Consider the following 60,948-nt stretch of genomic DNA (forward strand, 5'->3'; position numbering starts at 1 on the left):
CCTGTGCAAGACACTCCAAAATATCCTGAGAGAACCCAACCACAGGGCAAGTGAGGGTAATAGTGTAATTTACGCCTATCTCTTGCTACAGGTGCATGGCTGAATTCCTTAGACGCTCATCCAGATATTAGTAAAAATCTAGCGTTTGTCCTGTTCACCCATTTTTGGTCCCAAACCCTTCCCCAACCAGCTGAAATGACCGACAGTGCTTGCTTGTACCTTGTCAGATAACTACAGACCTCGCATGGGAAGAGAAAGGATTCAAGGAAGGCATGGATGTTTGAATTTCAGTTGTGAAAATAGATTTAAAAACTCTTGGAAAAGCTTGAAATCTTCCCTAAGTATATTACAACGTATGTCTAATGAGTGAGTGTCTGCTCTCTTCCTGGGAGTAACTTTTGTCTCACCTGCCTATTGCGAGGCTTCTTCCACCTTCCTCCAAAGTGTCTGGAACTTGCCAATCGCTACTGTTGGGATATGTAAAAATTAATAGGTGGTCAGGGATGACTATACAGGAAACCCCCGAGATGCGACCGCCTGAGTTGTGACCCCCTGCACTTACAACCATTTTTGTAAGTGCAGAAGAGGCCGAAAACCCCCAACTTACGTCCTCAGCCCGCATTTACAATGGTGCATGGTGTCTATCGTAAATATGGGTTTGAGTTACGATGCCTCCAACTTGTGATGCTTCCCCAGAAACCGATTGTGTGGCAAATCGGGGGCCATCTGTACATCAGGGGTCCAGCCAAAATAATTATTTCCCTTCAAACATGTTTTTTTCCCCTTTGTTTGTGCAGTCTGGAAAGATAAAGTCTGGCCAAAACAGGTATTATCCTTTCTAATGTTATGCTCTTCCCCTTTCTCCTTGCAGCCTAGGAAGATAGATAAGCTTTCAGTTGCTCTTCCTTATTGTGTCTTATACTTACCCTCACTGGCTCTGTATAAAATATTTTCAGGGTTAATTTTCTTGGAATCTCTGTAACCTGCTGATTTGGAAAGATTGTAGTGTGGAAAAGTATTGATTTAATTAGAAATTCTGTAAATAGTGATTAGGCATGGGTATAATTATGTCTGTCACCTGCCTGTTAATATTCATTGTATGGGAGTTAACATCACTAAATAAGATTTTAGGGAAAGTAGTGATAGATGTGTTAATTTACATACTAAAATAGATAAAAGGGTTTAACTGGTGCCAAATTGTTGCCACTCAGAATGATGAGTTGGGGGTCCAAGGTAATTGTGCGTGGGCAATACAGAAGTATTGTTTACTCCATCCGTTCCTGGGTCATCTGTTTCTTCTCTAAGGGTATGTCTACACTACAGCACTAATTCGAACTAACTTAATTAGAATTAGTTAATTCAAACTAAGCTAATTCGAATTAGTGCATCTAGACTTAAAAACGAATTTGAATAAGCATTTTGCTAATTCGAACTAGCGCGTCCACACTGATTGGATGCTGGGTCACATTTAAGGGCAGCTGAAACCGGTTCTGGAAGGGCATCAGGTCAGTAGTTGCTTTGTGTGGCTACTGTCTGAAGCTATCTGAGGCTCGTGCTTAAAGGGACCCCCCTGGACAGCCGGTTCTCAGCTCTTCCACTTGCTTGCCTACCTTGCCGAGGGACAGCAAAGCATTTTTATCTCCGCCTGCCTGTGTCAGTGCTTCCCATTGGGGAAGCCGCCACAGTTGGCAACATGGAGCCAGAACTCACCCTGGGCATGCTGCTTCAGTTTTTGGACTTGCTGCTGCAAGTCTGCCAGCAATGGGTGGAGGCTGCCTGGCACCATCTGGTGCACATCAGCCCCCTGCCTCTCCCCCTGGCCTCCCCGGGGGTCGTGGAGGAGCGGCAGCAGCACTCGGACACCAGCGTGCCCCGCCACATCTGGCGTCTGGACACCAGCAGCGAGTGGTGGGACCGCATCATCCTGGAGCGCTGGGGAGACCAACAGTGGACCCAGAACTTCAGGATGAAGAAGGACACCTTCCTGGAGCTCTGTGAGTGGATCACCCCTGCTCTGCGGCGACGGGACACTCGCATGAGGTCCGCCATCCCCCTCCAGAAGCGTGTGGCCATTGCCCTGTGGAAGCTCTGCATGCCGGACAGCTACCGATCCGTCGGGAACCAGTTCGGCGTGGGGAGATCCACCGTCGGAGCAGTGCTCATGCAGGTACAGCACGCACCAGCCACAAGGGAAAATGTGGGGGGAGGAGGGGAAACTGCCCCACACGGGAGGGTGCGGTCTGTCCCAGCCGTACTACACGCCTCCTGTGGGGGTTGCTTCCGGGAGTGGGGCACGGGGCAGTGCCAGGAAATGAACACTCCAAGCCACCCCGGGGCCCCAGTGATTCACGGTTTGCTGTGTTTCTCTGCAGGTGGTCAAGGCCATCAACAAGGTGTTGCTCCACAGGGTGGTCCACCTCACCGACCCAGACGTGGTCATCCGGGGGTTCGGCGCCCTCGGCTTCCCCAACTGCGGGGGGGCCATTGACGGGACGCACATCCCCATCCATGCCCCGGAACATCAGGCCTCCCAGTACATCAACCGCAAGGGGTACTTCTCCGTTCTTCTGCAGGCCGTGTCTGACCGCCAAGGCCAGTACACGGAGATTAATGTGGGCTGGTCCGGCAAGGCACACGACACCAGGGTGTTTTGCAACTCTTCCGTGTGCCAGAGGTTGCAGGCCAGGACCTTCTTCCCTGACCGCCATATCAGGGTCGGGGATGTGGATATGCCCGTCTGCCTGGTGGGGAATGCGGCCTACCCCTTACAGCCCTGGCTGATGAAGCCCTACATGGGGCACCTCAACCCCTCCCGGCAGGCCTTCAATAACAGGCTCACCAGGGCCTGCAATGTGGTTGAAGGGGCCTTCAGATGCCTGAAAGCCCGATTTCGATGCCTCCTCACACACCTCAACCTCGCCGAGCACAATATCCCTCCCGTGGTGGCAGCATGTTGTGTGCTGCACAATTTATGTGAGAGGAAGGGGGAAGCTTTCCTGCCAGCCTGGATGGCTGAGGCTGAGCACATGGCTGGCCAGTACACGTAGCCCCGCACGCCGCCATACAGGAGGCCCAGCGGGGGGCGGTCTGGATCTAGGAAATCCTGTGGGAGAGCTTCCATGTGGAAGAGGACTGAAATCTCCCTGCATGCCCCACTGGGGCCTTATTCCACCCTTCCCTCCTTCCCCTTTCCCCTCCCTAACCCCCCTTCCTAATGTAAAAAACACACCTGTTTTGCCAACAAAAATTTCTCTTTATTGTACATAACTGGGGTGGTGGATGGAGGAGTGAGGGCGGGAGAGGGGAGGGGGAAACCTGGGAAGAGGGAGCTGGAAGGGGGAGAAAGGGAAGGAAGGGAAGGGAAAGCTCAGGCTTGGGGGTCCTGCTGGCTCTCCTGTCTCACAGCACTGTGGGTGCGGGGGCATCGGGGAGGAGTGGGTGTGGAGGATGGGACAGGAGGGAGGGTGCTGTGGAGGAAGCGGGAGGGGGAGCAGGAGTGGGAGGAGGAGCGAGAGCTGGGGCGGCCACAGTGGCTGGAGCAGGAGTAGGTAGGAACCTGTCCACCAGGGTCTGGAGGTGGCCTCTGAGAGCACGGCTCAGCTCCTCCAGCACCTCCAAGCTCCGCTGCCACAGCCGCAGCCGCAGGTCCTCCCGGACCCAGTGCTACTGGATGCAGATCTGGTGCTCCAGTAGCCGCAGGTTCCGCCGCTGGTACTCCTCCAGGTTCCTGGTGCACCTGCTGGCCCGGGTGAGGGTGGCTGTTGCAGGTGGGGTGGTGCGCCCTGCAGTCCCAGGTGCTGCGTCTGTGGTGAAACAAGAGCAGTGGTCAGTTCTCTCTGGAGACACAGTGGGTGAAACCTAGCCCTCCTCTGCAAGGCAAGGTCAGAGTGCGGGGAACAGGCCAGGGTCCCTGCATGACACCCAGCTGCTGCTCCACGGTGGGCAAGGCCCAGGCGCACAGTCCCTGGGCTCCCCCCACACACACACACACGCTCCCTATACACATAAGGGGAGCATGATGGCACTCACATGTGGAGCCCTCCCTGACCTCAGATGACACAGGCAATGTGCTCTGTGGGGTGCCTCGGGGGTCCTGGGTCCTGGGCAGGCTCCCTGCAGGCTCCTGGTTCTCGACATCCTCCTCCTCCGTGTCCAGAATGGGTCCCTCTGCCCTGGGGTCGATCACCACCCGGGGGGCATGCACTGTGTGATCCCGGATGATGCGGTCCAGGGCTTCATAATGGGGGCAGGCCTCCGGGTCGGCCCCTGGCTGGGAGGCCCTGGAGTAGGACTGCCGCAGGTCCTTAATTTTGCAGTGGACCTGCTCCGGGGTCCGCATGTGGCCTCTCGTGGCCAGGCTGTTAGCCATGCGGCTGTAGACGGCCACATTCCTGTGGCTAGTGCGGAGATCGGGGATGTTGGAGGCCTCCCCTCAAATCTCAATGGGGTCCACGATCTCCGCACTAGACCAGGTGGGCGCCCGCCTCTTGCGGCCCCAGGCAGGCTTCTGGGAGCCACCAGCCTGGTCCTGGGAAGAGGCGGAGGGCTGGATGGCAGCGGGTGGCTAGCTCATCCCATGCCAGGTGCAGGGTCTGCTGGTTGGGTGCTGGCAGGCTTGCAACTGGCACAGGCACTGTAGCCAGACTGTGCCCCTTTAAGGGCTCCGGGGCCGGGAGGGGGGCAGAAGAGTTTCCCTGGTTGTGCCCAGAGTGGCCACCAGGGCAAGCTGGGAAGGGCTAGCCTCCAACTGGTTCGAATTAAGTGGCTACACAGCCCTTAATTTGAACTACTTAATTCGAACTAGGCATTAGTCCTTGTAAAACGAGGTTTACCTAGTTCGAATTAAGCGCTCCGCTAGTTCAATTTGTTTGCATGTATAGATGCTATGAAAGTTAATTTGAACTAACGGCTGTTAGTTCGAATTCACTTTGTAATGTAGACATACCCTAACAGATACTGGATTAGACTGACTGCAGGTCTGATCCAGTCTGGCAGTGCCTCTCTCCCTATTGGTGGTGTAAATCCAAGACTATATTTTTGCTGATTTTGAGCTTCTGGGAATCTTTAGTCTTGCACTGACAGCACAAAGATGTCTCTTTAAATATTCATTTTATTCTTGTTCTTTTCAGGAAAAAAAATTCGAAACTCTTTGAACCTGACTAGTACAGGATGTCAGCTGCCAATGACACCAGATTGAACTATGCCGTGTTCCTTCTTAGCGGGATACCTGGGCAGGAAGACGTCTATCTCTGGATCTCTGTTCCCTTCTGCTTCATGTATGTTATTTCAACGTTAGGTAATTCAGTCATTCTGTTCATTATAAAAACAGACCCAAGTCTCCATGAGCCCATGTACATTTTCCTTTCCATGTTGGCCCTCACAGACCTTGGCTATTTGATAGCCACCATGCCGACAATACTGGGCGTGTACTTGTTTAACTCCAGGGAGATCAACCTCAATGCCTGTTTAGCCCAGTTGTACTTCATTGCTGTGCTTCAAGGCACAGAATCTGCTGTGCTCTTATTGATGGCCATTGACCGCTTCATCGCCATCTGTAACCCTCTGAGATACGCTTCCATCTTAACCTTGCCGAGAGTAGCCAAGATGGGGCTGGTGAGTGTCCTAAGAGGAGTGACTCTAGTACTCCCACTGCCTTTTCTTCTGAAACGGTTCCAATACTGTCGAAACAATGTCCTCTCCAGTTCCTATTGCCTGCACCAGGACGTCATGAATTTGGCTTGTTCAGATGTCAGAATCAACAGCATCTATGGCTTGTTCATTAAAATCTTAACAATGGGGTTGGACGCTCTGCTCATCTTCCTGTCCTATGTGATGATCATCAAAACAGTGCTGAGCATCGCGTCCCGCATGGAAACCCTCACGGCCCTGAACACCTGCGTCTCCCACCTGTGTGCTGTCCTGCTCTTCTACACACCTGCCATCAGCATCTCTGTGATAAACAGATTTGGGAACAGTTCTTCTCCCTTGCTTCAGGTTCTCCTGGGCTACGTCTCGCTGCTGATCCCACCCCTGATGAACCCGATCGTGTACAGTGTGAAAAGCAAACACCTGTGCGCGAGGATCATCAAAGTGTTCATCAAGTGAAGGTGCCGCTCATCATCTGTCTCCAGTGCTCATGACACGGGAGGCAAAAGTCACAGGTCACCACCGCCTATTCCATCTTAGATCCTTACATCTGAAAGAATATGGAGAGCCATGGGATAGGTGAGATTTGCATAGAAAGAGCGATATCAATGAGTGATCCAACTTTGGAATTCCTGTTGATACAGTCAATAAAGAGAAGGAATGTGGATTTTTTTCCCTATTACGCCGGGCTTGTCACTGATCCATCTCTCACTAGAACATAAGAACATAAGAACGGCCGTACTGGGTCAGACCAAAGGTCCTTCTAGCCCAGTATCCTGTCTGCCGACAGTGGCCAGCACCAGGTGCCCCAGAGAGGGTGGACCGAAGACAATGATCAAGCGATTTGTCTCCTGCCATCCTTCTCCAGCCTCTGACAAAAAGAGGCCAAGGACACCATTTTATCCCCTGGCTAATAGCCTTTTATGGACCTAACCTCCATGAAATTATCTAGCTTCTCTTTAAACTCTATTATAGTCCTAGCCTTCACAGCCTCCTCTGGCAAGGAGTTCCACAGGTTGACTACACGCTGTGTGAAGAAGAACTTTCTTTTATTAGTTTTAAACCTGCTACCCATTAATTTCATTTGGTGTCCTCTAGTTCTTCTATTTAGGGAACTAATAAATAACTTTTCTTTATCGGCCCTCTCTACACCACTCATGCTTTTACGTTTAATTAAAGAGCCCATTATTACCCGGTATTTGATCTCTATGATGGTTCTTCTGCTCTATCATCAAGTCAGCTCATAATCTCCCTGCTTCTACTCACTACATCCCTGCTTATACAACCAAGGGTAACTTGGAAAAAACAGAAAGAAAGAGACCTGGGTGTATTTGTCACTTCCAGGATGACTGTGAGCCACAATGTGACACAGCTGTGAATAAGGCAAACGAGATCCTAGAATGCGTCAGGCGAGACAGAGGAATGTTAAAATGATTATGACCTCCCCTGGCAACCTCTCTCAAATTCCGTTCATGCTATTCCTGAAGGAATTTAGTCTGAAACAGGTGCAGAGAAGGGCTGCTAAGATGGGCTGGACAATAGAGGTAGTGTCTTATGAGGAGACTAAAGGAGTTTGGTTGGCTTAGTCTAACAAAAACACAGGTTGAGTGGGGATAGCATTGCTCTATAGGCTGTAAACACCAGGGAGGGAGACAAGGTCTCCAAAGTTAAATGTCAGTGCTAGCACAGAACAAAGAGTGGAAACAGGCCCGGATTAGGCTGAGGCTGGCAAGGTGAAGGAGCTATCTGACTCTGAGAAGGGAGGTTCTGGAACAGTTGCCCAGCAAGAGTCTGCCAAGCAACCCAGCTGGTTTGAAGGAGTTTGACAGGTTTATGCTGTGGTAAGTGGTCTGGTCGACCCAGAAGGTCCTATGTCCCTACGGGTCACTCTAGCCCATTTTGCATCACACTGGGAGCTCATGTAGGGTTATTTGCCAACTGTGACCCTGCTGTGTGTCCTGGTCAATGGCTCTGTCTTCCAGTAGATTCAGGAGAAAGCATGACTCGGTGTTATTGTCTGGAAAAGCAGTCGTTCTTGGGATGGGTGACAGAAAAGGGATCATGTGAGGATGATTCCCTCCTGTGTTTCCTCCCTCTGGGGCATCTGGTATTGGCCACGGTCAGCAGACAGCTAGATGGTCTAACCCAGTATGGTTGTTCTTATGTGTCTATGTAAGCCTATGGTAACTGGTTTGCCATTGTATTCTCAATAAACGCCGCGTATTGCCTTTTCCCACCTGAAAAGATCCCGTGTGCTTCACAGCCTGTTATCTTAAAACCACTTTCTCTGACACTTTGTGGTGTATTTTGCTAATACAGCTACTTGTTGTTGGGCAGCTGGGAATGAGTGTATAGCTCTAGCTGTGAGCACCTGAAGGGCAGCGATTCAGGTGTCCTGTCGGATCTGTGTGATGATAAGCACCTGGCCTAGATAGGGGGTTGCTCCCAGCTCGAAGAGCAGGACATATTGAGATTCCTCTCAAGACATGAAAGGACCTGCTTTAGGGTATGTCTACACTACAAAGTTAGTTTGAACTAACTTTCATAGGCGCTACACTAGCGCTCCGTTAGTTCGAATTTAATTCGAACTAACGGAGCGCTTAGTTCGAACTAGGTAATCCTCATTCCACGAGGATTAAGCCTAGTTCGAACTAGCTAGTTCGAATTAAGGGGTGTGTAGCCCCTTAATTCGAACTAGTGGGAGGCTAGCCCTCCCCAGCTTTCCCTGGTGGCCACTCTGGCCAACACCAGGGAAACTCTATGCCCCCCTCCCGGCCCCGGACCCCTTAAAGGGGCACGGGCTGACTACGGTGCCCATGCCAGTTGCAAGCCTGCCAGCACCCATCCAGCAGACCCTGCACCTGGCACGGCTCGAGCCAGCCACCCGATGCCCCCCAGCCCTCCCCCTCTTCCCGGGACCAGGCTGGTGGCTCCCGAGAGCTTGCCCGGGACCGCAAGAGGCGGGCACCCGCCTGGGCTAGTGCGGACATCGTGGGCCTCGTCCACGACCTCCACACTAGGCACAGGAAAGTGGCCGGCTAGGGCAGGAGAGCTGCCAGCCTGGCCACCCAGGAGCAGGTGTGCATGAAAATCAAGGTGGTCCACTGAGACCCCCGACCCTGAGCCCTGAACTTACAATGGCCGTCCTGGGTCAGACCAAAGGTCCATTTAGCCCAGTAGCCTGTCTGCCGACAGCGGCCAACCCTAGGGACCCTGGAGGGGATGGACCGAAGACAGTGACCAAGCCATTTCTATCGTGCCATCCCTCTCCAGCCTTCCACAAATCTTGGGCAGGGACACCACTCCTACCCCCTGGCTAATAGCACTCCATGGACCCAACCTCCATGACTTGATCTCACTTCCCTTTAAACTCTGTTCTAGTTGTAGCCTTCACAGCCTCCTGCAGCAAGGAGTTCCACAGGTTGACTCTTTACTTTGTGAAGAAGAACTTTCTGTTACTAGTTTGAAGCCTGTTACCCATTCCTTTCCTTTGGTGTCCTCTAGTCCTTCTTTATGGGAACTAATGAAGAACTTTTCTGTATGCACCCTCTCCACCCAACTCCTGCTTTTAGAGACCTCTATCCTGTCCCCCTTCCGTCTCCTCTTTTCTAAGCTGAAAAGTCCCAGTCTCTTTAGCCTCTCTTCATATGGGACCTGTTCCCAACCCCTGATCATTGTAGTTGCCCTCCCCTCTCCCAGCCTCTCTCTTCCCTTCTCCCACCTCCTTTTCCCAGTCTCCCCCAGTTTTGTTCAATAAAGACAGATTCCATTTCTGAACACAATTGTCCTTTATTTTGTACATCAAGAAGAGGGGCTAGGGAAGGGTAAGTGGAAGGAGGTGAGGGAGGAATGGGGTATGCGCCCCCGATGGGGAGGACTGGGCTGGCTCTGCGGGCTTCTGGGGGTGGAAGCTCTCCTGCAGCCCCCCAATTGTCCCCTCTCCCCAGATGGCAGCCTGCGGCAAGTGCAGCCGGGCTGATGGCCGAGTGTTGTGATGTGCCCAGTGTGGGTACTCCGGGCAATCCAAGCCAGGACTGCTTTGCAAGCGGGGCACCCCTGAGAACTGTCTGTCCGGGGTGGGGGTCGGGACCCTTTAAGCACAGCCCTCGGCTAGCCTGAGACAGCATCTCCATGCTCTATGTCTTCCTCTGATGCCCTGCCGGCACTGCTTCCGGCCATCCTAAACCCCGGTTCAGGGTCCACTTAATGTGGACGCGCTAGTTCGAATTAGCAAAACGCTAATTCAAACTAGTTTTTAGATCTAGATGCATTAGTTCGAATTAGCTTAGTTCGAATTAACTAATTCGAACTAAGTTAGTTCGAATTAGCACTGTAGTGTAGACATACCCTTAGAGAGTAAATGCACCATATACACAGGTGTAATTCACAATTCTACCTGGCCACTACCTAGCATGTTCACATGCCTATCAGCATTCAGAGGAGCAACTTGTTAAAGCTGCATCCGAGACAATGATCTGCTCAAGACAATCAGTCATAGAGTCATAGAATTTAAGGCCAGAAGGAGCCATTAGAAGATTTTGTCTGGAGTTTCTCAAACTGGGGGCTGCCCCCCTAGCAGGGGTGTGGAATGTATTTGGGGGAGTGTAAGAAGGCGTTGGGTGGAAAAAACTGCCCACCTTTTACCCTCAGCAGTGAATAACTAGCCAACCTGATTCCTCCAGACAGATTTGGTCCTCAGATGCTTCTCTGCTTTTTGGTCGACTTCTGTGAAGCTTGCCTGGGCCCAGTCACCGGAGTGCTAAGTCGAATTCGTGTTACAGACCAAGGTGACCTTTGCCCTTGGGCTGCTTTCTCCCAGCCACACTTTGCACACATACATCCAGTGACTGTACTGAAGCTCTTGTCATTCCTGTGACTCTCCAGTGCTCCCCTCAGAAATCCACGGCCCACCCCTCACTGTCATCCCCGAGCCCCCCCCCCCACACACCACGGGGTGGGAGTCACGGGGCTTCCCAGAAGCCAGCTGCCATAGGAGGCTGTGGTAAAAGGCCTTTTATAGGAAATGTCAGAGGTTTTGCTCTGTGGGACCCCAACATAGCCCTAAGCATAGAGTATCCAAGCACCTTGAGTGTATTTATCCTCCTGCCACCACTGTGAGGCAGGACAGGGCTCTTACACACCTGTGCAGAGACTCACAGACAGCCAGTGGCTTGCCCATAGTCATACAGGGCAGTAGAATCAAACCCAGCTGTCTTGAGTAACAGGGCAGTACCCAGACCATGGGACCAGCCGTCCAGCTCTCTGAGCTGTGACCAGCCTGGCTGGATTCTTTGCTATGCCAGTAGAGTTCCCCTCTGTGCTTAGGGAGAAGGATGGAAAGGAGCCACTTACGGGGTTTGATTCCCTGATCCCTCCTGCCCTAGAGCAGCCTGGGAGCTGGGCTAAGCTCCGCCCATTTGTACTGGCTTTCAATAGCACAGATCACTGTGGTCCAGTCCCTGCCAACAGGGAGCAACCCGAAGACTCACATTGGGGCCTGACATAGCCCTGCAGGCACCCTGTCTAAGGTCCTCTCTAGCCTGGGATACATTAAACAAGAGCCATCTTTGGGGCCCCACATGAATGCAGTCTCCTCCAAAGCACCAACCCTCCAGCCCCATCCTCCTCCTTCACACAAGAGCCCCCCACTGACTTCCCTGCTGGAATCAGCATTGGTTGAGGGTTGACAAATCCTAGGTTCCACCTTGTCCCTGGAAGCCCCACCTCCGATCCATCCCTTCCCACTAGTCCAGCCCCTTGGCTCCTCCACTTCCCCCGAGGCTGTGCTTCTCCACCAGGCCAGAAATGGACGGTGGCGAGCTCTACCCAGGGAGTCCAGGCTGCTGTGGCGAGTTTCAAATGCTCCACCGTACCAATGGGTTGCACCCTGGGGGCAGGGAGACAGGTTTGGTTCTTCTAGTCAAACACGAAGCCCATTGGCCAGAACAGATGGAGGCTCTGGGGCTCCTCACAGTGGCTCTGGCTTCCTGGGCACCTCTTTCCACAGTCCTACTCCCACATCTGCCCTGGGGAGTGGTTGGGGCCTTGGGTAATGAGGAGAAGCAGGAGGTGGAACTTTGTGGGAAGAGATGAAGCAGAGGAGGGGAGTTCAGATAAAGGGGAGGAGCAGAGGGCGGGAGCCCAAGAGAGAAGAATGGGGACGGGTAACAGAAGGGAAGGGTCTCTGTCCTTTTACCTTTTGAAAAGTTGGTCACCCAGCTGAGTGAGCTGGGCTGGGATAGGAGTGGCCCGTGGTTCTGTCAGAGAAATGAGGTCCAGTTCTAACCCTCTCAAAGCAGCTGGGGCAGCACAGAGGGGAGGAAGATGAGGGAATCTGGACCTGAGCTCCCTGTAGGACTCCTGTGCTTCAGGCCCTCCCTCACACACAGCTCTGCCCTGCTTCAGTGGGGAGTGCCTGGTGTGCTGTTTGCCAAGCCATCATCAGGAGAGGGGCTGTCTAAAGGGCTTCCTTTGGGGCTCCGGTGTTAATCACATCCCTGTCATGAGTCAGTCACTCACCAGCATAGGGCAAGGGCAGGCAGCTGTGCCCTTGAGTAGTCGCAGCCCACAGCTGGTGCAGCCCCATGGATCACGCAGCACCGAGAGGGCTCAGGAAGGACCAGGATAGTGACAACAGAACAGCCCTGCTGCTTTTTCTTTCCCCGTACTTGTTTAAGCAGAGACAGGCCAGGTGTCATGGGAAACAACAGCCACACCCCTTCTCTTTATTGTTTGTATTGACACGAATTCTGGGGTGGGAGCAGCCACAGATACATCTTTTTGTGAGCCAATATTCCTCTAGATCCATTGGTTGTCCTCAGTCAGATTTATTTTTAAATGCTGCTGTCTCCTTCCCTCATTGCTTTGCCCTCCCTCTCCCATCACTGCAGGCTTTTGACCCCATTGGAACCTCCCTCTCCAGAGTGGAGATCAGCAGCTCATGTCCTCTTTGATGTAAGGATCCAAGATGGAGCAGGAGTACGTGGTTGTCTTTCTGTCTTCCATCTCACCACCATTGGAACCGGGGGGGTGAACGGATCCTTCACTTGGCAAACACCCGGATGATCCTCTCACGCAGGTGTTTGCTTTTCACGCTGTACACGATTGGGTTCAGCAGGGGTGGGACCAGCAGGTAGACGTAGCCCAGGAGAATCTGAAGCAAAGGAGAAGAGCCCTCCCCGAATCTGTGTATCAAAGACAGGCCCATTATGGGCGTGTAGAAGAGCAGGACGGCGCAGAGGTGGGAGACGCAGGTGTTCAGGGCCCGGAGGCTCTCCGTGCGAGAGGTGACGCTCAGCACCGTTTTGAGGATCATCACATAAGAGAGAAAGATAAGCAGCGAGTCCAACCCCACAGTTAAGAGTGCAACCGATAAGCCATAGACACTATTAACTCTAAAATCCGAACAAGCCATCGTCATGACCTCCTGGTGCAGGCAGTAGGAATGGGAGAGGACGTTGTCTCGACAGTATCGGAACATTTTCAAGAGAATGGGGAGTGGGAGTATGACAGCCGCCCCTCTAAGCACACACACCAGCCCCATCTTGACTATTTTTGGCAGGGTTAAGATGGAAGCGTATCTCAGTGGATCACGGATTGCGATGAGGCGGTCAAAGGCCATCAGCAAAAGCACAGAGGATTCAATGCATTCCAGTGTGTGGATGAAGAACACCTGGGCAAAACAGGCATCAAAGCTAATCTCCCTAAAGTTCAACAAGAATATGCCCAACGTCGTGGGCATGGTGGATATCGATAAGGAAAGGTCGGTGAGGGCCAACACGAAAAGGAAAATGTACATGGGCTCGTGGAGGCTTGGATCTGCTTTTATAATGAACAGAATGAATGAATTTCCTACTATTGCAATAGCATACATTATGCAAAAGGGGATAGAGATCCAGAGATGGACGTCTTCCTTCCCAGGTATCCCGGTGAGAAGGAACACTGCAGACTGGAATCTGGTATCGTTAATAGCTGACATAGTATGCTGGGTAGGCCTGGTGGGTTTAGTTCCCTCCTGAAAGGAAAAAGAGCAACTAGATGGCATTTAGAGATACACTCTCTGCTCTGAGTGCAAGTCGAGCGAATCCCAGGAGTTCAAGAAAGATCAAGATGAATACGATCTTGGATTTGCATCACCCATAGGAAGATAGGTATTGTCAGACTGGTTCAATAACTGGATTTTCTGTTACCATATAAACATCCAGCCCTTTTTGAAGCCTGCTAAACTCCTGGGCTACGTCTAGATTGGCATGATTTTCTGCAAATGCTTTTAACAGAAAAGTTTTCCGTTAAAAGCATTTGCGGAAAAGAGCGTCTAGATTGGCACAGACGCTTTTCCGCAAAGCACTTTTTGCGGAAAAGCGTCCGTGCCAATCTAGACGCACTTTTACGCAAAAAAGCCCCGATCGCGAAAATGGCGATCGGGGCTTTTTTGCGCAAAACAAATCTGAGCTGTCTACACTGGCCCTTTTGCGCAAAAGCTTTTGCGCAAGGGACTTTTGCCCCAACGGGAGCAGCATAGTATTTCCGCAAGAAGCACTGATTTTGTACATTACAAAGTTAGTGCTCCTGCGGAAATTCAAGTGGCCAGTGTAGACAGCTGGCAAGTTTTTCCGCAAAAGCATCTGCTTTATTTTGTTTTCTTAACAATTTTCTTTCTTCCCTTTTCTACCTCTGTAACCACTTAAATACACCTTGTGGCAGTTAATAAACTTATTCCTTATTTATAATATAACCCAATTTCTGTCATTTCTAACTGGAGGAAGCTGTGCATCACTTCCTCCACATGGAGAGAGGTGGGGAATTTTATATAATCTTGGATTTGTACTCCAAGGGAAGTGGACATCTGAGAGCTGTGGCAAGTCCCTGCAGCCGAGCCCTTACAGAGCTGGTCCCAGTGTGTGTATGGTTCTGCAGTTGGGTGTGGCCCTTAAGTCTGACTCAGCAAGAGAGGGCTAACGGTGCCCAGGCTAATAGACACAGTGGCTCAGTGGTATCTTCAGCATGTCATATGACAGCCCATCATACTTGGCCCCATTGACATCTTGTGGCTGGGAGTTCCTCAGTCTAATTTAGCAATGTAAAACTGTGACATTCTCACAAACACCTTTTCCCACTCTCCACCTCTGTGTAGCCCATTATGTCAGGACATATGTGTAAGCATATGAGAAATGTGTCATGAAAACTGTCATTAGATTTACCTGTTGTGCTTGGGAGCTATTTATAAATGTATTTCACTGCCTCGTTTTATATATATACGTATATATATAGGGCTCGACGATCGCAGCAAAAACCACTCGTCAGCCCCGCACCACACATGCGCGAGACCCACACTGCGCATGCGTGGACTGCCAGTGAACGAGGCGATCGGCTGAAATCTACTCACCATGGGCGAGGAGATAAGCGTATTTGTCGAGCCCTATATATATACTTTTCTTCTGGCCACTTCATATTATACTGTCTCTTTTCAGTTGATGGGATAAATTCTTAGGGAAAGGTTCATAATTCGATTACATTGATTTCTATGGCATCACTCCCAATTGACACGTGTAAATTCCATCAGAACTGGAGTCTATTAACTTTAAACTACGAAATACTCCGGGTAATACACACACCTTCAAGATTTCCGGCCAGAGAAATGGAATGCTTGGCCTTGCTAGTGCTGTCTGAATCCAGAGAGGTGGCTCACTCTACAGGATTCTCTTCATGCTTACGAGACCTGAATCCTCTGAAGTTCTGCTCTGCCGGGACATTTTGGGAAGTCTTGCACAGGTGTTGCAGAAGCAGCGCATTCATGACCCTGAAAGCAAGTGTTAGAAACAGCTTCCAGTCAGTTAAGAGGAGACAGTCTCAGACAACTGTTCCTTGCATGAAAAGTTAATAGCACAACCCCATTGCAAACAGTATTTGGAGTACTTCTGAAATCTTGCTATATATTTTAGAAATGTGTGCCTGTCTGTCCGCCTGGCCGTGCACCCGTGAACCCATTTGTTCAAGAACTCCTCCTAAGAAATCAGAGCTAGTTCCACTGCATTTGGTATACAACTTCCTCTTATCATAACTTAAAGCAAGGGAAGCATTTGGTTGTGCCAGGACAATGGGATGTGCCTGGAATTCGATTGTTTCTCATAAAATAGAAAGGGAGGGATCTGGTAGGGATTCTGGTCATTATACTCTAGAATGACCACGGGGGGGGGGGAGCAGAGATGGGGACCAGGACAGTGATAAGCCCATTGGGCCAGCAGGGGGCAGGGATGGAGAAAGGGACAGCTATCTACTATATATATTTCAGAGAGCTTGTCTGTCTGTGTGTCAGCTTGTCTGTCTATTCCCAGGATCAGCTCTAGATGAGCTGCCAGCAACTGGCGCTGTAGGCGAAATGCGCGATTGGCACCCCCACCTCCAAACCCTTCAATGGCCGTTGAATTTGGTGCCCTAAGCAACCGCCTAGTTCGCGCCTATGGACAGGCCGCCACTGTCTATCCCCCCAGCTGGGGGACATGCACCCCTCCCCTGGCTGTGTTCCCTACAGCTGCAGTGGCCACGGAGAAGGGCTTCTCACCTGGCCCCAAGCTGCTGCAGTGAGACAAAGCTGGGAGTGTTTTCATTCCTTGAGACAACCTGCATCCTGGACCCTTCATCTCCAGCCCCACCCCAGAACAATGATTTAAATGAAGAAAAACAAAACATATTTGAGTTGCGGACCCGAGCAACACTGGGATAAATCTATTATTGTATAAAACAAATATTTTATAATACAGTTACCCCTGCTCCTTCTTGTAGAGATTCCAATAACACAGTTGCTGCCCTTCCATAGACACTCATGGCTTGCAAGTTTGGTTTGTAATACAATGAAAAGATTTGACATAGCATTTACACAGCTGTACTTTAGTACACACGTGTCAACCCAGTCTTCTCAGTCTGATCTTCTTTCAGAGATGATTTCTCTGGTTAGGGATGGACCTAAAATGTAGCATCTGTCCTCAGAATTTCCTCATGCATTGAAAACCCATTTGTCATCAAACTAAAGTCTAGTGTCTCCTTTGATCCTGATTATTTTCCCTCAGGTTCTGTTCTGTCTGCCTGTCGCCTGTATTCAGAGTGGTAACAGGCATTGGGAGCAGTTTAAACATATTTATCCCCTGAGCTCTTACTTGCTACTCCACAGTCACCCCAGCACCTGTTCTTCAGGCATGACGAGGGTTTGCAGGAAGTTGGTTTCAAAGTCAAATGCCTGAGAATTCATGGAAATGGAACTTCATTTCCACAAGACAGCAATACATTGCACTCCCTCTCTCTCTCTCTCTTTCTCTCCTCCACTCCTGTCCCCTCCCCCAACTCTCTCTCTCTTTGACTGCAGCTCTCCCTTACACATAACATTCATAACACCCGGGAACCGCATTGGGATAGAAATGGAGATGAGCTGTCATACTGAATGTGTCTGTTAAACCCGGTTCCAGGGATGTTTGCTAGGTTAATTATTGGGGTGTTGATGTGATGTGGCTTTACTGGGTTAAACCAGTCTGGTTCTTCTTAGTTGAAGAGCAGGCTGCTGGAAAACAAGCAGGAAGGGGAACAACAGCTCAAGAAAAGCTGTTGCTCTGTGAGTACCTCAGGGAGGCAAGAGACCAGACCGGAGCTACAAGCTGGGAAGAGCCTGTTTGCAGTCTCCAGCCACGTTACCCAGCTTGTTCTGTCAGTGTTGGGAGTCTGCCCAGAGGGGGGACAGCTGTTGCTGAGAAGCTCTTCAGACCGACAGGCACAGACACAGCTGGGGAAGTCTGAAGGCCGTCGGCCTGCCTGGGGCCCTGTCAGAGTGAGAAGAGTGGGGCTCAAATATAAGTACAGACTCTTGCTAAAAAAACTCTCTTAGTCTCCCATGTTACGCATTATTCATGATTTTCCTGTGAAACAGCATATTGGTTCAAGAGGGCTGGCTGGTCACTCGTCACCACTAGTCACAGCCTCCCAGAAGGTAGAATCACAGGTGTTGATCCCACCCGGACAAACTGGAAAAGCAGAGGCGACCTGCAGCGTGCTGTAGCCCAGAGCCAGGTCTGACGGTTGGAGGATCCAGGGATACAAGGCCTGACATCAGGCACTTGTAGATGAGGGAGGGGCAGAGATACAGCTAGGGTACCTCTGAGGGGGATCTACAAGGCAGAAATGCTGGTGTCCTGAGTTAGGAAACAGAAATCTGCCTTAGTGGATCTGTTACCACAGAGCAGTACAAATCTGAGTCCCTGTCTTCACAATCAAACAAGAGAATAAAACCTTTGAAAATACATTTGTGGACTATATTTCCATGGGACCCACTAGAAATCCTGACTTGGGGCATTGGGGCTGTGTCTACACTGGGCCACTTATTCCGGAAAAGCAGCCACTTTTCCGGAATAACTTGCCAGCTGTCTACACTGGCCACTTGCTTTTCCAGAAAAGCAATGACGATCTACTGTAAAATTGTCAGTGTTTTTCCTGAAAAACTATGCTGCTTCCGTTCGGGCAAAAGTCTTTTTCCGGAAAAACTGTTCCGGAAAAGGGCCAGTGTAGACAGCACTGTAGTCTTTTCCGCAAAAAAGCCCCGATCGCGAAAATGACGATCGGGGCTTTTTTGCAGAAAAGCGCATCTACATTGGCCACGGATGCTTTTCCGGAAAAAGTGCTTTTCCAGAAAAGCATCCTGCCAATGTAGACGCGCTTTTTCCGGAAATACTTATAACGGAAAACTGTGCCAGTGTAGACGTAACCTGGGGGGTTAACACTCCAAGCTCATTTTGAATCTCTGTGTAGCTTAACTAACCCACAGCAGAGCTTGGACAGATGGAGGGGAGGGTTCCCAAGCTATCCAATGCTTCCTACCCTCCAGCCCCGTCACTGAGTCACCCCGACAGCCCAGCTGAGTCCTCTGCCGCTGCACAGAACAGCTGCCAATGCAAACAGCCTGCAGCCTTCGCCCTGCACTTGGCATGTTACAGACAGTGAAACCTGCCAACGTACCCAGTTCCTGCGAGAAGGGAGCTGCTGACACCAGAGGTCCTCACCCTAAAAGGCTAAGAATTATCAGAGAGGTTGCACGGGCAGCAGGCAGTGTGTGTTCAGCTAGGGAGGCAGCTGCCTTTATGCAGAATGTTTGTACCTTCCCTTGGGGCCACTTGGCCATCAGGGAACCTCAGCTGCTTGGCTTCGTGTGCACCAGCTTTAACCCCATCACAGCCAATGAAAAACATCAGGAAGCCAAATCCCAGAGGATGGCGGGGGGGGATGCTGAACAACTGACCTGCAGCACCAGCCCTGCTGCAGGCTCTGTTCCTGGAAGCTGGGCTGGTCAGCACTGCTCCTATGGGTCTGATTAAGCACATGGCTCCCTCAGGGGTGATTGAGTGGTAACAAGGATGCTCTCACAACTGTAATCTTGATGAAATGAAAGAAAATAGAATAAGACTAGAGCACCCGATTTCTCCCCTGCAGCCTCCTTTCCTGAATCACAAACTCAGGGTTCAGGCCAGGAAAGGGAGATTCCACACGGCTGCGTGCATGGACATTTTTCTCACATTGTTCTAGGAGAGGAAATTCCCTTCCCCTCTCCCTGAAGAGTGAAAGGGGGACCCAGAATCCAGGGATCCCCACAGTTAGGCACAGAGCTCAATAATCCACTGGTAGCTCGATCCAGCCACCCACAATCTCTGGGCCTTCAAAGCGGCTATCTGACCCTCTCCAGCTCCCTGCTAGCATGGGTTCATCAGAGATGTGCTACTAGGGCCTGTCCCATCAGCCACTGCCACAGGATCTGCTGCAGGGGCGTTGTACGGGGCGGAGGAAACAGCACAGAGAAGGGAAGGCTGGTAATAGTCATTGATGGACACCATATCCAAGACAGAGACTGGGCAGGAAGTTTCGACATTTCTCTAGCCAGAGCGCAGCCCTGGATTCCCAGTGCCAACTTCAGTTATGTTACAAGGGAGAAGCAGCTGAAAAGCCTCCAGTTTGTCTTTGGGGTCCAACAGCTGAGCTCTCAGGGGGAAATGATCCATTTTCTATGAAAACTCAACCTTCCAATGGATGGAAGGGAAACATTTTAGTTTGGGTGAGAAAAGGGATGCAAATTAGATGTATCACAATTGCTAATGAAGCGGTGATTTAAATCGCCTCCACTTCATTAGCATAAAAATGGCTGCCGTTTTTTCCGGCTCGGAGCTTTGCTGGAAAAAAGCGCCAGTCTAGACGCGGATCTTTCGGAAAATAAAGCCTTTTCCGAAAGATCCCTTATCCCGTATTTTAAGAGGGATAAGGGATCTTTCGGAAAAGGCTTTATTTTCTGAAAGATCTGCGTCTAGACTGGCACTTTTTTCCGGCAAAGCTCCGAGCCAGAAAAAAGCGGCAGCCATTTTTATGCTAATGAAGCAGGGGAGATTTAAATCCCCGCTTCATTTGCAATTGAGATACGTCTAATTTGCATCCCTTTTATGAAAAAAAAGGGATGCAATCTAGACGTAGCCAAAGAGAGGGGAAAACTAAATGGAGAGGGGGGGAAAATCTCTCTGTTTTCCAGCCCAGTTCTAGTTCAAAGCAGGAGCCTCTGTCCTTCATGTTCCACGACCAGACCCTTTGTGTGCACCGCCATGTTCCCCATAGGCCTTCCTCATTCAGCGGGCCCTGGACATCTACTAGGGTGACTATTCCAGCTCGGTGAGGGAGAAATCCCCGGAACAGAACATAAGAATGACCGTATTAGGTCAGACCAAAGGTCCATCTAGCCCAGTAGCCTGTCTGCTGACAGTGGCCAGCACCAGGTGTCCCAGAGGGGGTGGACCAAAGACAATGATCAAGCGATTTGTCTCGTGCCATCCATCTGCAGCCTCTGACAAACAGAGGCCAGAGACACCATTTCTATCCCCTGGCTAATAGTCTTTTATGGACCTAACCTCCAAAAATTTATCCAGCTTCTCTTTAAACTCTATAGGGTACGTCTACACTACGGCGCTAATTCGAACTAACTTAGTTCGAATTAGTTAATTCGAACTAAGCTAATTCGAACTAACGCGTCTAGAACTAAAAACTAGTTCGAATTAGCATTTTGCTAATTCGAACTAGCAAGTCCACATTGAGTGGACCCTGAACTGGGCTTAAGGATGGCCGGAAGCAGTGCCGGCAGGGCATAAGAGGAGGACTTAGAGCGTGGAGATGCTGTCTCAGTCTAGCCGAGGGCTGCGCTTAAAGGGTCCCGACCCCCACCCCGGACAGACAGTTCTCGGGGTGCCCCGCTTGCAAACCAGTCCTGGCTTGGAGTGCCCGGAGTACCCACACTGGGCACATCACACCACTCTACCATCAGCCCGGCTGCACTTGCCGCAGGCTGCGATCTGGGGAGAGGGGGCAATCGGGGGGCTGCAGGAGAGCTTCCACCCCCAGAAGCCCACAGAGCCAGCCCAGTCCTCCCCATCGGGGGCTCGTACCCCATTCCTCCCTCACCTCCTTCCACTTACCCTTTCCTAGCCCCTCTTCTTGATGTACAAAATAAAGGACAATTGTGTTCAAAAATGGAATCTGTCTTTATTGAACAAAACTGGGGGAGACTGGGAAAAGGAGGTGGGAGAGGGGAAGAGAAAGGCTGGGAGAGGGGAGGGCAACTAACATGATCAGGGGTTGGGAACAGGTCCCAGATGAAGAGAGGCTACAGAGACTGGGACTGTTCAGCTTAGAAAAGAGGAGATGGAGCGGGGACAGGATAGAGGTCTCTAAAAGCAGGGGTTGGGTGGAGAGGGTGCATTCAGAAAAGTTCTTCCTGAGTTCCCATAAAGAAGGACTAGAGGACACCAAAGAAAAGGAATGGGTAGCAGGCTTGAAACTAGTAAGAGAAAGTTGTTCTTCACAAAGCAAATAGTTAACCTGTGGAACTCCTTGCTGCAGGAGGCTGTGAAGGCTACAACTAGAACAGAGTTTAAAGGGAAGTGAGATCAAGTCATGGAGGTTGGGTCCATGGAGTAGTCTTAACCCGGGGGTAGGAGTGGTGTCCCTGCCCAAAGTTTGTGGAAGGCTGGAGAGGGATGGCACGAGACAAATGGCTTGGTCACTGTCTTCGGTCCATCCCCTTCAGGGTCCCTAGGGTTGGCCGCTGTCGGCAGAGAGTCTACTGGGCTAGATGGACCTTTGGTCTGACCCAGTACGGCCATTGTAAGCTCAGGGCTCAGGGTCGGGGGTCTCAGTGGACCCCCTTGATTTTCATGCACACCTGCTCCTGGGTGGCCAGGCTGGCAGCTCTCCTGCCCTAGACGGCCACTTTCCTGTGCCTAGTGCGGAGATTGTGGACGAGGTCCACGATGTCCGCACTAGCCCAGGAAGGTGCCCGCCTCTTGCGGTCCAGGGCAAGCTCCCGGGAGCCGCCAGCCTGGTCCCGGGAAGAGGGGATGGGCTGGGGGGCATCGGGTGGGTGGCTCTGTGCCGTGCCAGGTGCAGGGTCTGCTGGCTGGGTGCTGGCAGGCTTGCACCTGGCACGGGCACCGTAGCCAACCCGTGCCCCTTTAAGGGGTCCGGGGCCGGGAGGGGGGCATAGAGTTTCCCTGGTGTTGGCCAGAGTGGCCACCAGGGAAACCTGGGGAGGGCTAGCCTCCCACTAGTTCAAATTAAGGGGCTACACACCCCTTAATTCGAACTAGTAAGTTCGAACTAGGCTTAATCCTTGTAAAATGAGGTTTTCCTAGTTCGAACTAAGCGCTCCGCTAGTTTGATTCAAATTCGAACTAGCGGAGCGCTAGTGTAGCGGCTATGAATGTTAGTTCGAACTAACGTCCGTTAGTTCGAACTAACATTGTAGTGTAGACATACCCTATTATAGTCCTAGCCTTCACAGCCTCCTCTGGCAAGGAGTTCCACAGGTTGACAACGCGCTGTGTGAAGAAGAACTTTCTTTTATTAGTTTTAAACCTGCTACCCATTAATTTCATTTGGTGTCCTCTAGTTCTTCTATTATGGGAACTAATAAATAACTTTTCTTTATCCGCCCTCTCTACACCACTCATGATTTATAGACCTCTATCATATCCCCCCTCAGTCTCCTCTTTTCTAAACTGAAAAGTCCCAGTCTCTTTAGCCTCTCCTCATATGGGACCCGTTCCAAACCCCTGATCATGTTAGTTGCCCTTTTCTGAACCCTTTCCAAGGCCAAAATATCTTTTTTGAGGTGAGGAGACCACACCTGTACACAGTATTCAAGATGTGGGCGTACCATAGTTTTATACAGGGGCAGTAAGATATTCTGGGTCTTATTTTCTATCCCTTTCCTAATAATTCCTAGCATCCTATTTGCCTTTTTGACCGCCGCTGGACTCTGTGTGGAAGTTTTCAGAGAACTGTCCACGATAACTCCAAGATCTCTTTCCTGATTTGTCGTAGCCAAATTAGCCCCCATCATACTGTACGTATAGTTGGGGTTATTTTTCCCCGATGTGCATTACTTTACTCTTATCCACATTCAATTTCATTTGCCATTTTGTTGCCCAGTGTCTCAGTTTGGTGAGATCTTCTTGGAGTCCCTCACAGTCTGCTTCTGTCTTGACTATCCTAAACAGTTTGGTATCATCTGCAAACTTTACCACCTCACTGCTTACCCCTTTCTCCAGATCATTTATGAATAAGTTGAAAAGGATTGGTCCCAGGACTGACCCTTGGGGGACACCACTAGTTACCCCTCTCCAATCTGAAAATTTACCATTTATTCCTACCCTTTGTTTCCTGTCTTTTAACCTGTTCTCAACCCAAGAAAGGACCTTCCCTCTTATCCATGTAATTTACACAAGAGCCTTTGGTGAGGGACCTTATCAAAGGCTTTCTGAAAATCCAAGTATACTATATCTACTGGATCCCCCTTGTCCGCATGTTTGTTAACCTCTTCAAAGAACTCTAACAGATTAGTAAAACAGGATTTCCCTTTACAGAAACCATGTTGACTTTTGTCCAACAAATTATGTTCTTCTACATGCTTCACAATTTTATTCTTTACTATTGTTTCGACTAATTTGCCTGGTACTGAAGTTAGACTTACCTGAATTACCTCCTGAATTGCCAGGATCGCCTCTAGAGCCCTTTTTAGAGCACTCCGGCATATCCAATAATCCAGCACCACCTAGGTCCCAATGGTGCCGGATTATCAGAAGTCTACTGTATATATGCAAATTTATGCAAATAGTTTTTCACACTGACAGGCATGAATACAAAGATTAAGGCAAGACTACACAACACACAGGCCCCATTTAAGTCAGTTCTGCTGATATTAATAAAATGCAATATTTACCTGATTTCCACCCATATGACAGCACTTTTAATGAGCAATGGCAGTCCAGGAATTTAACTACTAAAACACACAGCAACAGAAGACCATTATACTGACTACTTTTTTGTTTTGGCGCCCACCCATGAGCCATGTGTTGAGCCCTCTGTAAATCCAAACCACACCGTGTGCCGCAAACAAACAGACCACGGGCCACGTGTTGAGTAGCCCTGATTTCTATGAACACAGTTATGCGCGAGTCAGACGCAAGTCATTTGAACCAACACAGGTGTTCTGCAGGGGGTCAGACTTGATGATCTGCTATTGCCTTCTGGCTTTGTTTCTATGAATCTAGGAATCAATGTCCGTAACGGATCAGTATTTTGGCCACAAGTTGAACAAGTTGCTGCTCTGAATGTGGATTGCAAGACGGGGCCATCAAACCGCATTGGGAGGCAGCAGGTGTAACTAAACATAAGTATTTCTTCACCGAATCCACAGTCACCTTCTGGACCTCCTTGCCAAGATTAAGGCCAAGATTAAAACAGTGTTACAAAAAGAACTCGATACATTCACAGAGGATTCACATCAACGGCTACTAGCCAGACTGGGTGGAGACGGTGTCCCTGGCATCTGTTTTCCAGAAGCTGGGAATAGTCAACATGAATCACTTGATAACTGATTTCTCCACTCTCCCCATGGTTGGAATAATTTTTGTTAGGTGCACCAAGGCATGTACCGATGTGCACCCCTCATATAAACTATGCTGCCAGCTGTGGGGGGCTGTGAGTGCTCTGGTTATCACCTGGGCAGCACCTGAATCTCACCTGAGTAGGGTGGCCACCCAAGTGCTCAGCTAACAGGGAACACTGCTCCTGGGCACCTGGCATCGGACACTGTTGGAAGGCAGGATACTAGGTTATTAGATGGAACAAAACAAAAAGAGGGCGACCTGGACCTGAGGTTCTTCCCAGGACTCCTGTGTGTCAGACCCTCCCTCGCACACACAGCCCTGCTCTGTCTCTCTGGAGAGTGGGCTGAAGGGGTGTGTGGCGCGTGGCAACACTGGCATGGGAGTGTGTGGGGGTGGGGATTTGCCTGAATGGCTTTTCCTGAAGCTCCTGGATTAATCACAGCTCAGTCACAAGCACCTAGATGAGGCTGTGGGGCAAGGGTGGGTGTCTGTGCCCCTTGAATCGCCCCTGCCCCAGCTGGTGCAGTCCCATGGATCATGCAGCCCCACAGTGCTCAGGAAGGGCCAGGGCTCCGACTGCAGAACAGCCCTGTGGTTTATCTCATGGCCCATGGATGTTAAAACAGAGACAGGAGAGCGACAGGCCAGGTGTCATGGGAAACAACAGTCATACCCCTTCCCTTTACTTTCTGTATTGACAAAAATGTTGAGGTTGCAGCAGCCACAGATAAAGCTCTATAAGAACCCACATCGTACCCGACTACTGACACTCCACGAACACAGTCACTTGGAAATGCTGCTACCTGCCCCGGTCTACTTCCCCCAGTGCTCTCCCCAGCCCCTCCCCCTGGCTCAAGGGAACAGACGCCCTTGGAGCCTCTCTCTACAAAGTGGACGTCAGTAGCTCATGTTGTTTCAGAGGGCCTAGGGGGTGATGCCCCATGGTTTTTATCTCCCATGTCACCAGCGCTGGAATCAGGGGATAAACTGTTCCTTCACTTGATGAACACCCTGATGATCCTCACCCGCAGGTGTTTGCTTTTCACACTGTACACAATGGGGTTCATCAGGGGTGGGACCAGCAGGGAGACGTAGCCCAGGAGAATCTGAAGCAAGGGAGAGGAGCCCTTCCCGAATCTGTGTATGACAGACAAGCTGATCTCTGGGGTGTAGAAGAGCAGGACGGCGCAGAGGTGGGAGACGCAGGTATTCAGGGCCCGGAGGCACTCCACGCGGGATGCGATGTGCAGCACCGTTTTGAGGATCATCATGTAGGAGAGGAAGATGAGAAACGAGTCCAGCCCCATAGTTAAGAGTTTAGTAAACAAGCCGTAGATGCTGTTGACACTGATGTCCGAACAAGCCAACTTCATGACGTCCTGGTGCAGGCAGTAGGAATGGGAGAGGACGTTGCCTCGACAGTATTGGAACCGTTGCAGGAGAAAGGGGAGTGGGAATATTACGACCACCCCTCTTAGAAAAAACACCAGACCCATCTTGGCTATTCTGGGCAGAGTTAAGATGGAAGCGTATCTCAGCGGATTACGGATTGCGATGAACCTGTCAAAGGCCATCAACAGGAGCACGGCGGATTCAGTGCATTGAAGCAAATGGATGAAGAACTGCTGGGCAAAACAGGCATTGATACTGATCTCCGTTGAGTTAAACAAGAGTACACCGAGGATTGTCGGTATGGTGGATATCAATATGCCAAGGTCTGTGAGGGACAACATATAAAGGAAAATGTACATGGGCTCATGGAGGCTTGGATCTGTTTTTATAATGTACAGAATGACTGAATTTCCTGCTATAGAAATAACATACATTATACAGAAAGGCACAGAGATCCAGAGATAGACGTCTTCCTGCCCAGGTATCCCGCTGAGAAAGAATACGGTATGTGTGAATTTGGTGTTATTGGCAACTGACATAATGCACTGGACAGGTCTGAGGCGTTCGGAACTTTCTTTCCTGAAAAGAGAAAGAACAGAATAGAGAATGACACTAGGAGATATATTCAAGATTGCTTGTATCCTTAACTTAGTAGGGGTCTTTTTTGGCAGCAGAAATAAAAGGAAAATGTACATGCTTTATTTAAATGATTGTAATTTTAAAAAACACTACTATTTTTAAGAAGGAAAAGGATTGTTAACATTTTTTCCATTTTTTATTAAATGTTTTTAAATGGGAATTGTATCAAGTGTATTTTTTCTGCACTATGTTTTAATTAAAAATGGCTATAGTCAAATTTGGTTCAAACTTTTTTAAGCATTGATTGAGCTGTGCCAAAATAGAGCAGTACTCAACTCTCTCCATTGTATTTCTTTTCTGTAAAGGTATATTAAGAAGCAAACTTATTCCAGGTTCCTTCTGTTGTTCTGGCTCATCTTGGTTCAGTCCCAGGGTGAAAGTAATTTATTTTTTTTCAGGTACTGTCATATAGCAACATCCCCCACCCTCTGGAGTATCCTCAGGGCAGGAGGTTGTGGGGGAGGGGAGGTAGAGGTGACACAACAGTACCTGTAAGAAATGTAAGTGTGGGGTGGAGTGTGGGGGGCTCAGGGTAGAAGGTGGAAATGTGAGGGGTACAGGAGTCTGAGCAGTGGCTTGGTAATGTGGTGGGCTCAGGGAAGAGGGTTGTGTGAGGAGTCAGGGTTGGGGGTAAGGAGGGGCTGAGGGCAGGAAGCTGGAAATAGGGGGTGCAGGAGTCAGGGATGGGGGTGAGGAGGGGCTTAGGGCAGAGGGCTGCAGTTGTGGGGGGCTCTGGGTGAAAGGTCCCAAACATATGTGAGCTAACTGCTATGTGGTGAAAGGTCCCAGTTAAAAACTCAGCTCAACGTACAGGATGTGGCCTGTAATTCTTTTGTGTTACAGCCAAACTGCCCATATAAGCCTACTGTAACCTACTGTGATAAACATAGAATCAAAACCCCAAGGAAATAATACATTTATATCTCTATAGGCAAGCAAGCAGGTTAGCCCTATAGCCTACAGTGGCAGCCTACAACAGAGCCCTGGGAGCCAGGCTGGGAGTGAGTATGGTCTGCCAGACAAGCCTTGTACTTGATGACCTCTCAAGGTCCTTTCCAGTTCTACTATTCTGTGAGTCTGTGGCCTCCTCCCGCAGCTGGCAGGCTCCTTCTTACCGGGTGGCACACCGGCCACACGGACTTATTTTCACCTCTGGCTCAGTGTCTTTCAACATGTGCTGAGTTATATCCGTTTTGAGGACTGTACTTGGTGACAGATTTGGTGATTCTGTCTCTTTCCTGTTTGATTTTCTGAGACCCAATCCCATTCCAGGAACATCCCGTTTTCCTGGCACAACCAAACCCTTACGCTGCGTTAATTTATGGTAAGAGGAAGCTGTATACTGAATTTGGAGCTCCTAGCTCTTACCATTTAGAAGGAAAAAAACCAGCAAGCAAATGGTCTGGTAGTTCTTTATAGATTAACAAAACATGTAGGCTACGTCTACACTGGCATGATTTTCCGCAAATGCTTTTAACGGAAAAGTTTTTCCGTTAAAAGTATTTGCGGAAAAGAGCATCTAGATTGGTATGGACGCTTTTCTGCAAAAACACTTTTTGCAGAAAAGCGTCCGTGCCAATCTAGATGCGGTTTTGCACAAGAAAGCCCCGATCGCCATTTTCGTCATCGGGGCTTTTTTGCGCAAAACAGTTTTTAGCTGTCTACACTGGCCCTTTTGCACAAAAGCATTTCCGGAGAAGGGCTTTTTCCCAAACGGGAGCATGAAAGTATTTGCGCAAGAAGCACTGATTTTTACATCACAAAGCCAGTGCTCTTGTGCAAAATCAAGCAGCCAGTGTAGACAGTTGGCAAGTTTTTGCGCAAAAGCAAGTGCTTTTGCGGAAAAACTTGCCAGTCTAGACGCAGCCCTCGATGATAAAACCAGCAAACAGATAAATTCTCTAAAACGTATAGTAGAGTTACTAAACCATCTTTCTGCTCTCAGTATCCCAAATACTTCAGGAGTTAAGGACAGCACCAATAGGAATTTAAGTTTTTCTATACTGGATCAGACCTATAGCCCTTCTAGCCCAGTGGCCAGTTCCAGATGCTTTGAGGAAGGTGTAAGAAGTCCTGAAATAGGCAGCGATGAGAAAACCTTCTCCAAGGGAAAGATTTTCCCAGATAGCTGCGAGTTAAACATATTTTGTGGTGTAAATCAAGAAGGTTTAGAGCCCATCCTAGACTTTTAAAAAGAAATACTTATTGTTGTCATTGGGTGTTCTGGTTACCCATATAAACCACAAGGCTCTCTTTGAATCTTGCTAAGCTTTTGAACTCACTGATATATTGAAGCTGAGTATTCCACAGCCTAACTCAACACTGAAAGTGCATCTACACAGCACCATAAAATCAAAATAAGATACGCAATTTGTGTATATTATTTCAAAAATATTTCAGATTAGCTTATTTTGAAATTTGGTGCATCTGCACAGCTATTTCGAGCTATCCCTTATCCTTCATGCAGCAAGGTTTACCAGGACAGTGAAATAGCGTGCAAGTTATTTAAAAAAAATATTTCAAAATAATAGGCATCTTGATTAGACACAGGGTAGCTATTTTGGGATACTTCTGGTATCCCAAAATAGCCATGCAGTGTAGACGTACCGTGCAGTGAATTTACAATTGTGAGTTTCACCATGACACCTTCTCTGGCCTTCCACTTCTGAAAATGGCTGATTTCATTATGACGTGTGTGTAAACACATGTCTAGTACATGACAAAATGGTCATTGGATTGATCTGTCTGGCATTTGAGCAATATGCAGACATGTTTAATCACATCATTACATTATATCTATATATCTATATCTAGACGTAGACATATATGTGTATATTTCTCCACATCTGAGAATCCAAATTATGCCACTGAATCTTGCCAGGACATGACATGAATTTTTAGAGCCATTTTTAATTCAATGTGTAACGAAGGGGTCTGTCCCACCCTTTGTTTCTCTCAGTTAATCCTCCGAAGCTCGCCATTGGCTAGGTGATTTTTAATTCCTCACCAATGAGGATAGCGGGGTCCAGGCCCACCCTCTCTCCTGGACCCCAGCCCAGGGCCCTAAGGACAGGATTGTCCGGTCCTGCCCTGCTGGCGGGACGGTTGCCCGAAACTCACCAGCACGCCGGCTCCTTGCCCTGCCCTGGGCTACTTCCTATCCTCGTTCTGTATCCAGTCTCGCCAGCTCTGACCCTCCATGTCCCTCTTGCCATCCCTCCTCTCTGTCACCTCCGCCCATCCCGTCTCCTACCTGGGGGGGTTCTCTCTCTCTCCTCCCCCTCCACGCCCTTCGCCTCTCCCCCTTTTACTCGGGACCCACCTTGACTTAAAATGCCTGCGCCGGTGCCCCAACGTCATCACGTTGGCTGCCACGTGCGTCGGCGCCACCCCCTTCCCGTCCATCTTCCAGATACCTGCCGACAACGGACCTCCCGCGCCGGCCCTACCGCTACTCCTTAGCTGGGCAGCAGCGGCGGAGTACTCGCTGCACGTCCCCCTTGCACTGCGGGCGGCCCCTAGGAGCGTGAGGGCGACCGCAGGATCAGTGCGGGGTGGGTCCGCATCCGCGGTATGGAGGCGGCCCACTCCGTCACACAATGACATTTACTTTGATGGTTTCCCTCCATATTTCATGTGTAAATTGGATCAGATCGGGGCTTTATTACCTTTCCCTTGCCAAATGTTCCCGGAGATACACTCTGGCCCCCAAGAATCCCTGCAAGAGAAGCTGAAGGGCTTTGCCTGGCACCCTGAGAGTTCAATCATCCTGCAGGATTCTCTTCATCCTCACGGTACCTGCATCCTCTCCCCAAGACAAGATCCCTGGCCACAGAGCAAGGCAGCTCTGAATTCCTGTCTTCACAATCAAGACAAGGAGCAAATAAACCCAAAGCCATTTGGGAATAAGTCTCTAATATGCCATGGGGCGTCCTGTCACTCAGCCCCTGGCAAGATCAGCACCTCTAGAAACAGGATGGATCGAGACACCCTGACTCAGGGCACAGGGGTGTTAACACCCCCAGCTCACTTTCAAAGTCAATTGTTTGTGCCATTTGAATAATTCACCAAGGATCATGGGCAGATGTACAGAGGCGGGATCCCAAGCTACCTATTGATGTCTGCCTAAAGCCCATGTCTAATCATGCCGACAGCCCAGCTGAATTCTCTGTTGGTGCACAGAGCATCTGCCAATGCAAGAAGCTTCCAGCCTTTGCCTTGCACTTCCCATTTTACAGTAAAACTTGCCAACGTACCTAGTTCCTGCTAGAAAGGAGACGCTGACACCAGAGGTCTTCACCCTACAGCACAAGGAATCATCAGAGAGGCTGCACGGGCAGCAGGCAGTGTGTGTTCAGATAGGGAGGCTACTGCCTTTATGCAGCATGTTTGTACCTTCCCTCGGGGCCACTTGGCCATCAGGGAACCTCAGCTGCTTGGCTTCCTGTGCACCCGCATTAACCTCGTCACGGCCAATGTCAAATGGCAGGAGGCCAAATCACAGGGGATGGGAGGGGATGCTAAACCCCTGCTCTGCAATGCTTCACCCGACTGAGAAGGAGAAAGATGCTCCCCACATTCCACTCTCACACCAGAGCCCAGGCGTGTAGATTGTGTGCTCAATCTCCACAGGCTCCCCAATGCAGCGGGGGAGCCCTGAGGCTCGGGGGCCAGATCCAGGCAATCTGGGGGCTGCATTCAGCCCACGGGGGCCCACCTCTGCTCTATATTACACCAGAATGTGCCCATATCTTGAATATTCCGTACAGATGTGGTGTTGGCTCAAAAAAGATCTATTGGCATTAGAAAAGGTTCCGAAAAGGGCAACCAAAATGGGGAGGGGTTTGGAACGGGAGCCACATGAAGAGAGACTAAAAAGACTAGGACTTTTCAGCTTAGAAAAGAAGAGACTAAGGGGGGATATGGTACAGGGCTATAAAATCATGACAGAAATGGAGAAAGTGAACAACAGCAGCAGATATAGGGCAGGGCAAGTGGGATTGCTGCCCTGGACCCCGCATTTCAATAGGCCCCGCGCCAGTGCCAGGGACGGACTGGCCTGGTGGGATACCAGGAATTTCCATGGGGGCTGTCCGCCAAAGGGCCGGCTGGCAGCTGCTGGAGGAGGAGGGGGATTGTGATGGAGTGCGACAGCCCCACCTTTAAATTCCCCGGCACCAGTCAGTACGGGCCATGTGAGGCCGAAGGAGCGCATGCGAGGAGTAACAGTAGAGATCCTAATTCGAACTACCTACTCCGTGCCGCATGTAGCCGCGGGTACGGAGTTCGGACTAAGGGGGATTTAAAAATGGCGGCACCCGGGAACATGCAAATGAAGCCCGGGATGTTTAAATCCCGGGCTTCATTTGCAACCCCGGTTGCCTACCTAGCTCGAACTAATGAGCTAGTGTAGACATACCCTTAAAGACTAACAAAACATATAGGATATGTCTAGATTATATGCTTCTGCCAACAGAGGCATGTAAAATAGGCTACCCGACACAGTCAATGAAGCAGGGATTTAAATATCCCCAGCTTCATTAAAATAAAAATGGCCACCACACTGTGCCAGCTCAGCTGATGGTCAGCACAGTGCGTGAGTCAAGATGTGGATCGGTCGACAAGGGAAGTCTTTGTCTACTGCTCCTGTAAACCTCGTTTCACAAGGCCGGGAGGGGGTCAGGAGGAGCGGGGCTGGCCGGGAGAGATTGAGGGAAGGAACTGGCCAGCGGGAAGCAGGGCTGGCTGGGAGACGGTTGGGGGGAGCAGGGCTGGCCAGGAGGGAACCGGCTGCCAGGGAGCAAGGCCGGCCAGGAGGGGAGCAGGAGTGGGGGGAACTAGCCGGAGGGGAGTGGGGCTGGCCCGGGTACACACAGATATTGGGGTGCTGCCCGTTCCATGCACGGTCCCGGTGGGGCGCATGGGTGAGTCTGGTCCCAGGGATTCCATCCCACCCTAGCCCTGTCCCCCTCCTCTCTACTGTGTAGATGCGGACTGTGTAGTTGCGTACACAGTATGAGCGTGTCTACCAGCCAGGCAGTATGCAACTACGTATCAATACTCAAGATAGTAATACAAACTTAATTAGAAAATTCTGGACATTTATATGTCCGATATTTTCTCACTGAATATAAATGTACATAACTCAAAGGTGCTTTGAGCAAATTACTTCATGTATCCTACCAATCTTCATGTATCCTACCAATGATCCAGATATGTCATTATTCCCTTTTATTTGGCTCTGGTAAGGCCACATCTGGAGTATTGTGTCCAGTTCTGGGCCCCCCACTACAAAAAGGATGTGGATGCATTGGAGAGGGTCCAGTGGAGGGCAACCAAAATGATTAGGGGGCTGGAGCACATGACCTATGAGGAAAGGCTGAGGGAGTTGGGTCTGTTTAGTCTGCAGAAGTGAAGAGTGAGGGGGGATTTGATAGCAACCTTCAACTTCCTGAAGGGAGGTTCCAAAGAGGATGGAGAGAGGCTGTTCTCAGTAATGACAGATGGTAGAACAAGGAGCAATGGTCTCAAGTTGTGGGGGGAGAGGTCCAGGTTGGATATTAGGAAAAACTATTTCACTAGGAGAGTGGTGAGGCACTGGAATGGGTTACCTAGGGAAGTAGTGGAGTCTCCATCCCTAGAGGTGTTTAAGTCTCAGTTTGAAAAAGCCCTTGCTGGGTTGATTTAGTTGGGATTGGTCCTGCCTAGAGCAGGGGGCTGGACATGATGATATTCTGAAGGCTCTTCCAGTTCTATGATTCTTTCTAAGTTGTCCCTCCATTCTTGTGTTATTGGTTTATGTTCATCCTTTGAACTTAACCCAGTTTAAGGACTTTTTGTAGGACTCCATTTTGATGTATATGTCTTCTGGTTAAGCCAGGGTGGTCTCTTACCTTACTTCCTTTTTTTCCAGGCAGTGGGATAGTTTGCTTTTGTGCCCTTAATAATTTCTGTTTGCAAAAATTACAAAATGTCCTCAATTGTTTTTCCTCTTAGACTCGCTTACCCGTCTCTCTGAGTTTGCTAAACTCTGCTTTTCTGGAAAGCCACTGACTTTATTTTGTGGTTCTCCCTTCTACTGTTCCTTAGCAGCATGAGTTCTCGCTTTCTACGAGCGCTTTCACCCATGCTGCCTTTCACTCTCAGATGCTCAACCTGTTTCTCCCTTTGTTGAAACCAAATCTAGAACAACAAACCTCACCCCCCAGTAGCTTTCTCCAGCATCTAGAATAAAAATGGACTCCAGTACATTCCAAAAACATACTGCTCTATTGGTGTGCTGCTGTGTTGTTTTCCCAACAGAAGTCTGGGCTGTCAAACTGATTTTGTACAGACAGGCCTAATCAGGATCTCCACCCAGGGCCCTACATTTTGCTAATGACACTTTCAGAGCTGAATTCTCTCTAAGACACTCAGGCTGTGTCTAGACTGCAGGCTTCTTTCGAAAGAGGCTCTTTCGAAAGCATCTTTCGAAAGAGCCTCTTTCGAAAGATCGCATCTAGACTGCAGGCGGATCTTTCGATAGAGGAAATCCGCTTTTTCGAAAGAGAGCACCCAGCGAGTCTGGTGCTCTCTTTCGAAGACGGCCTCTGTACATTGAAGAATGCCTTCCTTCGAAAGAGGAACTTTCGAAGGAAGGCGTTCTTCCTCGTGAAACGAGGTTTACCGCCATCGAAAGAAAAGCCGCGTTCTTTCGAAATAATTTCGAAAGAACGCGGCTTGAGTCTGGATACAGGGGAAGTTCTTTCGAAAAAAGGGTACTTTTTTCGAAAGAACCCCTGAGTGTGGACACGGCCTCAGGTTATGTCTAGACTACAGGCTTCTTGCACAAGAAGCTTTTTTCAGACGAGATTTTCTGAAAAAACTTCTTGCACAAGAGAGCGTCCACACTGCAAACGTTAATCAAAAAAGCAACATGCTTTTTCAAAAGTGAGCATCCAGACTGAATAGACACTATCTCAGAAGGAAGCTGTGATTGCTATAGACAGAACGGCCACCAGGGCACCTGTGCTTTTTCTTCTTTCCTCTTCTTCCAAAAGAACTCCCTCTTCCCCAGCCACACATGCCTTTTTGCAAAAGAGCTCTTTCAGAAAAAGGCTTCTTCCTTGCAGAAAGAGAAATACCAATGCTGGAAAAAACCCTCTGCTCTTTCAATTTTCTTATGGAAGAACGCAATTGCTGTGTGGATGTTCCTCAAGTTTTGATGGAAAAATGGCCGATTTTCTGACAAAACTCTGCGGTGTAGACACCCTTAGCTGAGACTGCAATTATTATAACACCTGAGCACTTAGCAGTCCTTAACACATTTACCTGTACAATTTCCCCAGGCAGTAGGTCAGGGCTGAGGCAGGTTAGCCCAATATATAGATTCGGAATCAAAATTCCCAGCTATCACTTTGAAGGTTGACAAGCTCTTGTCCCAAGATCAAGCCCAGAGATTTTAAAATGATTAGAGTAGGCCTCCCCAAAGCCTCTACTTCTGTTTCCTACAGCCTCAAGATGTCTCTGTTATCTTACGTTATGCTGACAATGCATATTCAAATTGCATTTCTCCTCTTTCTTGTTTGTATTTCTTTCTCCGCCTCAGTTCAGTGGGTCCTTCAGCTATAGGCTAGTGTATTTACGATTTCACCCCATTATTATATATTACATTTCGTAGCCATGGCACTCTTGTGCTCATTTAGTCCATCCAAAACCATTCAGAAGTGGGTGTCAATCCCTGTTTTGTGATTGGCTGATGTTATTTTGGGCAGAATTCCCCCTACACTCTGCTTCCAGCTCCCCACAAGAAATAGGGGTAGTCAACAACACTGGTAGACCACAGGTGTAAAAAAATGTATGTATTTCTTCACCCAACCCATAGTCAAACTGTGGACCGCCTTGACAGAGAAAGCCGTTAAGGCCAACATTAAAACAGTATTGCAAAAAGAACTAGATACATTCACAAAGGATTGTTCCATCAATTGATTTTTAGCCAGGGTGGGTGAGGATGGTGTCTCTGGCATCTGTTTTCCAGAAACTGTGAATGGGTGACATGGATAACTTGATAACTGTCTTCTCTGATCATTCACTCCTCAACCATGGCCCTGCTAACCTTTTGCAATCCCATGGGTCACACAGCACCCAGAGAGGTCAGGAAGGGTCAGGACTGTGACTGCAGAACAGCTCTGTGGTTATCTCATGGCCCATGGATGATACACCCGAAAAAAGACAGTGACAGGCCGGGTGTCATGGGAAACAGCAGCCACCTCCCTTCGCTATACTTTCTTTATTGACAAAAATGTTGAGGTTGCAATAGCCACAGATACAGCTCTATAAGGACCCGCATCCCAGCAGTCTACTGACACTCCACAAACACAGTCACTTTGTAAATGCTGCTTCTTGCCCTGGTCTATTTCTCTCAATGCCCTCCCCAGTCCCTCTCTACAAAGTGGACGTCAGTAGCTCATGTTGTCTCAGAGGGCGTTGAGGGAAATGGCTTGTGCGTTTTATCTCCCATGTCACCAGCACTGGAATTGGGATGAGCTGTCCCTTCACTTGATGAACACCCTGATGATCCTCACCCGCAGGTGTTTGCTTTTCACGCTGTACACAATCGGGTTCATCAGGGGCGGGACCAGCAGGGAGACGTAGCCCAGGAGAATCTGAAGCAAGGGAGAGGAGCCCTTCCCGAATCTGTGCATGACAGACAGGCTGATCTCTGGGGTGTAAAAGAGCAGGACGGCGCAGAGGTGGGAGACGCAGGTGTTCAGGGCCCGGAGGCACTCCATGCGGGATGCGATGTGCAGCACCGTTTTGAGGATCATCATGTAGGAGAGGAAGATGAGAAACGAGTCCAGCCCCATAGTTAAGAGTTTAGTAAACAAGCCGTAGATGCTGTTGACACTGATGTCCGAACAAGCCAACTTCATGACGTCCTGGTGCAGGCAGTAGGAATGGGAGAGGATGTTGGCTCGACAGTATTGGAACCGTTGCAGGAGAAAGGGGAGTGGGAATATTACGACCACCCCTCTTAGAAAAAACACCAGACCCATCTTGGCTATTCTGGGCAGGGTTAAGATGGAAGCATATCTCAAGGGGTTACGGATCGCAATGAAGCGGTCAAAGGCCATTAACAGGAGCACTGCAGATTCAGTGCTCTGAAGAAAATGGATGAAGAACTGCTGGGCAAAACAGGCATTGATACTGATCTCTCTTGAGTTAAACAGGAATACACCGAGGATTGTCGGTATGGTGGATATCGATATGCCAAGGTCTGTGATGGCCAACATGGAAAGGAAAATGTACATGGGCTCATGAAGGCTTTCATCTGTTTTTATAATGAACAGAATAACTGAATTTCCTGCTACAGAAATAACATACATTATACAGAAGGGCACAGACAGCCAGACACGGACGTCTTCCTGACCAGGTATCCCGCTGAGAAAGAACATGGTGTGTGTGAATTTGGTGTCATTGACAACTGACATATTGCACTGGGCAGATCCGAGGAGTTCAGAACTTTTGTTGCTGAAATGAGAAAAAAAAACAAGATATTAGAGGGTACTAGCAGATGTGTTCAACATTTGTCAGGTACTTAATTTTTTTTAATAAAGGGGAAAAGTACATGCTTTATTTAAATGATTGCATTTTTCAAAAACACAGTGCTGTTTTTATGAAGTTAATTTTTTGTATGTATTACAAAAAGGGAGTCATTTTTTCCCATTTTTAATACATGTTTTTAAAATGGGAATTTTATCAAGTGTAATTTGTTTCTGTAATATGTTTAAACAAAGAGGCTACGTCTACACTGGCATGATTTTCCGAATATGCTTTTAACGGAAAAGTTTTCCATTAAAAGCATTTTCAGAAAAGCATGTCTAGATTGGCAGGATGCTTTTCCGCAAAAGCACTTTTTGCGGAAAAGCGTCTGCGGCCAATCTAGACGCGGTTTTCCGCAAAAAAGCCCCGATCGCCATTTTCGCGATCGGCGCTTTTTTGCAGAAAACACTACTGTGCTATCTACACAAGCCCTTTTGCACGATAGTTTCAGAAAAAGACTTTTGCCCGAATGGGAGCAGCACAGTATTTCCGCGAGAACACTGACGATTTTACATGAGATCGTCAGTGTTCTTGTGGAAATTCAAGCGGCCAGTGTAGACAGCTGGCAAGTTTTTCCACAAAATCAGATGATTTTGCGGAAAAACTTGCCAGTCTAGACACAGCCAGAAGGTCTATAGTTAATTTGGTTTCCAGTAGCATTTTCTTTTAGTTTTCAGACCTTTTGATTTGGCTATGCCAAAACAGAGCAGTACTCAGCTATCTCCATTTTATCTCTTTTCTGTAAAGTTTATTGAGAAGCAACCCTGTTCCAGGTTCATCCTGTTGTTCTGGTTCATCTTGGTTCAGTCCACCAGTGAAAGTAATTTAAATATCTTTCAGGTACTATCACATCATTGGATTGTAGAATCATAGGGCTGGAAGAGACCTCAGGAGTCATCGAGTCCAGCCCCCTGCCCAAGGCCGGACCAATCCCAACTAAATCAACCCAGCCAGGGCTTTGTAAAGCCAGAACTTAAAAACTTCTAGGGATGGAGATTCCACCACCTCCCTAGATAACCCCTGCCAATACTTCCCCACCTTCCTAGGGAAATAGTTTTTCTGAATATCCAACCTAGACCTCCCCGACTTGTTCTGCCATGTATCACCACTGAGAACAGCTTCTCTCCATCCTCTTTGGAACCTCCCTTCAGGTAGTTACAGACTGCTACCAAATTCCCCCTCGCTCTTCTCTTCTGCAGACTAAATAAGCATCAATCCCTCAGCCTCTCCTTATAGGTCATGTGCTCCAGCCCCCTCATCTTTTTGGTGCCCTCTACTGGACCCTCTTCAGTGTGTCCGCATCCTTTTTGTAATGGGCAACCCAGATGTGGTCTCACCAGTGCAGAATACAGGGGAATAATCACTTCTCTAGATCTGATGGCAATGCTTCTCCTAATGCACCCTAATATGACTGTGATGGGGTGAGGTCATAGTAGATCCCTTGGGGGTGATTCCTGGGGTGTTGACAAGGCCCCTGCTACTCCACTTCCTGCTCTCTGGGGCTCCTTACTGCTTGGTCCTGTTGGGTCAGCTTTGTGATGATCCTCAAAACGGTGCTGAGCATCGCATCCCATGTGGAGAGCCTCCGGGCTCTGAACACCTGCTTCTCTCACCTCTGCGCTGTCCTGCTCTTCTATGTACCAGAGATTGGCCTGTCTGTGATAAACAGATTTGCAAATAGCTCTTCTCCCTTGTTTCAGACTTTCCTTGGATACCTCTCTCTGCTGGCTCCATCCCTGTTGAACCCAATCGTGTATAGCATGAAAAGCAAACACCTTCGGGCAAGAATATTCAGGATGCTCATCAAGTGAAGGATCAGTCACATCACCAGTGATGGGAGAGAGGCTGGGGAGGGAGGACAGTCTGCACTGCTTGAGCTCTGCCATATACTAAGTGCTGCTTTGCTTTGTAGCTCCCATTGGAGGCTTCCTGGTTGCTGATTGGTCGGCTCCTCCAGAGCCACTCCAGCCTCCTGGAGGACTTTTCTATGGCTCTTTTCTGGGGCAAGTTGTGTCAGGACCATGCCATCACAATAATAATGAGTTGAAATCCTAAATACACTAACCTATGGAAGTTATAACTCCGGTCATCGGAAGAAGTAGGCTGTGCCCACGAAAGCTCATGATCCCATCTACATGTTTCGTTAGTCTATAAAGTGCTACCAGACCATTTGTTGTTTTTTCTATAGAAGACAGACACTTGAACATAGGTATGGGGAGGAAATACAAACAAGGAAGAGGGGAAACTCAATTTAATATGCATTGGGTATGGTAATATGAGCATAACATATTATAAAAGTGGTGTCATGGGTAGTAAGCCTAGGGATGGTCTCAAAGGTGATGGCTAACAATCCAGGTTTTTCCACATGGGATGGAATGACTATGCACATTCAGACGTACTCGCTATATTATCTCTACGTTATTGAGATACAGTGTGTGTGACTCTGCAAAATGTATTAATAGATTCTATATTTGTAAATATGAAAAAATTCCTGTAATGTGAGTGTTGCACGTAGGTACACCAGAGTTCCCAATACTATAATAATTGTAAAACTTCTGGGCTTGATCTTGGGAAAAGAGTTTGTCAACTCTCAAAGTTATAACTGAGAATTTTGACTCATAGTCTATTCATCGGGCTATACTACCTAGTGCTGTTAATAGCACTGTGCTACTGCTATGAGACTGACAAGTATTCAGATGCTATAATAACTGTAGTCACAGCTAAGTGCATCAGAGAGATTTCAGTTCTGAAAATCTCATTCGGACAATTCAGGGCCCTGAACTTTTCCTTATTCATCCTGGGGATGAGTCCTGTCAGTACAAAATCATTGTACAGACTCCTGCAAGGTACAGGACCTGGTCATGATGGGGAACTTCAACTATCCAGACATCTGCTGGGAAAATAACACAGCAGGGTACAGATATTCCAACAGATTCTTGGAATGTACTGGAGATAATTGTTTTATGTCAAAAGTTAGAGAAAGCTATTTGGGAGAGGCTGTTTTAGATTTGATTTTAACAAATAGGGAGGACCTGGGTAAGAATTTAAAAGTGGAAGGTTGCTTGGATGAAAGTAATCATGAAATGGTAGAGTTCTTGATCCCAAAGATGGGAAGGGGGGGGAGAACAGCAAAATAAAGAGAATTGACCCAAAAGAAGGCAGTTTTAAGCACTTGGCTGGTAATATGCCATGAGAAAGAAGTCTAAGAGGAAAAACGAGTGACGACACTTGGTAGTTTCTCAAAGGGACATTATTAAGGCCACAAGATGAAACTATTCTACTGAATAGGAAAAATTGGAGGTATGGCAAGAAATCACTCTGGCTTAACCAGAAGATGTCGAATGATATGAAAATGTAAACAGAGTCCTGTGTGCATATAAACAAATAAAACAGATATTTAGGGGCAAATTTAGAAATGCCAAGGCAGAAAACAAGATCAAACTCACTAGAGGGTAACAGAAAAAAAATCCACAAATGAATCAGAAACACGAGAAAGACTAAGGAGAGTATAGGCCTGTTACTCAATGATGGGGAGAAACAATAACAGAGGTCTAAGTTGGATATAAGGAAAAACTGTTTCACTAGGCGGGTGGGGAAGTACTGGAATGGGTTCCCTAGGGAGGAGGTGGAATCTCCATCCCTAGAGGTTTTTAAGTCTCTGCTTGACAAAGCTCTGGCTGGGATGATTGAGTTGGGATTAGTCCTGCTTTGGGCAGGGAGCTGGACTTGATGACCTCCTGAGGTCTCTTCCAGCTCTGTGATTCTATGATTCTATGAAAATGCAGGAATGGCAGAGATGCGTAATGAACGCTTTGTTTCAGTTTTCACCAAGAAGGTTGGCAGCAAATTGACACCTGAGAGAGTGAAAATGGGGTAGGTTCAGAAGCTAAAATTGTGAACGTTCAAGAACAAATGATGTCAAAGCAACCTGAGAGCTTTCATTGTCAGGGTAACAAGCCTTGTAGATAGGGAGAGCGCTGTAGTTGTGTTATATCAACACTTTAGTAAGACTTAATAAAGTCTCGCATGACCTTCTCATTAACAAACTAGGGAAATACAAGGTAGATGGAGCTACTATAAGGTGGTCCATAACTGATTGGATAGCCATTCCCAGAGACGTTATCAGTGGATCATAGTTATGCTGGAAGGACATAATGAGTGGTGTTCTTCAGGGATCAGTTCTAGGTCTGGTTCTGTTCCATATCTATATCAGTGATATGGACAATGAATTAAGGAGTATGCTTATAAAGTCTGTAGATAATATGAAACTGGGTGGGAATGTGAGTGCTTTGGAAGATAGGGTTACAATTCATAATATCAGGAGAACTAGAGAAATTGTCTGAAGGAAATGGGATGAAATTCACTAAGGACAAATGCCAAGTACTCAACGTAGGAAGGAACAATCAGTTACATGCATAAAAAAGGAGAAATGACTGCCTAGGAATGAGTATTGCAGGAAGAGTTCTAGGCGTTATGGTGGACTACAAGCTATGTATGAGTCTACAGCATAACACCTGTCAGGGCTGGTGCTTGGTCCTGCCATGAGGGCCTGGCACTGGACTTGATGACCTCTCAAGGTTCCTTCCAGTCCTGTGATATTATGATACTATAATTTGCACAGTGCCCTTTGATGGGGGAATTGTGGAACTCTCCGTCAGCTCGGCAGTAGCATGGGGAATCCATATATGCTTTTTCAAAGAGCGAAGGATCTGGCTGAACAGAGCCCTGCCATTGCCACTTGGTATGATCCTGACCTTCATCCCCTCCATCAGCACTGGGAACCACTCTCACAGTGAGATTCTACCCAGCATTCTAATGTTCATCACTTCAAAATATATGGGCAGCGGGATCTGGGAACGCCAATGTTTTGGGGTAAAGCCACAAAATGTCTCCCTGCACACTTTTATTGAACTCACAAATAACTCTATTAACCCCAAGGTAAAGGAGTTGCTCTTCAAACTCCCACAAGACTGTGACATCCTATCTTGTATCTTATATCTTTTCCCACCCGCATTCTCCACCAAATATAGGTAGCTATAGAAAGTTTCCCTATTGGTTAAGGGAGCAGATTCTGGACACTGTGTTGGTATATAACTCTCTAAATATTTGTATTGATTACCATTTAAGCCCCACCCACTCCACATACACACCCCAAATATACAACAACAGAGTTTAAAGATAAGAATGAAGTCCCGATAGCCACTTTCACTTCACTCCAATCATAAGGCATGAGGAACCAGCATTGCACATGTCTTCAAAGTCAGGGTTCTTGTTTAATGCCTGATGCCAAATGTTAGATATGTGACATCATCGGCTCTTTGTCGTTGTTTACTAAATCTTTTGCCAATAACTCCAGGAAAACAGTTCTGGGCAGGTTGTCGCAATCCAAGAAGTTTCATTTCCCCCATTCTTACATTCCAACATAGCCCATGTTACTCCCTTCTCTGCTAATTCTTCATATCCCTCATGGATATAACAAAGATTTTTTGTACAAAAAGGACTTGATGACTCTTGACCTTAAATCCCCATATCAGTTGTCAACATGCAACTCATTTCCCCTTGTCCAGTATACTGAATTTACACAAGGACTCAGTTGCCTACATCATATTGCAACGTATGTTGTATAAATGCACACACACACACACACACACACTGACATCCTATTTTTTCTTGAGTGGCTTAGGTAAAGCATTCAAGTAGCTCACATCCTTGGTCATAACAGTCCTTGGAGGGCCTAGCAGTGCCACCAGATGAGTAGAGCACCTGAAGAGTTAGGGGGCTCAGCCATTCCTAAAGCTCCCAGCCTGCACCCTGGTGACATGACAGCCAATAGCAGAGGTTTTAGAACAAAATCACAAACTACACAAGAGGCCACACACTAGGACAAGATGGGATTCACCATTCCGAAGGAACTGATATATCAAATTGCAGAAGTACAAGTTGAACCTCTCTAGTCTAGAACTCTCTGATCTGGAAACATCTGTCCTCTGGAATGATTTGAGTTAGCTGGATGTCCACTTTTCATGGGTGTGGCCAAGTTTCCCGCAGTCCCATAAAGTTTATTTACAGCCACCAGTCCTGGCTCTCAGTGTTCTGTGCTGTTACGTAGCTCTAATTTACCCCTCAATTGCTTCTAAGAGCCCAGTGAGCAGAGAAAGTATTGATAATGTTGCTAGACAATGTTCATCTCTTGTAGTGTGGAAAATTCTCTGGTTCAGAACTGGTCAGGTCCCAAGGATTAGAGAGATTCAAACTGTAGTAACTGTGGCATGTCATATAGCACTGAACTCACCCAGTGTGCCAGATGACTGGTCAACAGGGAATGTGATGTTAATTTTTATGAAATAGTCCATAGATCGTCTCAGCAATTATAGGCCAGGGATTCTAGCTTCAGAACCAAACAAATTGCTTGATATGACCATAGGATACATCTAGACTGCATCCCTGTGTCTACAGAGGGATGCAAATCAAGCACATCGAAAATGCTAATGAAGCTGGGATTTAAATAGCCTGTGCTTCATTAGCATAAACATGGCTACCGCTTTTTTCAAAATGGAGTTTTTTCGAAAAAAAAACAACCCAGCAGTCTAGATGCAGAGCTATTAAAAATAAATCCTTTTTCAACAGACCTTCTATTCCTCAAAAAATGAGGCTTACAGTATCTGTCAAAAAGAGTTTATTTTCTGCAGCTCCATGTCTAGACTGCCAGGTTTTTGTTGCTCATCTTCCTCTCCTATATGATGATCCTCAAAACTGTGCTGAGTGTTGCGTCCCACGCAGAGACCTTCAGAGCCCTGAACACCTGCGTCTCCCACCTCTGCGCTGTCCTGCTCTTCTATGTGCCAGACATTGGCCTGACCATTATACACCGATTCGGGGACAGCTCTTCTCACCTGCTTAAGATTCTCTTGGGCCACGTGTACCTGTTGGTCCCGCCCCTGATGAACCCGATCGTGTACAGCGTGCAAAGCAAATCCCTTCGGGCAAGAATAAAGTGAAGGGTCCTTCTATCATCCATCTCCAGTGACTGGAGAGAGGCTGGAGAGAGAGAACAGTACAAGAAAGTTGGAGACTAAGACAGCAGCATTTAACAAGTCACTGTGTTCCTGGAGAACCATGGGATCAGTAGGAGGTTGGCCCATAAAGAGACGTATCGGTGCCTGCTCCGACCTCAGAATTTCTGTTGATACCATCGATAAAGGGAAGTGGCTGTTGTTTCCCATTGAACTTGGTGTTTCATTGTCCTGTCTCTGCTTCAGCTGCATGTGTACAGAAAACAACTGCTGAGCTGTGCCCCAGTGTCAGTGCTGGCCTTCCCAAGAACTCCAGGTGTTGCATGATTCTGTACCAGCTGTGGCCAGGAGCTATTCAAGGGGCCCAGACATCCACCCCTCCCCCACGTCCTCAGCCAGGGTGTCACATTACTGGATTTTAGGGAAGCAGCCACATCACTGCTGTGCCCATGGGGGAGAGGGGGCGTTGACTCCAAAAGTGGTACAAAGGGGGCCATGTGAGGTGTCAAATAGAAGCTTACTTTCTTCTGATTCCATATATGCTATTCATGTAATTGTATAATGTCTGGGTGTGAAGATATAAGCATGTAATTTGTATGGATACTGAATGTTTCTTGGTATGTGGTTGAGCAATGGGAAAAGCTCAGCCTATGGACATGACAATGAGCAAGTTGCTATGGAACAACAACCCTCTATAGGCCAAGGATACACCTCACGAATGGTGACTGATACCTAAGGGCTACCAACAGGGAACACAGGGATAGGCCGCTGTCCAGGTGACCTGCTGCAGCCAAGAAGAGAGGGGGAAGAAGGTATATAGAGGCCGTGTGGCCTCCTCCATCGGGTCTTCAGATCTGTGCCTGACCCCAGATGCGGCCTCGCAGGGAATCACGAGCTGGGAAAAACTGTGGACCCATCCTGACATAGGATGTGCAACAAAGACTTTTAAGCCAGTAGCTATAACATCTCTGCTGCGAGCCTGCATCGAGAACTGGGATATCCGATGCTGTAATGTATGATACGTTAACAACCTTACTCTCATGCTTTTCTTTCTTGTAGTAATAAACCTTTAGATTATAGATTCTAAAGGATTGGCTCAGCGTGGTTTGTGGGTAAGGTCCAGAGGGTAAATTGACCTGGAATTTGTGGCTGGTTTCTTGGAACCGGACAGAACTTGTTCGTGGAAGTTGGGATTGGGTCCTAAACCCCCACACATATGTATGAGGCCCGGGGCCATCTGGGGCGCGGATATTGCTGGGGTATCAGAGGGGTTTTGCTTCAAAGTAGGAATAAGACCCTCCGGAAAAGGGCACTTTTTCCGGAGGATCGGGGCCAGTGTAGACGCTCTTTTCCGGCTTTTTTAAAAGCCGGAAAAAAGCGGCGGACATTTTTATTTAAATGCTGCGGGGGATATTTAAATCCCCCGCGGATTTCCCTACGACGACTAGTGAAATTTACATGTCCCTTCCGGAAAAGGGGCCAGTGTAGACGTAGCCATCGATTCCACACCCTCCCTGGACAATTTATTCCAGTGTTTGACCATCCTGACAGTTAGGAACTTTTTCCTAATGTCCAACCTAAACCTCCCTTGCTGCAGTTTAAGCCCATTGCTTCTGGTTCTATCCTCAGAGGCCAAGATGAACAAGTTTTCTCCCTCCTCCTTATGACACCCTTTTAAATACCTGAAAACTGCTATCATGTCCCCGCTCAATCTTCTCTTTTCTAAACTAAACAAACCCAATTCCTTCAGTCTTCCCTGATAGGTCATGTTCTCTAGACCTTTAATCATTCTTGTTGCTCTTCTCTGGACCCTCTCCAATTTCTCCACATCTTTCCTGAAATGTGGTGCCCAGAACTGAACACAATACTCCAATTGAGGCCTAACCAGAGCAGAGTAGAGTGGAAGAATGACTTCTTGTGTCTTGCTCACAACACACCTGTTAATACATCCCAGAATCATATTTGCTTGCTTTGCAATAGCATCACACTGCTGACTCATATTCAACTTGTGGTCCACCATAACCCCTAGATCCCTTTCTGCCGTACTCCTTCCTAGACAGTCGCTTCCCATTCTGTATGTATGAAACTGATTGTTCCTTCCTAAGTGGAGCACTTTGCATTTGTCCTTATTAAACTTCATCCTATTTACTTCAGACCATTTCTCCAATTTGTCCAGGTCATTTTGAATTACGACCCCAACCTCCAGATTAGTCGCTACCCCTCCCAGCTTGGTATCATCTGCAAACTTAATAAGTGTACTTTCAATACCAATATCTAAATCATTGATGAAGATATTGAACAAAGCCAGTCCCAAAAGAGACCCCTACGGAACCCCACTTGTTATGCCTTTCAAGCAGGATTGTGAACCATTAATAACTACTCTCTGAAGTAGTTATTAAACAAGGAAGGGGGGAAACCCCAATTTAATATACATTGGGCAGGGTGATATAAGCATATTATAAAAGTGGCATCACAGGACAGTAGAGCTATGTCTACACTGTGCTGGTTTTGTGGAAGAAATATGCAAATGAGGCAAAGCATGAAATATCACAGTGTCTCATTTGCATAATTAATGGGTGGCTGCTTTTTGCGCAAAAAGCAGCCGCTCATCATCCTCCAAGAGACAGGATCTAGTCACACATCTTCTTGGAAAATATTCATACCTCTTCTTGGAAAATAACACAGCAGGGCACAAATATTACAAGAAGTTCTTGGAGACAGGTTTTTTTTAATCCAAAAGGTGGGTAAAGCTAGTTGAGGGTGTGGGAGAGACTGTCCTAGATTTGATTTTAACAAATAGGGAGGAAGTGGGTGAAAATTTGCAAGTGGAAGGCAGCTTGGATGAAAGTGCTCATGAAATGATAGAATTATTGTTTCCAAGAAATGGAAGAAGGAAGAAAGGCAAAATAAAGACAATGGATTTCAAGAAAGCTTATTTTAGCAAACTCTTCTCCCATGACAAAGTCTAGGAGGAAAAATAACTGAAGACACTTAGTACATTCTCAAAGAGATGTTATTAAGGCCACAATATGAAAAACTATTCCACTGCAAATGAAAGATTGGAAGTATGGCAATAAACCACCCTGGCTAAACCAGGTGATGATTGATGATTTAAAAATATAAAAGAGTCCTTCATGCATATAAACAAAATATGTAGGAAAAAATTTAGAAAGTCCAAGGCACAAAACGAGATCACACTAGATAGAGAGATAAAAGGTAACAAAAATTCCACACATGCATGAGAAGCAAGAGGAAGATTAAGGACAGTGTAGGCCTGTTACTCAATGATGAAAGGTAAATATAGAAAAAGCAGAGGTGCTTAATGACTTCTCTGTTTCAGTTTTCACCAGAAAGGTTGGTGGTGAATGGACATCTAACATAGTGAAAGCCAGTGAAAGTGGGGTAGGTTAAGAAGCTAAAACTAGAGAAGAACAAATTAAAAATATTAATTGACGCAGGTAAATGTCTTCAAGTCACTAGGGCCTCATAAAATGCATCCTAGAATGCTCAAGGAGCTGACTGAGGAAATATCTAAGCCACAGGTGATCTCCTCTGAAAAGTCATGGAAAGATTGCACAAGAATAGAGAAAGGCACAGATAAAGTCCATTGATAAAAAGGGAAATAACGGCAACACAAGGAATTGCACAGCAGTCATCTTTGAAGTTATGTACCGGGAAAGATAATGGAACAAACAATTAAGGAATCCCATTGTGAACATCTAGACTAGTATAAGGGGATACGTAATAGCATGAATTTGTGAAAAACAAATTTGTCATAGTCTGGAAATGAATGACAAGAGAGGGATCACTTGATGATTCCTTGGGGTATGTCTACACTACCCTCCTAATTCGAACTAGAAGGGTAATGTAGGCATACCACACTTGCAAATGAAGCCCGGGATTTGAATGAGGAGTACAGCTAGTTCGGATTAGGAAGCCTAATCCGAACTAGCTACTCCGTGCCGCGTGTAGCCGCGCGGCACGGGGTTCGAACTGCCGGCATTTAAAAATGGCGCCGGCCGGCTTCATGCAAATGAAGCCCAGGAAATTCAAATCCCGGGCTTCATTTGCAAGTGCGGTATGCCTACATTACCCCGCTAGTTCGAATTAGGAGGGTAGTGTAGACATACCCTTGGGTATGTCTAGACAGGTGGGTTTTTCTGGGATAATGAAGGTATCCCGGAAAAACTCTGCTGTGTCTAGGGAACGCATTTGCTCTTCCACGTTTTTGTGGAAGAGCAAAAGTGCTCTTTCAGGGAGCCCTGTATATCTCATTCTACGAGGAATAAGGTCTCCACCAAAAGAGGAAGCTTTTCCTCTAGATGAGGCCAAATGGTGGAAGAGCCTCTCCCAGAAAAGGAATAGGAGCAGAAGTGGAATTTACATAGCTTTTTCCAATAAAAGAGTGCAGTCTAGACCTACTCCCTGTTCTGTTGACTCCCTCTGGGGCATCAGGTATTGGCCATTGTGCGAAGACAGGACACTGGGCTGGAAGAAACTTTGGTCTGACCCAGTGTGGCTGTTCTTATGGTCTTATGTTACTGATCTCCACCAACCAAGGCACAGAAATGAGATCACATACCCCAACACACGCTACCCGAAGAGCAACAAAGATGCTGAATCACCTCAGCTCTGAAGAGGATGCAATTTCAAGCCCAGCAATCAGGAAACCCATTCCCCAAATGGGATCAGAATCCCAAATAAATCATTCAGACAATGAAAAGACGATGTGCACACTAACCTCTCCCCCAGGTAACAATTATTTTCACTCGGCTTAATAGTAAATGAAAATGATTTTATTAAGTGCAAATAGCAGGATCCAAGTTGTTGCAAGAGAAAAGAGGCAGAGCAAAGGAAATTACAAATAAAAAACCCCACCAGAAAACGTAGAGCTAGTACTAACACACTCAAGCTTATTGCAAAGTTACCCTAAAACTCTTTTTTCAGCTAATGACAGGGAAGATCCTTTATTGCTGGGGACTCTGGTTTATGCTCTTGGGTATCAAGCCAGCCAACGCCCATGGGACAGCTCGCTTCCCGTGGTCTTAGAGATTTCACTTTGGGTGAGAAATTGCAGTTCTCTCTCCCACCTTCCATGGAAAATTACCTGGTCAGACCTTACCAGTTGGGGTGGTCACATGTTTACCTAAGACCAACTATTGCTTAGACTTAACAGACAATCACCCAGGCAATCACCCAGACTTTGAGGTGCCCCAGCATTGGAAACACCCTTGATGGCTTTCATTTGCACATTTAAAACCATAAACCCTTCCATTCCCCATATCTCTCCCCATAACTTAGCATTCAAAACGATACATACACCAAAATAATATGTACAAATCCAGCAGATTATGACATTACAATTGATAGGTTACAAGAAGTACCTTATCCAAAGCATCGTCAAGTTAAGCATAATCCTGCCCATATTTCCTAACATATGGGGGGAACACAAAATGGACACAAACCCCTCTCCCAATGACTCTGGTCTTCTCTCTCCATAATGGAAATCAGTAGCATATGTCATCTCATATTTAATGATCCAGGATGGAATTGGTGACTATGGCACGTTTTTCTGTCTCTGATGTCACCAGTGCTGCAGAGGGGTGATGAACGGCCTCTTCACTTGATGAACACCTTCATTATTCTAGCACGCAGGGGTTTGCTTTTCACGCTGTAAACGATTGGATTCATCAAGGGTGGGACAAGCAGGGAGACGTAGCTCAGAAGAATCCGAAGCAAAGGAGAAGTGTCTTTCACAAATCTGGTTATTACAGACAGGCTGAACTCTGGTACGTAGAAGAGCAGAACGGCGCAGAGATGGGAGACGCAGGTGTTAAGGGCCCTGAGGCACTCTGCTTGGGACGCGATGCTCAGCACTGTTTTGAGGATCATCACGTAAGAGACAAAGATGAGCAGCAAGTCCATCCCCATTGTTAAGATCTTAATGATCAAGCCGTACATGCTGCTAGGTCTGATATCCGAACAGGCCAATTTCAACATGTCCTCATTCCGGCAGTAGGAATGGGAGAGAACGTTGGCTCGACAGTATTGGAACTGTCTCAGGAAAAGGGGAAGTGGGAGTATTATGACAAGTGCTCTTATCACACTCACCAGCCCCATCTTGGCTATTCTTGGCAGGGTTAAAATTGAAGCATATCTCAGCGGGTTACTGATGGCAATGAAGCGGTCAAAGGCCATCAACAGAAGCACGGCAGATTCAGTGTATAGAAGAAAGGCAACAAAGTACACCTGGAAAATACAGGAATGGATGCTGATCTCCCTAAAGTTAAAGAAGTATATGCCCAGTGTCGTCGGCATGGTGGCTATCAGAAAGCCTAGGTCTGTGAGGGCCAACATGGAAAGGAAAATGTACATGGGCTCATGGAGGGTTGGGTCTGTTTTAATAATGAACAGAATGACTGTATTGCCTACTATCGCAATAGCATAAATTAAGCAGAAGGAGATGGAGATCCAGAGATGGGTGTCCTCCAACCCAGGTATCGTGGTGAGGAGGAATACGGTATGTGTGAATGAGGTTTCATTGACATCTGACATCATGTACTGAGCAGATACAAGGAGTTCGGAACTTTTCTTCCTGAAAGGAACAAGAAGAGATTAAATGATATTTAATTAGACAGATTTCTGCTCTCAGTGCAGGTCAACACACAGCCAGGAGCTCAAGGAAGATCAGCCAGAACGTAATCAACAAAGTCTTTGATTTACAGCACTGACAGGAAGAAAGGCACTGCCCGACTGCATCAGACCTGTAGTCCATCAAGTCAGGATTCAGTGGCCAGTGCCAGAAGATTTGGAGAAAGGAGGACAGATCCTTTCAATAGGCAGGTGTGACAAAATCTGCCTCAGGAAATGTTTCCCCCAAAACCCACAGATTAGACACATTGTGTGGTGTAAATCAGGAATGTATAGAGCTCTTCCAAAAGTGCTTAACTCTGTCTTCCCCACTGTAATTTGGCTTACTGAATGCCACTATAAACATGCAGTCCCTCTTTGAATCCTCTTAAGTTCCTAGACCCTTTAGTATCTGGGGATGGAAGTTCGCCAGCCTGCTGGAGCACCGTGTGAATTTACCATCGTGACCTTCCTACAGACACCCGTTCTGGCCTTTCACTTCTGTGTGTGGCCCATTCTAGCATGATGTGTGCAATTATATATATATATATATATATATATATATATATATATATATATATATATATATATATATATATATTTCACCACTCCTGAGAGTCCAGATTATTCCACTAACACTTCGGAGAAGTTGCTAGAAATTCTGAAGGGTTCTTAATGCAATAACGTTGATTTCAATGGTATCAGTCCAAATCTAGACGTATGAATTCAATACAAGTCTCTTAACTTAGCTTCAGCACATGCTCCCAATGACAGACTCTGAGCCCCAGGAATCCCTACAGGAGAAACTGAAGTGATTTGCCTACCAGTTTTGTCTCAATCCAGAGATATGGTTCACCCTACAGGCTTCTCTTCCTCCTCCCGGGACCTGAATACTCTCCCCACGTACGGTACAGGTCCGTTCTAAGCTAACACAGACAGCAACTTCAGCTGATGGGAGAAAGGGGTTGGGAGCACAAATGGGTGACCAGGGCAAACACTAGATTTCCGTTAATAGCCACATAAGTGTGGCAGTTACTTCAGCCATGCTCCTGCAAAAGCTGATGGGTGTAAATTGCCACCATCACACTCCCCCTCCTGCACCTCAGCGCAGCTCTTTGGCATAAATTCCCTCCATCACACACGCTGTCCTACACCTCAGCTGAGCTCTCCGCTGAAACGGAGAGCAGCCATGTTGTTCTCTCAGGACTTTTCCCTGAGTCTTGCACAGGTTTTGCACCCGGATTGTCTTCCTGAACCTCGTGAATATCAGAGTATTAAACAGTTTCTGGTCAGTGACCAGGAGACAATACCATGGAACAGTTCCCTGGAGAAAGAGTTAGGAGCCCAAAACAATTGCAAACACTCCTGGGAGTTCATCTGCAACACTTTCTAAAGCACAAGTCCGGTCCATCCTGTAAAAATGTCAACAATGCTGCAGCTGGATTTCAGCACACATACATGCCATCAGAGACATTTTGGGGCATAACATTTGCACCTTGTACCTTAGCTCACACGAGTCAACCCGTTCCTTGCTTTCTCATCGTCTTCCATAGAAGATTTCTCAGGTTAGAGTCTAGTACCCCCACTGTCCATCTCTGTCTCTGGGTTTAGAGCTGACTGGTTCTCCCCAGGTATGTTCTGTCAGCCTGTTCCTGTCTCTGGGGTGGCAACAGGTACTGGAATCAATATATAAAATATTGATGCTCTGAACTCACACTCCCGGGTCCTCAGTAACCCCGGCACCTGTTATTCGGACATGAGGAGGGTTTGCAGGAAGTGGATTTTAAAGTGTAATGCCTGAGTATTCATGGAAATGGCATTTCATTGCCCACAAGAGAGTTGCCTATTTCTCTCTCTCTACCTCGTTGTGTCTCTCCTGGACACATACAATTCACAGCAACTAGCAGTGGCACTGGAACTGACATGGAACTGGTCTGCCCTATGGAATGGGTGGGTTGAACCCAGCTCCTGGGATGTTTGCTGTGTGGCTACATTGGATTAACTATGGGGACATATAAGAGATGGCTGTAGTGGGTGAAACCAGTCCGGCTCCTCTTAATTTAGCAGCAGCTGGCTGGAAAACAAGCAGGAAGGGAAGCAGCAGCTCAAGAAAAGCCGTCGCTCAGTGAGCACCTCAGGATACAAATGGTTGGAAAACGCATTTGCTAATTGTGTTTCTGGGAGAAAATGAACCTACGATGATTTGGCAACTTAGCCCTTGGCAGGATCTTGCCCCGAGCACACGGCACCTCTAGACATGGGATCCACCGAGAATCCCTGACTCGGAGCATTAAGGGTTAACATTCCATGCTCCTTGGGAATCTCTTTGTACTTAAAAAAAATGTATGGATCCCAGGCAGATGTAGCAGAGGAGTTCCCAGCTTGTTACCACTGCCTGCCCCCCAGCCCTGTCACTGAGTCACCCGACAGCCCAGCTGAGTCCTCTCCCGCTGCACAGAACAGCTGCCAATGCAAACAGCCTGCAGACTTCGCCCTGCACTTGGCATGTTACAGACAGTGAAACCTGCCAACGTACCCAGTTCCTGCTAGAAGGGAGCCGCTGGCACCAGAGGTCTTCACCCTGAAGTGCAAGGAGTCACAAGAGAGGTTGCAGGGGCAGCAGGCAGTGTGTGTTCAGACAGGGTGGCAACTGCCTTTATGCAGCATGTTTGTACCTTCCCTTGGGGCCACTAGGCCGTCGGGGAACTTGAGTTTTGTTTGGCTTTGTGCAGGCTGTATTCTTGGAATCCAAGCTTGTCAGCACTGTTTGCGTAGTTCCAGTTAGTCCCAAGGCTTAACTAACTAACTAGTTATGTACGTAAACAAATAAATTTCCTTGCAATACAGTCTCCTATCCTTTATTGACCATCCAGGATGCTGGCCAGGGAAGGGAATTTCTACAAAGCTCCATCTATGGACATTTCTCCCTAACGGCACATGAATGTTTAATTTAGGCAATGGGTGTATTTGTGAGTGGGCCCACTGAAAGATTTGGGGGAAACATGACAGAAAAAGGGCTGTGGAGGAGTCTGCCCGGCCTTCTCTGGCTTGACAGGAGTCTGGCTAAGAAGCAGAGCCCCGTTAAAGTCTTATGCTAACAAGCATTCAGGTGGGCCTCAGGCTGAGGCAAGTATGTGGAAGTATAACCTTTAGCCCTTGGTAATGGTGCAAAGACTTGACCATAAACTTCTTAAAGTGCTGAACCTGCTAAGTTTGTGCCCTCGGGCATTGGGTGAGGTCTACTAATAAGTTGCTTAAAGTGCTGAAATAATTCAAGTGTATGACACTAACAACAAGCATGATCAACATTTCCTGAATTATTAAGATGTGGTTTATAGACACAATGGCTACCTCTACATTGGCCCCTTCTCCGGAAGAGGCATGTTAATTTCCAACTTCAGAATAGGGAAATCCGCGGGGGATTTAAATATCCCCCGCGGGATTTAAATAAACATGGCCGCCGCTTTTTTTCCGGCTTGGGGAAAAGCCGGAAAAAATCATCTAGACTGGCGCGATCCTCCGGAATAAAGCCCTTTTCCAGAGGATCTCTTATTCCTAGTAACTTTGAAGTAGGAATAAGAGATCCTCCAGAAAAGGGCTTTATTCCGGAGGATTGCGCCAGTCTAGGCGCTTTTTTCCGGCTTTTCCCCAAGCCGGAAAAAAAGCGGCAGCCATGTTTATTTAAATCCCGCGGGGGATATTTAAATCCCCCGCGGATTTCCCTATTCTGAAGCTGGAAATTAACATGCCTCTTCCGGAGAAGGGGCCAATGTAGACGTAGCCAATGGGTACACCCTGTATTTTACACAAGTGCTAACTGCCAAAGGGGTAAAGAGCTTAGGATAATGGCCAGTTAGGCTGTGTCTACACTATGGCTACGTTTATACTGCCAATTTTTGCAGCAGAAAATATGCTAATGAGGGACTCATTTGCATGAGCTGCAGTCTCATTTGCATATTTTCTGCCAATCCATTTTTGCGCTAGGGTTTTTTGTGCAAAAACAAGCTGTGTGGACGTTTTCTTTTTGCGCAAAACCCCTTTTTGTGCAAGATCAGTTTACCTCCTTTTTTGATAAAGCAAAAGGAAAAAAAATATGTAGCATTTTAAAGACTAACAAGATAGTTTATTAGGTGATGAGCTTTCGTGGAGCAGACCCACTTCCTCAGATCAGTCTCTGACACAGCTCAGCCACAAGCCCCTGACTGAGGGCGTGGGAGAAGGGAGGGTGTCTGTGCCCCCTGAAAAGTCGCTGGCCAGAGGAGGTGAAGCCCCATGGATTGCATAACACCCAGCGTGCTCAGGAAGGGCCAGCAAGAACAGCTCAGCGGCTTTTTCATGTCCGTCGGATGTTGAACCAGAGATGGGACAGACACAGGGCAGGTGTCATGGAGAAAAACATCCACGTCCCTTCTCTTTATTGAATGTATCGACAGGAATTCTAACCATGGAGCAGCCACTGATCTTGCAACACGCCTGTATCCTGGCTCCCCTCGAATACACCTGCTGTGGAGATGGTGCTGGCGGCCTTGATCTCTTTACCCCAATCACTGTCCTCACTTGCCAGCAGGTAGGGACAGACCAGTGATGAGCTGCGGTCATAGAAGACCCTTCAGGGATGTGTCCTAGTGTGTTTATGCTGACAAAGCCATTAACACTCACCTCCTGCCTTCTAGGGCTTCTCACCACTCTGTCCTGCTGGACCAGATCTGGTCTCCCCCAGAGAAGGCACCGAGCTGAGAAACCCCCCATCCAACCCACAAAGAGAAATAGAGACAATAACTCTCTTCAGGTCTGAGGAGAGTGCAGTTTCAGGCACAGTAACCAAGAAGCCCACTGCCCAAAAGGGATCAGAACCCAAATTAAATCCTTCAGGCAAGCCCCCTTTAACAATGACAGGAGGATGCTGACTGCTCCACCAAGTAACAATTATTTCCACTCGGCTTGATAGTCAATAACAGTTATTTTATTAAGTACAAGCAGTAGGGTTCAAGCAGCTGCAAGTGAAAGCAGGCAGAGCACAGGAAATTGCAAATTTAAAAGAACAGAAAACGTAGAGCTAGTTGTAACACACTCAAGCTCATTGCAAAGTTACCCGAAAACTCCTCTTTTTTCAGCTAAATCTCCATGCCAGGGAAGATTTTTATCCTTTGGGCCTCTAGTTTATGCATTAGGGTGTCACACTAGCCAAAGCCCAAGGGACAGCTCACATCCCATTCTTTTATAGATTTCAATTTGGGCAGGAAATTGTAGTTCTCTCTCCTAACTTCCAAGGAATATTAAATGATCAGACCCTACCAGTTGGTTTGGTCACATGTTTACCTAAGACCAACTGTTGCTTAGGCTTTAAAGGCAAGGTAGGTGCTTACAGGCAGTAACCCAGATTTTGAGATGTCCCATCATTGGGAACAGCCTTGATGACTTTCCTTTGCACAGGGATAGCTCAGTGGTTTGAACATTGGCCTGCTAAACCCAGGATTGTGAGGTTAATCCTTAAAGGGGCCATTTAGGGATCTGGGACAAATCTGTCAGGGATGGTACTTGGTCCTGCTATAGGGCAGGGGATAGGACTTGATGACCTTTCAAGGTCCCTTCCAGTTCTATGAGATAGGCATATCTTCATATATATAAAACAAAACATAAACCATTCCCTACCCAACATCTCTAACTTTACATGCAAGGGGAATAATATGTATTGATATCGCAGATTGTGATATTACATTTGATAAGTTACATGAGGTACTTTGTCTAAAGCATCTACAAGTTATGCATAATTGTACCCAGAAGTCAAATTCATAAATCATGGCAGTGCAAAACCACCAGAAGCGCCTCGCCCAATACCCTAGATCTTAGATTCATTCTGAACCTCTCTTTACATAGTGGCAAATGGTAGCTCATGGCATCTCCGATGTAATGATCCAGGATCGAATAGGTGACTATGGCACGTTTTCCTGTCTCCGGTGTCACTGGCACTGCACTGGGGTGATGAACGGTCCCTTCACATGGTGAACACCTTGATGATCCGCTCACGCAGGGGTTTGCTTTTCACACTGTACACGATCGGGTTCATCAGGGGTGGGACTAGCAGGGAGACGTAGTTCAGAAGAATCCGAAGCAAAGGAGATGCATCCTTCACGAATCTGGTTATCACCGACAAGCTGAACTCTGGTGTGTATAAGAGGAGGACAGCACAGAAGTGGGAGACGCAGGTGTTCAGGGCCCTAAGGCTCTCCACTCGTGATGTGATGCTCAGCACTGTTTTGAGGATCATCACATAAGAGAAGAAGATGAGCGGCAAATCCAACCCCATTGTTAAGATTTTAATGATCATGCCGTACATGCCTCTTAATCCAACATCCGAACAAGCCAACTTCAGGATGTCCTCATTCCGGCAGTAGGAATGGGTGAGGACATTGGATCGACAGTATTGGAACTGCCTCAGGAAAACGGGGAATGGGATTAGTACAGTAAGTGCTCTTATCACACTCACCAGCCCCATTGTAGCTATTCTCGGCCGGGTTAAGATGGAACTGTATCTCAGTGGGTTACTGATGGCGATGAAGCGGTCAAAGGCCATCGACAAGAGCACACCAGATTCAGTGAATAGAAGGACGGAAACGAAGTACATTTGGAAAATACAGGCATGGAGGTTGATCTCCCTAAAGTTAAAGAAATACAGGCCCAATGTTGTTGGCATGGTGGCTATCAAAAAGCCAAGGTCTGTGAGGGCCAACATGGAAAGGAAAATGTACATGGGCTCATGGAGGCTTGGCTCAGTTTTTATAATGACTAGAATGACAGAATTGCCTACTATCGCAATAGCATAAACTAAACCAAAGGCGATAGAGATCCATAGATGGAAGTCTTCCTGCCCAGGTATCGCAGAGAGAAGGAACATGACATGTGTGAATTCAGTGTCATTGACATCTGACATCATGTGCCAAGGAGCTATAAGGAGTTTGGAACTTGTCTTCCTGAAAGGAACAAGAAGAGATTCAATGATATTTAACGAGGAAGCTGTCTGCTCTTAGTGCAGTTCAACATACATCGAGGAGCTCAGGAAGATCAGCCAGATATAATCTTGGATTTACAGCACTGTCAGGAAGACAGGCTCTGCTAGACTGGAGCAGACCTATAGTCCATCAACTCAATATTCAGCGGCCAGTACCAGATGCATTGGAGGAAGGTGGATGAAGCCTTGCAATAGGAATAACGAAACCTGCTCCAAGGCAACGTTTCCCCTCAACACACACAAATAAGATTCATGTGGGGGTGCAATTAGTAATGAGTTGGCTATTCCAAGAGTTTTAAATCTCCCTTCACCACTGTAATTGGATATTCTGGTTACCGAGATAAATATCCATGCCTTCTTTGTATCTTCCTAAGCTCCTAGACTCTTTGGGTACATCTACACTGCATCCCTAGTTCGGACTAGGGATGCAAACGGAGACGACCGAAGTAATTAATGAAGCGGGGATTTAAATATCCCGCGCTTCATTAACATGATCTCGCCGGCGTGCTAGTTCAAATCACAGCTGATTCAAACCAGGAAGTGTGCGCCGGGACGTGTTAGTTTGGACTAAAGCCCTTAGTCCGAGCTAACGTTACTCCTTATTTTTGAGAAGTAACGTTAGTTCGGACTAAGGGCTTTAGTCCAAACTAACATGTGATCAGCTGTGATTCGAACTAGCGCGCCGGCGAGATCATGTTAATGAAGTGCGGGATATTTAAATCCCCGCTTCATTAATTACTTCGGTCGTCTCCATTTGCATCCCTAGTCTGAACTAGGGATGCAGTGTAGACATACCCTTAAATATCTTGAATCATGGAGTTCCGCAGCCTACTTGAGCACTATGTGAATTTACATTTGTTACCTCCCCACAGACACCTGTGCTGGCCCTTCACATCTCCATGTGGCCCATGGCAGCATGACGTGTGCAAACATGCCACGAGTGTGGTGAAAACAATCATTCAATGTATTGAATGCCATTTAATCTATTTATAAATGTCTGGTATTGCCTCATTGTAGTGTATATATATCTATTTATTTTCTCCACTCCAGAGAGTCCAGATTGGGTCATAGGGTCTTTGGAGAAGTTGCTAGGAATTCTTAGGTGTACTTAAACCAATGCTGTTGATTTCAATGGCATCAGTTCAGATTTAGAGGTGTGAATTCAATACAAGTCTCTTAACTTCAGCACATGTTTCCTATGACAGACCCTGGACCCCAGCAAGGAATCCCTGCAAGAGAAGCTGAAGCAATTTGCCCACCAGTGTTGTCTGAATCCAGAGATATGGCTCATCCTACAGGCTTCTCTTCCTCCTCCCAGGACCTGAATGTTCTCCCCATGGAAGGTTCTGGTACATTCTAAGTGAACACGGACAGCAACTTCAGCTGATGGGAGAAGGAGCTGGGAATACAAATGGGTGATCAGGGCAAACACTAGATTTCCACTTGAGTGTGGCAGTTACTTCAGCCATGCTCCTGCAAAAGCTGATGGGCATAAACGGCCACCATCACACTCGCTGTCCTACACCTCAGTTCAGCTCTTTGCCAAAATAGACACCAGCAAATTTTTTCTCTCAGGACTTTTTCGTAACTCTTGCGCAGCTTGTGTACTGGCATATTGTTCCTCCAACTTCTGCATATCAGCGTAAGAAACTGTTTCTGGCCAGTTACCAGGAGACAATACCATGGAACAGTTCCCTGGACAAAGAGCGAGGAGCACAAAACAATTGCAAACACTCTTGGGAGTTCTTCAGAAACACTTTCTAAAGCAAACATCACGTCCTTCCTGTAGAAATTCCTTCACTCTGCAGCTGTATCTCAATACACATACATGCCATCAGGGTCATTTTTAGCATAACATTTGCACCTTGTTCTTTACCACAGCCAGTTAACCCATTCCTTCCCCTCTCATCTTCTTTGAAAAAAATGTTTCAATATATAAAATATTGATTCTCCAAATTCGCACTTTCTGGTTCACAGTATAATCCCACCGCCTGTTATTTTGGCATGATGAGGGTTTGCAGAAAATGTGTTTCAAACTCTAATGCTTGAGAATTCATGAAAATGGCACTTCATTTCCCATCAGAGAATTGCCTATTGCTCTCCCTCTCCCGCACTGTGCCTCTCTGGACACATAAAATTCACAGCACCTGGCACAGAATGGGTAGGTTAAACTCAGATCATGGGATGTTTGCTGTGTGTTTACATTGGATTAATTATGGGGACATATAAAGGATGGTGGTATTGGATGAAACCAGTCTGGCTCTTAGTTTACTAACAGGCAGCTAGAAAACAAGCAGGAAGGGAAGCAGCAGCTCGAGAAAAGCCGTCGCTCAGTGAGACCCTCAAGGAATCAAAGATTTGAAAACGCATTTGCTGATTGTGTTTCTGGGAGCAAATAAACACGAGGTGATTTAGCAACTCAGCCCTGGACAGGATCTCACCCAGAGCGCACGGCACCTCTCGAAATGGGACCCACCGAGCAATCCTGACTTGGGGCATTGAGGGTTTAACACTCCAAGCTCATCGTGAACCTCTGTCGAGCATGGGCAGATGTAGCAGAGGGTATCCGAGATAGCTTCCATTGACTGCCCCCCACCCTTCTCACTGAGTCACCCCAATATCCCAGCTGAATCCTCTGTCGCTGCATAGAACAGCTGCCAATGCAAACAGCCTGCAGCCTTCGCCCTGCACTTGGCATGTTACAGACAGTGACACCTGCCAACGTACCCAGTTCCTGCTAGAAGAGAGCCGCTGGCGCCAGAGGTCTTCACTGTAAAGAACAAGGAGTCACCAAAGAGACAGCCTAGACAGCAGGCAGTGTGTGTTCAGCTAGGGAGGCAACTGTCTTTATGCAGCATGTTTGCACCTTCCCTTGGGGCCACTTGGCCATCAGGGAACCTCAACTGCTTGGCTTCATGTGCGCCAGCTTTAACCCCATAACAGCCAATGGCAAACGGCAGGCGGCCAAATCACAGGGGATGGGTGAGGTGATGCTAAACAACTGGCCTGTGGCACCAGCCCTGCTGTAGGCTCCATTCCTGGAATCTAGACATGTCAGCCCTGGTTGTATGGTTCCGATTAG

General features: G+C 47.6%; 6 protein-coding genes across 6 annotated transcripts; 1 reads left to right on the forward strand and 5 right to left on the reverse strand.

Annotated features, from left to right (window-relative positions):
* The first annotated feature begins 5,169 nt into the window (after positions 1–5,169).
* Positions 5,170–6,105, forward strand: LOC102447296 (olfactory receptor 51G2-like). The gene has a single exon (XM_006113150.1). It carries the CDS (start codon positions 5,170–5,172, stop codon positions 6,103–6,105), a length of 936 nt encoding a protein of 311 aa, XP_006113212.1.
* A 6,583-nt stretch (positions 6,106–12,688) lies between these two features.
* On the reverse strand, positions 12,689–13,624 carry LOC102447793 (olfactory receptor 51G2-like). Its single transcript, XM_006113152.2, has one exon. It carries the CDS (start codon positions 13,622–13,624, stop codon positions 12,689–12,691), a length of 936 nt encoding a protein of 311 aa, XP_006113214.2.
* Positions 13,625–25,597: 11,973 nt separating this feature from the next.
* LOC102448045 (olfactory receptor 51G2-like) lies at positions 25,598–26,533 on the reverse strand. Its single transcript, XM_075921967.1, has one exon. The coding sequence runs from the start codon at positions 26,531–26,533 to the stop codon at positions 25,598–25,600; it is 936 nt and encodes a 311-aa protein (XP_075778082.1).
* Positions 26,534–36,166: 9,633 nt separating this feature from the next.
* Positions 36,167–37,102, reverse strand: LOC102448294 (olfactory receptor 51G2-like). The gene has a single exon (XM_006113153.3). It carries the CDS (start codon positions 37,100–37,102, stop codon positions 36,167–36,169), a length of 936 nt encoding a protein of 311 aa, XP_006113215.3.
* A 12,744-nt stretch (positions 37,103–49,846) lies between these two features.
* LOC102457815 (olfactory receptor 51G2-like) lies at positions 49,847–50,782 on the reverse strand. Its single transcript, XM_075925310.1, has one exon. It carries the CDS (start codon positions 50,780–50,782, stop codon positions 49,847–49,849), a length of 936 nt encoding a protein of 311 aa, XP_075781425.1.
* Positions 50,783–56,852: 6,070 nt separating this feature from the next.
* Positions 56,853–57,788, reverse strand: LOC102457560 (olfactory receptor 51G2-like). The gene has a single exon (XM_006132437.2). It carries the CDS (start codon positions 57,786–57,788, stop codon positions 56,853–56,855), a length of 936 nt encoding a protein of 311 aa, XP_006132499.1.
* Between the last annotated feature and the right edge of the window lie 3,160 nt (positions 57,789–60,948).

Source organism: Pelodiscus sinensis, chromosome 1 (genome assembly GCF_049634645.1).
Source record: "Pelodiscus sinensis isolate JC-2024 chromosome 1, ASM4963464v1, whole genome shotgun sequence".
NCBI lineage: Eukaryota > Metazoa > Chordata > Testudines > Trionychidae > Pelodiscus > Pelodiscus sinensis.

Bases quoted from the DNA above. Each gene is read 5' to 3' on its own strand.
- LOC102447793 (XM_006113152.2), bottom strand. From the start codon at position 13,624: ATGTCAGCTATTAACGATACCAGATTCCAGTCTGCAGTGTTCCTTCTC.
- LOC102457560 (XM_006132437.2), bottom strand. From the start codon at position 57,788: ATGTCAGATGTCAATGACACTGAATTCACACATGTCATGTTCCTTCTC.
- LOC102457815 (XM_075925310.1), bottom strand. From the start codon at position 50,782: ATGTCAGATGTCAATGAAACCTCATTCACACATACCGTATTCCTCCTC.
- LOC102447296 (XM_006113150.1), top strand. From the start codon at position 5,170: ATGTCAGCTGCCAATGACACCAGATTGAACTATGCCGTGTTCCTTCTT.
- LOC102448045 (XM_075921967.1), bottom strand. From the start codon at position 26,533: ATGTCAGTTGCCAATAACACCAAATTCACACATACCGTATTCTTTCTC.
- LOC102448294 (XM_006113153.3), bottom strand. From the start codon at position 37,102: ATGTCAGTTGTCAATGACACCAAATTCACACACACCATGTTCTTTCTC.